General features: G+C 40.2%; 2 protein-coding genes across 2 annotated transcripts; both read left to right on the top strand.

Annotated features, from left to right (window-relative positions):
- The first annotated feature begins 10,000 nt into the window (after positions 1–10,000).
- Positions 10,001–47,703, top strand: LOC135463361 (sialin-like). Its single transcript, XM_064740620.1, has 10 exons — positions 10,001–10,015; positions 10,295–10,519; positions 13,259–13,320; positions 31,827–31,938; positions 32,742–32,829; positions 33,944–34,039; positions 34,669–34,793; positions 40,391–40,540; positions 40,899–41,028; positions 47,564–47,703. The coding sequence occupies exons 1-10, from the start codon at positions 10,001–10,003 to the stop codon at positions 47,701–47,703; spliced, it is 1,143 nt and encodes a 380-aa protein (XP_064596690.1).
- A 6,844-nt stretch (positions 47,704–54,547) lies between these two features.
- On the top strand, positions 54,548–57,356 carry LOC135464217 (histone H3.3A-like). The gene has a single exon (XM_064741721.1). The coding sequence runs from the start codon at positions 54,572–54,574 to the stop codon at positions 54,980–54,982; it is 411 nt and encodes a 136-aa protein (XP_064597791.1). The 5' UTR covers positions 54,548–54,571; the 3' UTR covers positions 54,983–57,356.
- Positions 57,357–72,089: the final 14,733 nt, after the last annotated feature.

Genomic DNA, 72,089 nt, shown 5'->3' on the forward strand with positions numbered 1-72,089 from the left:
TATGGAAAATCCCAAACTGATTCTGTTAAAAAAACATTTATGTTCAAAACACATGAAAATAAAAAATGAAATTGATTACATTCTTTTTTAGTGTTTGATTCTTTAGAGTGGGCTCGCAAGCAAAACAAAAAATAAAATTGGTGTCGTCTCAGGTATGATTGCAAATCTGAACTTTATTCATATGGTGTCTGCCTGCGCTAATATAACATTATTAAACAGCTGTTTTAGCGCCAAACAAAACCCTCTCAGACCAAGTACTTATTTATTTGTTTGATTCGTGCTTTAAGCCTTACTCAAGATATATATCACTGCAAGCTGCAAGCATTATGGTAGGAGGAAACCTGGAACCAAGTAACATTTTTCACTACAACCATTGTGAAACGGACTTTTCATCTTTTACTGTATTTTGATCAGCTGACCAATGTTTTTCCAGAATGTCTGTATGGAGACAAGGAAAAAATCTGCGAGGCCATCAGTCCCCACAATTGTTATACACCCTCTGCAGAAGCCTCGTGTTGTGAAACTTGTCCAGGCTGGAGAGACTACACTTCTGTTAGCGGTAAGATAATCCTTCACAGTTTTGTAATAAAAAAAAAAAAAAAAAATACGAAAAAAGAACTTAATATTTAGTTACATGGTTACTCAGTGATTGGATTCGGAAAAATATATTTTCGGTAAGCTTCGTACTGTTTTTTTTTTTTTATATACAACGGAAGAAAGGGAGATAACCTAGTTACAAGAAACATACGTCGTCCGTAGGACACCGAAAAGCGAAGTATTTTGTCTGATGCAGTAAAACATACTAAATACTAGACCCTTCCACTGCCTAACATAAACCGAGTTTAAACCCTGTAGTCTATTGTTCCTGGCTGCGGTTAAATTTTGTAGCCAGGACCCAAGTCGCAGTTATCATAATGAAACATAATTGGCAAATAAAAAGAATTCATATCTCCTGATGTAAATGCCTGTTCGTTTATTTTAATATTGCATTAGTCACCACGTTACGAAGTATTTATTTATTTACTTATTTGATTGGTGTTTTATGCCATACTCAAGAATATTTCACTTATACGACGGCGGCCTTATGGTGGGCGGAAACCCGCACAGCCCGGGGGATCATCCGCAGGCTGCTGGCAGACCTTCCCACGTGCGAAGAGGAAGCCAGCATGAGCTGGACTTGAACTCATGGCGACCGCATTGGTGAGAGACGTCTGGGTCATTACGCTGCGCTAGCACGCTAACCAAATGAGCCACGAAGGCTACCCGTATGTATCCTAGGCAGAACGTTGCGGATGGTCGTTGGTTATACCCCCCGGGCTATACCCACTTTTCTCCCACCATAATGCCGGTCGCCGTCGTATAAGTGAAATATTGTGGAATGTAGTCTAAACCACCAACCAATATAAATAATACACATTCGCCTGATTTGTAGGTTGCTGGTATGGAGACAAAAACCCTACCTGTCCGACCATCGACACATCCAGCTGCTACAACAACGAGGATCTCTGCTGCAAAACATGCCCTCAAAGAAGAAACAGTGAGACATCAGGTTTGTGTATTTTCTGCTTGGTATATGCGTGCACAAGTAAGTCATAACCAGTAGACCATACTGGCGTAAAACATACACAAAGCCCCAATGATATGACATACGTTGTACTTGTGCTTATTAAAACTTGTGCTTAATGATGGCTAATTAAATGTGATGACACTACAGCATTTTGAATCATTCTGGACCATTTTACATCAATGCATTATTCTTACCTAATTCCGTTTAGCCATTGTGTCAGGGCGCGTGTAATTTGTTACTATTTGAGCCTTTACACGATCAGCTAGAATAAAACCAAGAGGTAAACTGACAATAGGCCATATTTCGCCGGTCATATCTCAAGTACGACGTTAAACCCCAAGCATTCATACATACATTACGGCTATGTCTCGACATTTGCCAACTATCGTACTGTCGTCTCTGCTTTGATTTTACTCCCTCTACGGTATTATTTACATATTTAAATTTATAAATATGGACTACCATAAATAACCTAAAATTTTGTCCTCGGAAGTGCACTTTGAGAGGCAATTAAATGTCAGAAAATATTATTTTTGGTGCTGATTTTTTAGTAGAATACCATCCCATGTTCCAAGGAAACTCGAAACACCTGCCTAAAATGAATAGAACTCTCACAATCAGAAAAAAAATGGGCAAGTTAATCACGGACAAAATTTATGGTTCTTCGTGGTATTATGTTTAATTTATTGTTTAAGGCGATTCATCAAGTAAACTTATGTCATGGTGTTTTCTTCATGTTGGCTTTAGATTGTCCGTATGGAGATCAGAACACCGATGCCTGCCTCATCATCCAGAAGTACCAGTGTTATTCATCGCCTAACAATGTCACGTGCTGCCTGACTTGTGATAGGCTGAAAACCGGAAATCCAGGTGAGGTTCAAGATTCAGTATTGTTTGCGCATGCGTTATGTGTCTGTAATGAACATTAATATTTTCTCACGTGTTTAAGCTAAGTTTTCTTATGCTTAGGTCTTTTTTTATTAAGAAATCAACACCACTACTTTTTAAGTAATTTTTTTCCATCTTGATAATGTATGTTTTATACGCCACAGATATAAACACAAATAAATAAAAATCTCTTTAAATAAGAGCATATCGAAACACCGCGTAAATGTTGAAGTTGCTGAAACTAATCTGGGAATTTCTCCATCCAATGTAATTCGGGTCCACGCTGTAAAGTCGTATTGTTCATTTCAGCTGTTATTATACCAATTGTTGACATATATACATATATAAATCAGTTTACAAGGGGACTCTATTCCAAGGAATCATTTGCAATAATGTGTATGTCAGGGATTGAGGCTGTTCTTGGATGTGAACCAGTTCTTTGACCATATGTCAAATCCTGGTAGCAGTGAAAACGTCTTGAATATGGCGTTAAACAACAATCAAATAAATAGGTAAATCAGTACACAAATACTAGTAAATAACCTGTTGTGGCTTGTTTTGCCTGTAGTTTGCGAGTGGGGAGATCGCGACCCGGCCTGTGCTGCCATTCCTCGCCATTTGTGCTACTCAAATTACAATCAGTACATATGCTGCGAAACGTGCAAACCGGGAGGTGAGTTTTTAGTTAATAATTTTCCTGTTAGATTATGTTATAAGCGTCTCCATCTGTGACTTCTGGGAAATTAATCATGTCGTTTTAGAAAACGACACAGCTATCAAGAAAACGAGCATCACCTCTCAGCAAAACGAGCATCACCTCTCAGGAAAACGAGCATCGCATCTCAGGAAAACGATCATACCATCTCAGGACAACGACCATCGCCTCTCTGGAAAACGACAATCTATCAGGAAAACGACCGTCTGTCAGGAAAATGAGCATCTCCTCTCAGCATGCCCCCATAGGACATCGGGCCTTGTTGCGTATGACCATTTGCCAACTATCACACTATCGTTGTTGCTTTGGTTTTATCTCCATGGTGCGATGTTTTATAAAGTATCTCACAAAAAACTAGCATTGCCTTCGATGAAAAAGAGACTTTTCTCTACATCTGTGCAAAGAAAAAAAAGGTGTCGTCTCTCATGACTGAGCTTCGGTTCTGATGAAAATTAAATCCTTTAAACTGAATACTGATCTTCCCACCGACAACGACTGAGTGAATTACGTAATCTGATTTATTCTTATTGCCGGAAGTTAACTATCTGTGTGCCTTTATGTCTGTCTTGTCTGTCCTCCTGTTTGCCAGAAACTTTGGCAGAAAAGTTGTATAGGGATTTGATGAATTAGTTTGGCCTTTGGCTGAGTACCAATTCATTAAAAGCGAAGAAAACAATGAACTGAAGTATATATACTAAATGAAAGACCATTAGATCTGCTCGGAAAAACAGCTCCTGTTGACTTTATGTCGAATCGAGTGGTAAAAACGTCATGTGAGATCACTGGTCCTAATATGGCCAAAAAAGGCCACGGTGGAATCCAAAGTTTCAAATGCATCAATCGAACTACTTTTCTCGACATTGTTTAGTGATCTTTCATCCGACATGTACTTCATGTTAGTGTTCTTATTCTTCACAAGTTGACAAAAAGGACATACCGGTACATGCGGAGTGCTTTCCCTTTGTTTGTAGTTCGGTGAATTTCTAAATTTAGCTCAGACCTTTGGCTTTCTTAGTGCCTTCAGGTTAAATTTTAGCAAGTCGCATTATTTACAGCTTACAAAAAAAAAATCCAAATTCGCCACCGGAGATCCACTGGATGTGTTATTTTATGCTTTTAACGATTCATTTTTATTTTTGGCAGATGACATTTTTTGTCCATTCGGTGATATGAACGAGAATTGTTCCACGATCGAGCGTCGATTATGTTATAATAATAACGACACGTGCTGTAAGACGTGTGGAGACTGGAGAGACGATTCTCATCCGGGTAAGACAAATAAATACTGTTATAGAAACTATCGTAAGCATGTAGTGTTTATTTATTTATTTATTTGTTTATTTATTTATTTGTTGCTTAACCCAATAATCAAGAAATTTTCACTTGAGTCGCCAATCAGTTTCACGTGTGAAGAAACCGGGGTGCCTGGCATAAACAACCGACGTTCCTTTATGCATTATTTTTTGGCGTCAAACACCAATCAAATAAATAAATAAACCCACAGACATAATCCAGACGGCGTTATGCCTATTTTAACCTCGGGCCATACTTCAGCATTGTTTCTCAAATTTTGGATGGATTTTTTCCTACAGGTTGCGAATTTGGAGACAGAGCTCCAGCTGACAACTGTATTCACGTCGTCACCAACCGACATGACTGTTACAACACCAGCGTGAAGGCAGCCTGTTGCGCCACATGCAACACTCTAAGTAACCCTTCTCAGCCAGGTGAGCAGGCAGACCTTCTCACTTACGACCGGAGAGGAAGCTAGCGTAAACTTTACTTGAACTCACAGCGACCGCATTGTTGGGAGGCTGCTGGGTCATTGCGCCGCGCTGGCACGCCCTACAACCTCGGCCACATAGGCGAATTGCAGTTAAACTGCAAAACTGATATATTTTACTCTCATTTCCAATAATATAAGCGTCATGTCCGACATTCGTATACCACTCGTAGTCCGTGAAGGGTGGTCCAAGTCGATAATCGCAAGATCCATTTCCAAAACAAAGTTTAATACTAGCTCCCAAAGACAAAGGTTTGTAAGAAATTATACAAATAGGAAATAAAGCCGGTAAGAGAGAAGCGGTCATCAGTTTTCAATGATGCCGGGCAGACAGTTGATATTCCAGGCATGAAATCTATTTTAAACTTCAAATTCATAGTCCATGAATGAGTTCCAGGTCAAATTATAATTGCAGAAGGTATCTCAGTCGCGCTTTGTTTGCAATTGTTCATAAAGGCATCATGCAGATGCAATAAGCATGGCTGCCTTTACGGCCCCTAGCCCCGGGCTAAGTGGTATTAGATACAGTTCGAATTTCACGTGCGCGATTTATCGCATAACCATAAACTCTTTTTGAAACTTATTTTAATAATTTTTATTTTGGTATTATAAATATAGTTACGTGATATATTTCAGTTTTGGCGGTGTTCCTTTTTTTTAAGACTGTGAATACGGGGACAGAGTGGAAGGCTGCACTGCATTTCACTGCGAGATCTCGGATTTAACGAGACGAAGGTGTTGTGAGACATGCTGGAATTTTACTCCTAAAACAACTACAAAAATAACGACTACAACAACGCGGGCAACAACATCAAAAAGGACTACAACTACAACAACAACAACGACAACAACAACCCCGATACCAACAACAAAAATAGCAAAAACAACGACGCTGACGACGAAGGCCACAACATCAAAGCCACAGCCCAAAACAACAAAACTGGAGCCAACAACAACCACGCAAAGGCCAACAATGAAGACAACAGCGACAACTCTAAAAACAACAATAAAATCAACAACGACCTCGACAACAAAAAGAACAACAGCAACTCCTCAGCTGACAACGAAGCAAACAAATCCAACCATAAGAACAACATCGACTCCAAAAATCACGACAACAAGATCAGTGCCGTCAGTAAAAGTACTGACAACAACACCCAAATCCACGGCGAAAAGTTCAGTAACGTCGCTGAAGCCGATAACAAAAATAACATCCGGAGCATCCCCGCAGGCCACAACAAACCGGCCATCATCAACACCACCGACATCCCAGCAAACAGGCTTTAAAACTGGTAAGACCGTTTGTTTGCAGTAGACACGTTAATTTTTTTTAAAAACCATTCCTCAAGTACACCGGCCCGGCTAGTACAGTTGGTAGACCGTCCGCATTGGGAGCGGTAGATTCAGGGTCAATCCTGGGTCGAGTCACACCTAAGATTTTAAAAGGGGGGAAGTTGTAACTTCCTCTCGTGGCGTTCGGCATGAAGGGGATAGTGCAACGACTGGTTGACCCGTATTAGTATAATGGCTCGGGCTAGGCGCCTTACTTTCCTTCGGTAAGTTCTTTCAGTGAAGCAGCACTAGAAAAAAGAGCGCTGGAGATCTGTCCTGTAACAAGGAGGCACATTGCATGCACTCTAAAGATTCCTTCGTCGTCATATGATTGAAAAAGTACGACGTTAAGCCCCAATCCCTCAGTCACTCACGCCTCAAGAATATTTCAATTTTACTATGGTGGTGATTATTATGTGTGGAGGAAACCGAAGTGCCCGTTGAAAACAACCGATGTTTTGGTACTCTACTGATGAAATATTATGTATAAATCGTTAAATATCCGGTAGTATGCGGGGAGTTCTGGCAGCAACCTGCAGATGGTCATGGGTTTTCCCAGAGCTCTGCCTGGCTTCCTCTCAGTATAATGCTGACCGTCATCGTATAAGAGGAATATTGTTGTGTAGGGAGTAAAACGCCAGTCAAATAAATAACTAATTCTACCCTGCTGTTAGTTGTGGGTCGTGTGGAAATGTACATATTAAATAGATAGAGGATATTGTACAGTGAAGGTTGAATACCGTAAATGTTGTTCGAATGAGAGGTGGAAAATTCTACCTTTCACGAGAACAATATTTATGGTATTCAACCTTCACTGTGCAATATTCTATTTATTATTGATATCCTGACATTTTCTCTACATGTATATAAATGCGTATCAGTTTATCTGTTGCATCAGTGAAAAAATAAGCATCTTCGTCGTATTTCTGATTCTATTCATACGCGCTGCAATTTCGTTCACGTCCGCGGTCACAAAATCTTTTTACAGTTTTAAACGCTGTCTTTAAGTAATTATACATTCTACAAAGGTGCTTAATGCTCATGCAATATAGGTATTTACGTAAATTAAGCACATAAAAAATTTAAATTGTTTTTTGGAGAACTATATATTGCGCGGAAGTGCACGGCCTTGTGATGCGGTCCACGAAGGGTCAACATCTCCAGCAGTGTAATAGCAAAATGTAATAACAAAAGTGATATCTAACTAGTGAAGATATTATTTTTATCAGTGAAGGAAATATTGTGATTTTACTGATGTATAAATAATAAAGATGACCTTTCAACAACATCAAGTGTGCCACACAACCACACCGGCCGGTACGAGTAATATGATTTCATACTGTTGACAAATAGAAGAACTTGAGTTTGTTTACTTTGTTTGTTAGATTGAGTTGTATACTTCAGTTTCTTAGATTTGTTTTATAATTTATATAAAGGTGATCTATCCGAATTTCCTTCAGTGATAAAAGTGCTATTTCGCACAGTTTACAGATATGGCTTTTGTTTTTACATTTGTGATATTTTACACCTAGACGTCACGTCGTGAAAAAAGAAACATTTGTTTAAATCTGAACTCAGCGGTATGACGTCATAATACATGTGCTATAAACTTTTACATTCCTGCGTCATAGAACAATGACACACGACATCATACATACACAGCTTTGAAATATCTAGGTCAGGTGCAATTCCTTTCGTTGACTTGTCTAAAATAAGCCACCTCTGTGGAGGGAGGCAAAAAGAATGACAATATGAAATATGTCATTTCTGCACGATTTTCTTCGTTGGTGGGAAGGGGGGGGGGCGGTTAGAATAGACTTTCACACCTTCCTCTTGGTCTTTGTTGTGTAACCTGATATCGCTGAACCTCGGTACGAAACAAGGTTCAGCGGTATCGGGTTACACAACAAACACCGCTGCGGCGGTGTTAAACCTTTAAATATAAAACGTAGAAGGTATACTGTCGGGACTGAGGGGTAAACTGTGTAGTAACAAAGATTTTGGGATACTTAGGGTAAATGAAAAGTTAAACAAAGACCTAAGCTATTCACTTGAAGTACACGTGTCGCGCTTACTCATTTCAGTAACAGAATACACGGGTTTCCGGACCACATCGGCAGTGCTGCAGTCCATTTTTTATGCTGCATAATACAAGTTGTATTGTACATGTTGCATGTTGTATTCTGCATGTTGCATTATGCCGCGTGCTTCATGTTTATGCTTCATGTTTGGAGCTGCATATTGTATTCTGAATGTTACATCTTGCATGTTGTATGATGCATGTTGTATGCTGAATGTTACATGTTGCATGTTGTATGATGCATGTTGTATGCTGAATGTTGTATGCTGAATGTTACATGTTGCATGTTGTATGCTGTGTGCTGTGTGCTGTATGCTGAATGTTACATGTTGCATGTTGTATGCTGTGTGCTGTATGCTGAATCTTACCTGTTGCATGTTGTATGCTGTATGCTGCATGTTGCACATACCTCATTAAAAGCAACCGAGTATCTAGTTCCTGACAATTTATTTTGGTGAGTCACAATTTCTCTACAAATATTTATTTAACTGTATGCTGTGTGCTGTATGCTGAATGTTACATGTTGCATGTTACATGCTGTGTGCTGCATGTTGTATGTTACATGTTGCATTTTGTATGCTGCATGCATGTTACATGTATGCTGGGTGTTGTATTGTGAATGTTACATGTTGCATGTTGTATGCTGTATGCTGAAAGTAATTGGTGTCAGAAACAATCAGTGCATTGTGCCATATATATTTTAAAATGGGCCGATAGCTTCACAGAGTTAGACTAGTGCTTTATACACATGGATTATTTTTAGTTTTATATCTTTATGGAATCGTGGCACATGTATTTTATTTATTTCATACTTGACGAACATTTATATTTCCTGCAGAATATGCTATTGGAGCTGGCGTTGGCGCTGTCGTCCTGGCAGGAGTTGTCGCCCTTGTTACATGTATCGCCTGTAGGAGAAAGAAAGCTAAAACACAACGTGACCGGAAGGTACAGTATGATGATCTCATTTTTGTGAAGATGCCATCCACGGCACCCCATCCCACGCTCACCCCCCTTGTCATTCTGACATGCGGGTATTTCGTACAAAATGTTATTGCTTATTAGCTGAAATGGGTCCGCTGGTACCATTTCTGATTATTCAAGTCGCTTGCTTGCCCCAGTCAATCGTACAGGAGTCAGGCCCCTATCAGATATAAGACCCCTGACTGTAACTTTGTACATCCTGTGGTACTTTTTGTTTTTCAGGCTTCAGATGCCTTCCATTCGTTACCACAAATAATCACTGTAAGTATTGCGTACTATAAATAAGCAAAGTAACTCCGAGGAATTTCCTTTTTGAAGATCTCAATATTTTCGACTTCAATGAAGACGTACTCAGGAGAATTGTGACAAGTAAAGAACGTTTTAGCTATATATACATGTAGTAAGTTGTATTGACGTATACGTTGCACTCTTACTATAACAACACAATAAATGTATATTACCAGGCTCATCTTTTTGTTAGTTGATAATGTTTTCTGGGAGTTCAATTCCTACCTTGAACAGAGACTTTAAAGACTCACCCATTCTCATTGTTTCTGGGGCCTTGGTGACAATAAACGATGAACGACGCTTGTTAGGCTATTTGCCCAGTCGAACGTTCGTTTGTAAGCCCAGAACTTGTCTTTAGCCAATATGACGTGTGTAGATGTAAGTCACAAACTACAGAAAATGTCGGAATCTGCGATAGCTGTCCAATGGATTATGCTCCATTTAAGGACGTGCTTAGCGTCTGTGGAAAAAAACATTTTCTTGCTGTAGCTAATGGCTTTTGCGTTCGTGTGTTTACAAACTCTGGGGCTGTATCAGGGCTTTTTTTCACAAGGATATATAAGAAACGTCTGTGTATCATAAGTGTTTATATGTTAATTCTTTTTTTAATAATAATTGCTGTTTGTTTGAATTTTATGTTTATCCCTTTTTTTGCAGGAACACGACGGGGCTAACATTAAAATCCACGGACTGTCTCCTGATACTTACAAGGAATTGGGGATTCAAGGTCGTGTCAACATCACCCCAAGACCTTCCCCAAGACATTCCCCAAGACCTTCTCCCGGAATTTCCCCTACAAGTTCCCCAAGACCTTCACCAAAAAGTTCCCCAGGAATTCTTCCAAATAGAGCACACGGTGGGAACGTTTGCTCACGATTCACCGTATGTTAATCAAAGGAATTTAGAAACGTCAGCTGCACGCTCTTGTTAATGGGAACGCGTATGACATCAAAGGTTACAAGTACGATCCTGGCAGCAAAGACAACGCCTACCGCAACACAGGCCACTCCTATGACAACCGAGGCCACGCCCATCCAACTAATTAACGGCTTTCTTCAAGTTCCGGACAGGCCATTCTGATTGGACAAAATTCCGCAAAGATTTAATTTTATACTAAGTGCGCTTTATATTTCTACAGCATACGTTTCCATGGTAGTTAAGGGCAAACTTAGCTAAGTGAGCTTCATGAAACCGGCTCCAGCTCCACTTGATTTATAATCTTAGTATACTATAGTCTGGAATCTAACATGTTCATCACTTCCACGTACCTCAGCCTCATGACGAAAGTAACTAACTAAATTTGTACCGGTATGTATTGTTAGAGTAGCTTATTTTTGTATTTATTTTTCTTATTACTCCCTTGCACTTTTTTTTTTTCTTTAGGCCTCCTGCCACATTATCCCCTCTTGTAGTGCATATTTCAAGGAGCCACGTTCACCTTTACGCCAATACAACTAGATCCACTAGTATACTCTTGTGAATAAACCAAGCGGTTCCGCATGAATTATTTCGTCGTGGGTATGTTAATTATTTACTTATAAATTGCATGCCGCAAACCGATTATGTAAATCCATGACGCCTTTATATGTTTATTATTTATACGATTCTTTCAAAATTCTTTCAATAACTGAAATTTATGGGCGTGTAGCAGGCTACGACATAGATCCAAACATCTAAATGATATACATACAGAAAGTAAATAAAACACCATTCTGTTTTTAACATGTTTTTGTTTTAGTGTCAGTATTCTAACAAGCGTCTAGTGAAATTGGTAAAAGTCTAATATGTTGTGATATTTTTTAGCTCTGTAAGTATTAATTTGCTTGCTAAAAGCTATCTCTGTGTTCCCTTTTGATTGTTAGGGTCGCAGCTTGAATAAATATCACTATTAAAATAATTGTCCATACTACATTTGCTATAATATCCGAACTGACAAATTGTAACTCGTTTGATTTAGAATGACTATGGTATTTCTATATTATAGTTCAAGTCCAGCCCATGCTGGCTCCCCTGTCCGGGCGTACGTGGGAAGATCATTCAGCAACCTGCGGATGGTCGTATATTTTCCCCCGAGCTCTGCCCGTTTTCCTCCCACCATAATGCTGGCCGCCGTCGTATAAGTGAAATATTTTTGAGTACGGCATAAAACACCATTCAAATAAATAAATAAATATATTATAGCTCTCCCAGAGGATGGCTGTGGATGATACAGTTTACCTGAAGCACTCCACCGAACGAAATGCTGCCTCGAAGTCGGGAAGCTTCGGATCATGCCTGGGTCGAGTCGTACCAAAAAATTGTTTGACAGCATTCAGAGGTCAGAGCGAGGAAACAGGACTGGTTGGCCAGGTGTCCGTATAATGTGACCTGATAGGGTGTCATGTATGATGTCTTCAGCTTGAATCGTCACTGGCGGCTGCATTTTGGCGGCATGAACTCGCCCTGCCACAAGAAGACGCCTTACACATCTAATGATTCCTCGTTGTCTTATGACTGAAAAATTTTAAGTACGACGTGAAACCCCATATATACATACATACATACATACACACACACATACATACATACATACGTACATACCTACCTACCTACCTACCTACCTACCTACCTACCTACCTACATACATACATACATACATACATACATACATACATACTTATAAATTATGTGAATTATTAACTTCCTTAGATTCGTTTTAACGCATGAATGATATAGGATAAAAACTGTTGGAGCTTGGCTGTTAAAATGTGTTTGTGGAGTGATATGCAAATATGATATTAAATCCTCAATGAACAGACGTTTTTAAAAAATGGGGCTCCCAAGTTTGACCAAAGGCTAATTTAATTACTAACGTGCGTTTTTGCCGGGGCTACTGCCTGGTTTCCTCCCACCATAATGCTGGCCCGCCCGTCGTATAAGTGAAATATTCTTGAGTAAGGCTTAAAACACCAATCAAATAAATAAATAAATAATAATTTAATTACGGATTCAAGTGCGCTCAGGGGCTTCATGCTGTGGTCTATGATTTGTATATTCTTCGATCAGGATTAATGTATATACATCTAATCCCTTAGCGATGATATCAGAGCAGAAATACCTAAACCTTTAGATCGTATATGTACATGTAGATATATGTATACTTGGGGCTTCACGTCATACTTAACCATTGTTCAATCGTATGATGATGAGGATTCATTAGATGTGTGTACATAGACTGTTTCCTTGGGGTGTGAGTGAAGAAATACCATCTTTAAAGTCTTTGGTATGAACCTTCCTTGTTTTTTACGGTGAGAGGAAAGCGGACAGAGCCAGGGGAATACCCACGACCATCTGCAGGTTGCTGACAGACCTTCCAACTAACGGCCGGAGAGGAAGCCAGCATGAGCTGGACTTGAACTCACAACGGCCGCATTGGTGAGAGGCTCCTGGGTAACGGAGTCCCATTATCATTTTAAAAGTTTATCGTATAAGCCTACATGCTTGGATCCCAGGTCTCCCGACTTCAAAGTGGTCCACTTTGCATCTTTTATGAATGTGTTTGGGGTTTCACGTCGTACGTCTATAATATGATAACGAGAAGTCATTAGGTGTGTGCACATATATTGTGTCTTTATGTGGCAGGATGAGAGCAAAAATACCATTTCTGAAGTCTTTGGTATAAGCCTTCTCGGGTTTGATTCCAGGTATCCCGACTTCGAAGCGGCCCACAGTGCACCTTCTTTAAACAGGGGAAAGGCCGCCGACTGTCATAAATGCGACTGCACATCGTCAGATATTTGATAAACCTCCTGACTTAAAGCCAGAGTCATTGACCATCAGACCTGCACACTTTGGCCAGACACCTGCACATTTTGACAACTATACCTGCACACTTTGACAAACAAACCAGTGCACTTTGACTAAAACACTTGCACACTTTGACTAACACATTTGCACACGTTGACTAACACACTTCAACACCGTGGCCAACACTGGCGCACTTCACTAACAAACCTGCACACTCTCACTAACACTCCTGTTCACTTTGAGCAACACAATTGCATTCTTTCACTAACACACCTATAGACTTTGACTATCACACTGGCACACTTAGACTAGCACACATCTGCACACTTTAAATGATACATCCGATACTGACAAATGTTAAAAACCCACGAAATGACACGGATATATTATCTTATAGGAAGCAAATTTTCCTATGAGCTACAGGCAGATATATCATTCAATCCACGCAATTTCAGCCATGACCTGCAGTAAAAGTAATACACGGTCACACTTTTTCACCTAACCAGTGAGTTTACTTTTTATAAAATGTTCTTGGAGCCACTCTGTGTCAATATCGGAAAATATTCGTCATCGAGAATGGCCGGCCAGGAACGTGGTCACCATGAATGTTACTGCCACATGTGAAGCATACATTGTAGTACTCAAAATGCGCGCAACGGAGCACTATACAACTAAGCATTTTCCTTGAATTGTATACACTGTAATTAAAAGGACAACAGCGAAGGTCAAGTTTTTAATACGACCATTTAATTGTAGTCTTAATCTAAATGAGCAAAACCAGAGCAGAGGCGGCATTGTTATAGACGTACAGCATAGAGAACAAAACCAGAGCAGCGACGACAGCGTGACAGACGTACAGCATAGAAAGAAAACCCAGAGCAGCGACAGCATTGTGATAGACGAATAGTACAGAGAGTAAAACCAGAGCAGCGACGACAGTGTGCTAGAGGGCAAATGACCTGCCTTATGACCTACTGTAGTACGCCTACTGAAACGTTCTACATGCCGTAATTCCTTAGCTAGAGTCGCTTGGTTGGATAAACTAACATTGTGCATCGGACTGTGACGGCAGTGTGACAATTGACAATTGGTCACACACAGGAAGTGAATTCATCGTGAATTTCATGTTGAAATCTTACACTTAAGTAAATAAAATTCAGCGTCTGTACTTTTCTATTGTGCGAAGTCACAATAACAAAAACGCTTAGTTGTAGTGAGCAATGCACTTCTTAAACATCTGTTAAGTTTTTTCACGCATTAGCAGTTTCATCTCTCAAATGAGATGATTCAAGCGTAAAGATGAACAAACTTCAGTAATGATTAATTCCGCCTAACCGGTAAGTATGTACTTTACAAGCATCAATGTTTTCACGTTTATTTTGTATTTAAAGAAGAAGAAAAAATAAAAACGATGCCAAAATCAAATGAAAGAGCGTCAAAACTTATCCGCAAATATCTGCCAAAAAAAAATTTTGTTTTTCGATTTTTTGGCAGGAGAATAGGATATTTGAAAATGTTTTTATGTTGAAGGTATTTGGGACCACCTTTTGGTGTTGATCGTCGTTACATAGTAATGCTGGTTTAGCGTATATGTAATAAGGATGTGATGCCTGTCTAATGAATTTATCTGAATTTCAATCTGATGTTTATATCCAAACAAATGCATTTAATCTGTATTGTAATGATATTTATAAATAGCTTAAAAATACATATATGATCAAAACCCAAATGGAACACATTTGTTACCTTAAAAGATCAAATACTAGTGCAAATATGTTAATTAAAAATGTGTAACACCATCATTTATAACATTATTACACAAAGACTATATATATAGAAAGGTGGTCTCAAATACCCTTCAAACAAAACTTATTTTTCACTTTAAAGATTAATTGTAAAAAATATTGAAGACGACATTTACAACTAACTTTTTGCACACTTTCATCATAACTTTGTGTAGTGTTCATGTTTTCTCCACCTTTACATGCAAAAGTGGTTCTAAGTGCGATTGCATACAACATGCCAGTATTCGCATTGTTCTAATATGATTGCATGTATTAAATGTGATGAAAACCCAACATTTTGAGTAAATATAAACCAGGGACATCTAAATTTATTATATTGCAAGTAGTATCACTGCATTATATGAACTGTCATTCAAGAACACGCAATTGAGCAATCAGAAGCTGTGTCGTTGCAAACAGGTCAACCGGATGACCCACTCATTGGTTACAAATGTTCATTGTTTCTGTGACGTCAATTGCTTTCACCGGAAACGGAATGAGAGGTAAAATTATCACGAGAAGGGGTAGTGAGACAACGAATGTGTCAGAAGATCCATCCATTGTGTTCGGATTCGATCGCTAATGTGTGTGACCAATTGTCAACTGTCACACTGCCGTCACAGTCCGATGCACAATGTTAGACCCCATTTTGTTCACACTCATTTTCGGAACTTTTAACTCAACCCATTCTAAAAAAAAATAACCTGTCAAACTTAAATATGTTGTCTGAATGACGCTAGAATGTGTTCTGTTATTGTGGCACTCTGTTCTGTTAATATAGCAAACATATTCTATTAAATCAACTACAAGATTAAGTTAGACCTACAGAATATATTGTGTTGAATATGACAGTTTTTTGTTATATTATATTTAAAGATGTACAGTATAGAGAGTAAAATCAGAGCAGCAAAGGCATTGTAATGCCTGACACAATAACAGAATACATTCGAGCATCACTCAAGCATCAGACTTTCTGTTAAAACTAACAGATTATTTTTAGTTTGTATTAACAAAAAAAGATTAGTAAGCTGGGAAACAGATCTCCTGTGACCTTACAGCTGTCCCCTCAAGCGACTTAAAAACTGACAGGACATGTACAAGGTCAGCGAAACGTCCGAGCAAGGATGAGTGTCTTAACATGCAGGCGGTGATATAAAACACTACGAGATGAAACTGAAAGATGAAGACAGCCACAGTCCGATAGTTTGGCAAATCTCTCACCAATGCGGTCGCTGTGAGTTCAAGTCCAGCTGATGCTGGCTTCCTCTCCGGCCGAACGTGGGAAGGTCAGTCAGCAACCTGCAGATGTTCGTGGGTTTCCACCGGGCTCTGCCCTGTTTCCTCCCAAAATAATACTAGCCGCCGTCGTATAAGTGAAATATTCTTGAGTACGGCGTAAAAAACCAATCAAACAAGTAAATAAATAAATAGTTTGGAAAACGGTTACACGAAATGGGCGAAGTACAGCGTATACTATCAGTTAAACTTAGTTATTGTTTTTTCTTCTAACTGTTCACACAGATTTTTCAATGTCAGCAGTTTATACACACCCTAGCACAATTGCTTACGCAGAATTAGGTAAAATAAAAAAAATCTGTGATGTTCATTGCAATTTGTTATACATCACTGGTTTAAAATTACTCTACCTTGCCCACTCTAAATCATTATATTTGCTAGCCCAACAGTGCTCTTGGTGTAAGTTACTTTTTCTTTCACTTTACAGATGCATAGGACATATTTATGGTCCGCTGTGACAATAATGCCATTTTGATGATGTCTGTTACCTGTATTTGTTCTCGCTTGCTAATTTTAACAGAAATAAATTGTGCACTGAACTGATTTGTTTTGGGTAGTCATTTTTGTAGTTTTAAAAATGCCATATCATGTTTTTTTCTCGTTATAAAATGTATAAATTCATGTGTCTGTGGAAACTGACGAGTGGAACGTGAAATGTTCACTCGACCAAGAACAATTAACATAAATGAGACACAATTTTGTGTTTGCCAATGTTTTTATCAGGGTTTGTGACTATGTAAACACTCTTCATATGTATTTTGCTTCTCTAGACGTTGTACTTTTTCGTGCTCATTATCTCGGAAAATACGCGTCGACGAGAGCTATGAGAAACCCGAGATGGACAAGGGGTCAACCTTAGATGGATATTAAATCCATGTTGATTGACCTATAATCCTTTTTTATCATCATCGTCATCAGTATTTTCGTCATCATCATCATCAGTGTCGTTGTCTTTGATATTGCTATTATATGAAATCTCAAATTTCAAAATTTCAAAACAGTGACGAGTATCAACATTTAAGTCAAAGATGACAAATTCTCGATATTCTGTTTATTGGTCTTAGCTGGTTTTCTTTACCTGCGTTAACACCTGACAGAAAAGGCAGCACTGTAGCAACTAGGTCTCGATGAAGTATCACATATTAAGATTGAAAATCAAAACTTTTCACATTTGGGATGTTGCATTAGCGACATATCGCTATCCATTGAAAGTAAATCGCGCGCACTGAAAAAATCCAAAGCGCCGCCATTTAACAATTTAACTAATCACGGGCGAAATTTAAAACATCGAAACCTTTCCCGTTGACGCAATATTTCGGTTTAATAGTGGGATTAAACCGAACAGATCTCGGAGGGAAAAAAAGTAATGTGATGTCAGAGTTCCAAGATACTGTCAGTATGACTCGTAAAGCCCACTGTACATTTTAAATGTCGGAATTCCACAGTAAATTGGCATGTCTGGTGGTTTTCCCCATACACCCATAACACCGATCGTCGTCCGTAGAAGTAGCAAAACGTTAAACAACAATCAATCAACCAATCATTGAATGAATGATTGATGACAAAATTATGTCATCCGTGAACTGTCTGACTTTAAAAACATATTATACCATCAGTGTCACCAGCCAGCCTCACCTCTGCACTAAGACAGAGACTGGTTCACAGGGCACAAACCGCTTTACGCACAGTTTCTTAATTTTTTAAAAGTACAAAAGGGGCCTCCGTGTCTCAATCGGTTAGCGCGCTAGCGCAGCGTAATGACCCAGGAGCCTCTCACCAATGCGGTCGCTATGAGTTCAAGTCCAACTTATGCTGGCTTTCTCTCCGGTCGTAAGTGAGAAGGTCTTCCAGCAACCTGCGGATGAGCGTGGGTTTCCCCCGGGCTCTGCCCGGTTTCCGCCCGCTATAATAATGGCCGCCGTCGTATAAGTGAAATATTCTTGAGTACGGCGTAAAACACCAATCAAATAAATAAATAAATAAATAAAAGTACAAAAAAGCTTCTCAGTATTCTCTTTGGGGGTAAAACAAGGTTTTAAACCACAGTTTTCCCAGCGGCCAGTTCAGAAATTAAGTAGTCTGCTGTGGTGACGTCAACGGTATAAATCTGAATACTGATTTTCCCCAGTTGCCTTGCGTCTTTTCACCATCATTGAAAACTGTTCGTGTTGTTTTCGTACTTTATATACTTTCTTCGTTACGGTGGTTTGTGTTATACGTCGTTACGGGAATTGGCCTGCTGTCATTGACCTGTTTCGACGCACAGATTGTAGTCCGAAAACAGTTTTTTGTTCTCATTTTTTTACATGTCTTTCTGCATTTTGCTTAAAACCATACTCTTCGCTTTACAATACATTTTCATGTATCTTTTGTTCGACGGACTTTTATAAGACATGGATTTATCAAGGAAATTTTTATAACGTTTTATCCAAAGAGATTAACATTTAATGAACTTTGAGGCGTTTTTAGTTCATTTACGGGCACTCTGTATTGCAGTAAAATCTTATGGGCGAGGTCATTTCATCGAGATGTTTAATCGCTAAATACCTTTATTGCTCAACTTGCCGCAAGGTGTATATATGTGTTCCCTTGTGGCTGATAATATCACTTAGACATGTTTATAATTAATTGTCAAGATATGATAGTTCGTGGTCCACAAAAGTACTTAATTAAATTCACCCTTGGTCAAGCTTGGACTGGTCAGTAAGTCTCTGTATCACGGTTTGCCGTCTATAAATATGTAAAAACAACATCTTTGCACGTCACTTCACAGAAAACTGGTTCACAATCAAAACTGGAGCGATGTTTGTCCTTGAGCCATGCACATGGCCTAAGACAAACTATAGCTGTCCAGACACATGCAGCGTCACATAACCTTGAACATTAAGCATAAACTGGTTCACAATCAAACAGCGAGTAATCTTTCCCCTTAAGGGCAAAGAACACACAAGCATGAAGTACTTGTCAGATGAAAATACATTAAATATTGCCTGGGAAAATAGTTTGATTTTTTTTAGAATATTTTTCGACCTTGTGAAATGGATTTAAAAAGTTTGGATTCTGCTGTGGCCTTTTCTAGTCATTTTGGGACCAGTGATGTCACTTCAGCTCTTTACCACTGGACACACATAGTCTGCCGTATTTCATCATTCAAAATGCATCTTTATTTAGGTCTATGAATGCATGCAACAAATGGACCTTGAAACGAACAATTATAAACCGAGAATATTGCTGTGACGTCACTGATACCCTCTTGGTCCCAGCGGACCACCATAGATTTCTGTGTTTTAAATGCATTTTTGTCGGTTAGAAAAATGGTAAAAAATAAATCAATCTATTTTCCTGGACAGTGTTTTAATGGTCTTTCATTTGATAAATACTTTAATTTGGTGTTTTCTTTGCCTTTAAGCATGGGCATGGGCGTAAAAGATCATGTTCGTCCGGATACAAGACATATATCTTCAATTAAGCTTACCATAAGGTTGTTAACCGCAAATGATTTTATTTTTAATATTACGAAGAGTAATGAACAGGCTTAGAATGTGGATAGCAACTACTTCTCAGAATGTAAGGTTCTTGCCTTCTGGGCAACCATAGATTATTGACGTAGCTTTATTAGGTAACAGATAGAGATCCCCTTGGTGTTCATTGGGCAATACATTTCAGTATATTTACTGTAATTTATATCTTTTTAAAAAATGTTTTATACATTGGTCGATTTGGACCTAATCAACGGAACCTCCGATGTATTATTCAATACAAAATTTACCAGCTTTACTAGACAGAGATTCCCTTTGTGTTCATTGGGCAATACATTTCAGTATATTTACTATAATTTATATCTTTTAGAAAAAAATTATAATACGTTGGTGGATTTGGACCTAATCAACGGAACCTGCGATGTATTATTTAATACAAAATTTACTAGCTTTACTAGGAACTGTACATCTTTGTCCTTTTCACAGCCGTTTTTTGGGCTTAGGTCTAAAAATTTAATCTTCCTTACAAAACAAAAATATTTGAACATTCTTGGACGCTCGAAGCTCAAATTGCGCTACCACAGCATAGAATCAGCGGTTCAAATTTTCTCCATTTGATCAGTGTATTTGAGACTTTTATATGGATTACATTTAAATGCTAAAGCCTGAAATCACTTGATCCAACCGTGTCTGTGGTAATCGCCGACGAACGTCATGGACAAAATCGAAGTTGTGCGTTTGCCAAAACCTTTACGTCAACAGGTTTGGCATGTATTTAGGTGACGATTTTTTTCCTGCCGACATCCGATTTTCTTTATTTATCTACCTGGTCTCTGTAATGGGCTTTATCTGGATATTTGGCTCATACATTCGTTACCTGGATATTCGCTTCATTCAAGAGTTTTGTTTAAAGTGGACGTGTTTCCTCCTGAAATTTGCTTAAGGTGGACATGTGCTTCATAATGAGATTTGCTTAAGGTGGACATGTGCTTCATAATGACATTTCCTTAAAGTTAATATGTGCTTCATACCGAGATTTGCTTAAGGTGGACATGAGTTTCATACCGAGATTTGCTTAAGGTGGACATGTGCTTCATAATGAGATTTCCTTAAAGTTAATATGTGCTTCATACCGAGATTTGCTTAAGGTGGACATGTGCTTCATACCGAGATTTGCTTAAGGAGGACATGTGCTTCATACCGAGATTTGCTTAAGATGGACATGTGCTTCATACCGAGATTTGCTTAAGGTGGACATGTGCTTCATACCGAGATTTGCTTAAGGAGGACATGTGCTTCATACCGAGATTTGCTTAAGGTGGACATGTGCTTCATAATGAGATTTCCTTAAAATTAATATGTGCTTCATACCGAGATTTGCTTAAGGTGGACATGTGTTTCATACCAAGATTTGCTTAAGGTGGACATGTGCTTCATAATGAGATTTCCTTAAAGTTAATATGTGCTTCATACCGAGATTTGCTTAAGGTGGACATGTGCTTCATAATGAGATTTCCTTAAAGTTAATATGTGCTTCATACCGAGATTTGCTTAAGGAGGACATGTGCTTCATACCGAGATTTGCTTAAGGTGGACATGTGCTTCATACCGAGATTTCCTTAAAGTTAATATGTGCTTCATACCGAGATTTGCTTAAGGAGGACATGTGCTTCATACCGAGATTTGCTTAAGGTGGACATGTGCTTCATAATGAGATTTCCTTAAAGTTAAAATGTGCTTCATACCGAGATTTGCTTAAGGTGGACATGTGCTTCATACCGAGATTTGCTTAAGGAGGACATGTGCTTCATACCGAGATTTGCTTAAGGAGGACATGTGCTTCATTCCGAGATTTGCTTAAGGTGGACATGTGCTTCATAATGACATTTCCTTAAAGTTAATATGTGCTTCATACCGAGATTTGCTTAAGGTAGACATGTGCTTCATACCGAGATTTGCTTAAGGAGGACATGTGCTTCATACCGAGATTTGCTTAAGGTGGACATGTGCTTCATACCGAGATTTGCTTAAGGTGGACATGTGCTTCATACCGAGATTTGCTTAAGGTGGACATGTGCTTCATAATGAGATTTCCTTAAAGTTAATATGTGCTTCATACCGAGATTTGCTTAAGGTGGACATGTGCTTCATACCGAAATTTGCTTAAGGAGGACATGTGCTTCATACCGAGATTTGCTTAAGGTGGACATGTGCTTCATAATGAGATTTGCTTAAGGTGGACATGTGCTTCATAATGACATTTCCTTAAAGTTAATATGTGCTTCATACCGAGATTTGCTTAAGGTGGACATGTGTTTCATACCGAGATTTGCTTAAGGTGGACATGTGCTTCATAATGAGATTTCCTTAAAGTTAATATGTGCTTCATACCGAGATTTGCTTAAGGTGGACATGTGCTTCATACCGAGATTTGCTTAAGGTGGACATGTGCTTCATACCGAGATTTGCTTAAGATGGACATGTGCTTCATACCGAGATTTGCTTAAGGTGGACATGTGCTTCATACCGAGATTTGCTTAAGGAGGACATGTGCTTCATACCGAGATTTGCTTAAGGTGGACATGTGCTTCATAATGAGATTTCCTTAAAATTAATATGTGCTTCATACCGAGATTTGCTTAAGGTGGACATGTGTTTCATACCAAGATTTGCTTAAGGTGGACATGTGCTTCATAATGACATTTCCTTAAAGTTAATATGTGCTTCATACCGAGATTTGCTTAAGGTGGACATGTGCTTCATAATGAGATTTCCTTAAAGTTAATATGTGCTTCATACCGAGATTTGCTTAAGGAGGACATGTGCTTCATACCGAGATTTGCTTAAGGTGGACATGTGCTTCATACCGAGATTTCCTTAAAGTTAATATGTGCTTCATACCGAGATTTGCTTAAGGAGGACATGTGCTTCATACCGAGATTTGCTTAAGGTGGACATGTGCTTCATAATGAGATTTCCTTAAAGTTAAAATGTGCTTCATACCGAGATTTGCTTAAGGTGGACATGTGCTTCATACCGAGATTTGCTTAAGGAGGACATGTGCTTCATACCGAGATTTGCTTAAGGAGGACATGTGCTTCATTCCGAGATTTGCTTAAGGTGGACATGTGCTTCATAATGACATTTCCTTAAAGTTAATATGTGCTTCATACCGAGATTTGCTTAAGGTAGACATGTGCTTCATACCGAGATTTGCTTAAGGAGGACATGTGCTTCATACCGAGATTTGCTTAAGGTGGACATGTGCTTCATACCGAGATTTGCTTAAGGTGGACATGTGCTTCATACCGAGATTTGCTTAAGGTGGACATGTGCTTCATAATGAGATTTCCTTAAAGTTAATATGTGCTTCATACCGAGATTTGCTTAAGGTGGACATGTGCTTCATACCGAGATTTGCTTAAGGAGGACATGTGCTTCATACCGAGATTTGCTTAAGGTGGACATGTGCTTCATACCGAGATTTGCTTAAGGTGGACATGTGCTTCATACCGAGATTTGCTTAAGGTGGACATGTGCTTCATAATGACATTTCCTTAAAGTTAATATGTGCTTCATACCGAGATTTGCTTAAGGTGGACATGTGCTTCATACCGAGATTTGCTTAAGGTGGACATGTGCTTCATAATGACATTTCCTTAAAGTTAATATGTGCTTCATACCGAGATTTGCTTAAGGTGGACATGTGCTTCATACCGAGATTTGCTTAAGGTGGACATGTGCTTCATACCGAGATTTGCTTAAGGTGGACATGTGCTTCATAATGACATTTCCTTAAGGTGGACATGTGCTTCATGATGACATTTCCTTAAAGTTATCCAAAATATCCTTAAAGTCAACATGTTTTGAAGACAGTAGTCTTGTGGACAAGTTTTAAATAAAGTTTGCTGTAAAGTGGTGACGCAACAAATGATTTATTTATTTATTTATGTATTTATTTATTTTTTGATTGGTGTTTACGCCGTACTCAAGAATGTTTCATTTAAATGTTGGTGAGGAAAGTGAGTAGAGCTGCAGGTTTCGGGCAGACCTTCTCACGTAACCTGACAGCATTGATGAGAGGCTCTTGGGTACTGTGCTGCGCCAGTACACTAACCACTCTGCCACAGAGGCCCCAAAACGACATGGAGGATTGAGTAATTCCAGTGAAACCTGCATTTTATAAAAACAATCATGACGTTCATGATGACAAAGCAAATATTTGCAGTAATACATTCCTGTCCCAGTTTTCTCCAAAGCACTTGTCACCGAAGCCATCTCGGCCATATCTTCGTGGACACGGTCATTAAACCAAGCCTACGTCAAGAAAAGATTTTTTCCTAAACTAATTAAACAAACCATGTACATGTATGAACGGCTGACACAGACAGATTGTCTTAGTACTGGAAGCGTATCGGCGTGACAAAGTCTTCTTTGTGAATTGTTGAACGCGGTAGGTTTCTATGTATTTTTTGATATTCCATCTGCAACAATCGTTGTACTAAATTTAGTATACTTATTATTATACTTCTTCTTCTTCTTCTTCTTCTTCTTCTTATTATTATTATTATTATTATTATTATTATTATTATTATTATTATTATTATTATCTAATATATTCTATTATATTGGTCAGATTGCATGTAATATTTATAAATTATATGTCCGATTATTTCCTGACAATGTTTCCTACATATTAAACGGTGACTTAATTATTAAATTAATTATTTAATTCATTTTATGAAAGCAGTTTAGATGTTTCTTTCCGCGTTGTGTAAGTAATCAACGGGACGGTATTAAATCTAATGTATTCTAATGCATGCGCTATAATAAGCATTTTGGGGAAGCGTCTTCAATTTTTTTCATCCATTACTTCAAATAAAATATGAACTTTTTTAAATTATTATTTATTTTTTTGATCGAATACAAAGGAAACCCTATCTGAGATTGGGAAATAAATAAACAAAACCCTTTGGTAAAAACTTATTTCTGGCTTTGCAATCTGGTAAAATTTATTCTCAAAACAATACGTGCCTGACTGAAATAATTTCTTTTCTATATATCACTATAAATGGATTCCCCGTTGGAATTTTATGCAAATCGATGCCTCATCGAAACTATCTCGCATGTAGCATTTGTTAGATCATGTGTGTTTTGTAAAAACTTCAGTCTAAGTCACAAGTTCTTACTGCCAAAACGTGTGTGTCAAGGTTATTGCATTAAACGTCGTCAGTCTAAATGTCTTAAGTTTTTACAATGAGCATAACTCTTGAGTAAGTAAAGTAGACAGAACTCTTGAGGAAGTAAAGTAGACAGAACTCTTGAGTAAATAAAGTAGACAGAACTCTTGAGTAAGTAAAGTAGACAGAACTCTTGAGTAAGTAAAGTAGACAGAACTCTTGAGGAAATAAAGTAGACAGAACTCTTGAGTAAATAAAGTACACAGAACTCTTGAGTAAATAAAGTAGACAGAACTCTTGAGTAAGTAAAGTACACAGAACTCTTGAGGAAGTAAAATAGACAGAGCTCTTGAGTAAGTAAAGTAGACAGAACTCTTGAGTAAGTAAAGTACACAGAACTCTTGAGTAAGTAAAGTAGACAGAACTCTTGAGTAAGTAAAGTAGACAGAACTCTTGAGGAAGTAGAGTAGACAGAACTCTTGAGTAAATAAAGTAGACAGAACTCTTGAGTAAGTAAAATAGACAGAACTCTTGAGTAAGTAAAGTAGACAGAACTCTTGAGTAAATAAAGTACACAGAACTCTTGAGTAAGTAAAGTAGACAGAACTCTTGAGTAAGTAAAATAGACAGAACTCTTGAGGAAGTAAAGTAGACAGAACTCTTGAGTAAGTAAAGTAGACAGAACTCTTGAGGAAGTAAAGTAGACAGAACTCTTGAGTAAATAAAGTACACAGAACTCTTGAGTAAGTAAAGTAGACAGAACTCTTGAGTAAGTAAAGTAGACAGAACTCTTGAGGAAGTAAAATAGACAGAGCTCTTGAGTAAGTAAAGTAGACAGAACTCTTGAGTAAGTAAAGTACACAGAACTCTTGAGTAAGTAAAGTAGACAGAACTCTTGAGGAAGTAAAATAGACAGAGCTCTTGAGTAAGTAAAGTAGACAGAACTCTTGAGTAAATAAAGTAGACAGAACTCTTGAGTAAGTAAAGTAGACAGAACTCTTGAGTAAGTAAAGTAGACAGAACTCTTGAGTAAGTAAAGTAGACAGAACTCTTGAGTAAGTAAAGTAGACAGAACTCTTGAGTAAGTAAAGTAGACAGAACTCTTGAGTAGTAAAATAGACAGAACTCTTGAGGAAGTAAAGTAGACAGAACTCTTGAGTAAGTAAAGTAGACAGAACTCTTGAGTAAGTAAAGTAGACAGAACTCTTGAGGAAGTAGAGTAGACAGAACTCTTGAGTAAGTAGAGTAGACAGAACTCTTGAGTAAGTAAAGTACACAGAACTCTTGAGGAAGTAAAGTAGACAGAACTCTTGAGGAAGTAAAGTAGACAGAACTCTTGAGTAAATAAAGTAGACAGAACTCTTGAGTAAGTAAAGTAGACAGAACTCTTAAGTAAGTAAAGTAGACAGAACTCTTGAGTAAGTAAAGTAGACAGAACTCTTTGAGTAAGTAGAATGTCCAGAATCTCTGGCACCCTGGTTCATGATTGTGTCCAAGTCCGCTTAACCCGGAAGAGGGACTGTATATTCTTCGTGTTGAATCTGATCGCCACGTTGGATATATGAGCACTTGTAGACAAAGTGCAACTGAGATACGTATTTTGTTTTCGACAACTGATATTTTGGTATAGTACACGATTTGAATACTGATTTCACTCAGTCGCCAAGAACATACCTTGCGTCTTTCCAACTGCATTGAAACTGTTGACTGCTTCTCGCTGCATGATTCCGTCCTATTTACGTACTTACTATACTTTCTTAGTTCTTTGGTAGGTTGTGGTAAACGTCGTTTTTGGGAACTGACCTCGCGATTATTGACCCTGAACTTCCACCTTGGTTGACGGCTGGTGTACGAATGTCTATTTAGACGCATAGATTCAACGAGCGTAAGACCGCACACACGGTGAAACGAGCCTCGATGACCGCTTACTGTCATCAAGGCCTCATTAGCAGTGCATGAGAGAGGGGTCATCTACTCTTGTAAGTATACCGGTATGTCATATATAGGAGCATAAAAAAGCAGAACAATAAAAAATAAACATGCGGCACACATACATGCAGACAAGGAGTACATAGTTTTAAAAATACACAGCTACAAGTACTACGCATAGAAAAACACACGCAGAGTACACAAATGGGGAAACCAGTAAGAGAGAAAATAGACCTTCAGGGTACCACGTATAACTCCAATAAGATGAATTCGTCCGTTTATTTCATGGTTTAATAATGGGGGTTTGTGGCCGAGGTGATTGTCAGCACCATAAATACGGTCGCTTTGAGTTCAAGTCCAGCCAATGCTGGCTTTTTCTCCAATTGTACGTGGAAAGATCTACCAGCCACCCGCGACTGATCGTGGGTTTCCTTTGGGCTCTGTAGGGTTTTCCTCCTACCATAATGCTAGTCACCGTCGTATAAGTGAAGTACTCTTAATTGAGTATGGCGTAAAACAATAATCAAATAAATGAATAAATATTTCTTTAGGGTGTTATATACCCATTCCGAACCATGCCAACAAAAATTTAATACCATATATATGGAGATGCCGTTTATTGGTTATACAGTGTAATATAAATAACTATAAAAAATGCTTAACAATGAAGTATATGTCACAAGTTGATCTTCCTCCTATTGTAATTTCGACTTATTATCACGACGTTTTTATTGTCAAGACATCTTACATAGTCTATTTCTTAACAATTGTATAATTTCCAAATGGTCGTGGGTTTCCTCCAGGCTTTGTCCGGTTTCCTCCCACTAGAATGCTTTCCGGCGTCGTGTAAGTGAAATATTCCTGAGTACAATGTAAAACACCAATGAGATAAATATATATATATATCTTCTATTTTGCTGAAAGTTTTTAATTTATAAATTTCTAAAGACTCCTCCAGTGTGAACAGATGAGAAACAGTATTCGCGTTCAGCAATCCCATTCTTGTTGTTAACCGGAAGTTGCGAACGCGGCACACAAAACATGGAGAGGGAGTCAAAGACAAGGGAGGACATTACGGACGGCAAGAAAAGTATGTTGTTTTTCTTTTTGTTCCTATAGCCTTCTAATCTCTCCTCCTCCACCCCTCCACCGCCCACCCACCCACATATCAGAAAGGAAACTCATGGGCGGCACACGGTAGTGACACCGTATGTTGAGATGAAAGTCCACATGTGGTCTGAACCTCTTTCTAAGGTTCTGGTTCCGCTGCTCAAAACTGTTTAAGAATTAATATTAGATTTAACTTAAGGCCAAGTCTTCAATTTTATACTTAGTCTAAAATTAATTTGCGAAACAGTATACTAAATATGAACTAAATCTGTTGTTGTTATGATTTGGCTTTTCACAACTGTATTGGCTACTGAGTTTGGCTAAGGTTTAAGAAAAAAGTGATATGAGTTAATATCAGTATATAACATGGTTGAAAATGACAGCGTCTTAAATTAATTATTTAACTTTACCATTGTGTTTCCTTTAATTTGCTGTTAACACCTTGCTCTTTTCATCCTGTACAAATTTGGTGTTTATCTCTGCTAAAGGAATTATTAGGTGATTTGTTTTCGAATATCTCTGTTAAAGAAGTAAATTCGAGTTTCGTTTTGGTCAATCTCTGTTTACGGAAACTCCCAGATGTGTTGGTTTTTTTATCTCTTTCGGTGTACAGAAATATTCCGTTGTTTTGGACTCTTTTGCTCACAGGTAGTCCCGAGGTCTTGTTTTGGTTCATTTATGTTTATAGACGCCCGCTTGGGTTTCATTTTTGTCTCTTTCTGTTTACAGCATTTCGCGAGCGTTTTGTTTTTGTCTATTCCTGTGTACAGAAATCCCCAGGGGGCCTCCGTGGCTCAGTCGGTTAGCGCGCTAGCGCAGCGTAATGACCCAGGAGCCTCTCACCAATGCGGTCGCTGTGAGTTCAAGTCCAGCTCATGATGGCTTCCTCTCCGGCCGTAAGTGGGAAGGTCTGCCAGCAACCTGCGGATGGTCGTGGGTTTCCCCCGGGCTGTGCCCGGTTTCCACCCACCATAATGCTGACCGCCGTCGTATAAGTGAAATATTCTTGAGTACGGCGTAAAACACCAATCAAAAAAAAAAAAAAAAAAAAAAAGAAATCCCCAGATCTTTCGTTTTTACCTCTTTCTATTTACAGAAATCCCCAGGTGTTTTGTTTTTGTCCATTTCTGTTTACAAAATCCCCAGATCTTTCGTTTTTACCTCTTTCTATTTACAGAAATCCCCAGGTGTTTTGTTTTTGTCTATTTCTGTTTACAAAATCCCCAGATCTTTCGTTGTTTTGCCTCTTTCTATTTATAGCAATCCCCAGGCGTTTTGTGTTGGTCTTCCTCTGTTTCATGGGAGTCCTGACCTACTTCGCACTTCGACTGAATCTTAGCGTTTGCTATTGTTGCCATGGTTACCACTCCACCCCAAAACGTTTCAGACAATGAGAGTTGCTTGAATTTCAGAAACATATCCTCCAAAGATGAAAAGGTTTGTGAAAAGTTTCTTACTTAATGGATCATAGTTACCATGTAGGGAATCACCAGTTTTAGGTGCACCTGTACATAAGTTAAAAAAGGTAAGAATTAAGTACATGTATATTAAATTATTTGTTTTCATTTTTTTCTTACTAGGAAATTGCACGTAAAAATATATTTTCTAGGCTGTGTTTTTGATACTCTATCTTCCAATTTTTTTTCATGTTTAAAGATGTACTAAAAATGGCGAGTATTTTCGCTATTGTACTTCATCTGAGATGATGATCTCACAGAAAATAGCTCGCCACGATATCGCTGAAATATTGCCGATATGGCGTTAAGCCATAATCATTCATTCACAGAAAATAGATATTTTCAAAAATCTCGAAAAATCTCTGCCTAAGATTGGGATTTATCCCCACCTTATGTAATGCAAGTGTCAAATCCGACATGAAGTCCGATAAAAGTGCGTTCCAAATCGATAATTGCGAGACAAACAAAATTATGACATATGTATAAAATAATACATAAAACGTAAACAAAACATGTAAGAGAGAAGCTGTCTTTCGATTTCACTGAGGTGTGGTAGACAGTCGATAATTAAGACATGGCACTTAATTCATATTTCACAAACTCTTAGTCAGTGAATAATTTTCATATCGAATACAAATGTGAGTATCTAGATAGCGCTTTGATTGCAACTGTTCATGAAAGCAGATTGTTGATGTAATAAATAGGAATGCTATACAGGCCTTAGCTTCGGGTTAAGCAGAACAGATCTTCCGAATTGTCAATCAAGAACACGGAATTGACCAGTCATAAGCAGTATTGTTGCATTCGGATGTTCCACATATTGGTTGCAAATGTTCAGTCTTTCTGTGACGTTATTACGTCATAATTGCTTCCACCGGCAATGGAATGAAAAGTAACGTTGTCAAGAGAAGTGGTGAGACATCGGGTATGTTGGACCCATCCATTAGATACGTCTACCTGTCCAGTACTCCATATGACTCCATAAAGCGGGCAAGTTCCACGAGGTCATTCCGGTTTGTGTTTTAGTTAAGGACTGAAGAAACAACCGTGTATCTAAGGTCGGAGATTAACCCATCATATTTAGGATGTGTATACTTTTATTGTGAAACGTCAAAAAGGATTTTTCTGATCCCTAAGGTTATTCACAATGAATAACACTACCTCTCTTTTTATGGAATTATTGATTATGCATTCACGAATAGGTTTTGCCAGGGTGGAGGGATGTCTGAGTATCTTTGGCACACCCCATTCTGACAAAACTAACATGGGAAGATAGGGAAAATAGGATAAAATTGGAAATGAGACCAATGGCAAGCCTGGCTAAAACCATGCTCACTCACAGAAATTTCTTCTCATATACTGAAGTCCTGGTACACAATTAGCAGCGTATTATGGCAGCAAAGGTTTGGTAGGGCAAGGGTTCTCTGCAAGTCCTGCTTGATTAGCTCCACCCTAACTCGCTATTATCAATGCAATATTCTCCAGAATAACAGTCAACCCAAATCTGATAAAAACAAATAACTTAACAGTTAAAAGATATAAACTATAAAAAGTACATACTTTATTATCACGTTGCATATATTTGATTTTTTTATTAGCGCGGTGCGCGAGACACGCTCGCTTATATGGAGGCGGTATATTATATGGAGAAAACCAGTGTTCTCGGAGTAAAACCACCCAACTTGGTCAAGTAATTAACGCACCTCCTTACTTCACCAATGAATAAAAACTGTCGGTATCATTCACAGGTAGGAGAGTTACTTGGGACGCAGAGGACCAAGGTTTGGTTTTAGGAGGTTACTATTACGGCTATCTCATCTCCCAATTCCCCGGGGTATCCTTGCACAAAGAATCGGAGGAAAGAGAGCATTTGGCCTAGGTCTTTCTGCCATGTCTGTCCTGACGCTGCTAACGCCTGAGATCTCTCGCCTACATGTCTACGGCCTCGTCGTGTTGAGGGCTCTTCTCGGACTGGCTGCGGTAAGTGGGCCTGTAATCTTTCGCCTACATGTCTACGGATTGGTCGTGCTGAGGGTTTCTCTGGGGCTGGCTGCGGTAAGTGTGTCTGTGATTTCATGTCTGTGTGTCTACGGTCTCGTCGTGCTGAGAACTTTTCTTGGACTGGCTGTGGTAAGTGGGCCTGTGATCTCATGTCTGTATGTCTACAGTTTGGTCGTGCTGAGAGCCTCTCTGGGGCTGGCTGCGGTAAGTGTGTCTGTGATCTCATATCAGCATGTGTACGGTCTGGTCGTGCTGGTGGCTTTTCTGGGACTGGCTGCGGTAAGTGGGCCTGTGATTTCTCGCCTACATGTCTACGGTTTGGTCGTGCTGGTGGCTTTTCTGGGGGAGGTTGTGGTATGTGTGTCTGTGATCTCTCGCCTACATGTCTACGGTTTGGTCGTGCTGGTGGCTTTTCTGGGGGAGGTTGTGGTAAGTGTGTCTGTGATCTCTCGCCTATATGTCTAAGGTCTGGTCGTGTTGGTGGCTTTTCTGGGGGAGGTTGTGGTATGTGTGTCTGTGATCTCATGTATACATGTCTGCGGTCTGAGACCTTTTCTATGACTGGCTTTAACTGTCCACATCTCCAAAAAGTAGAGTTTTTATTCATGACGACGCATTTAAATCCAATATCCCCCACCCCCACACCGCCCCACCCGACCCCCGCCCTCTCTCTCTCCTTTAACTTGGACTAAAAATTCTCTTTCCTTATTCAATAGGAAGTCACTAACAGTATGATTTGAAGTCCATATCCCAGCATACATGAGAGCTTAAGACACGATTCAACTAGTTGTTGCAGTTGGTCGTTGATGGACTTACGGCTTTGAATTGAACCGGTATACAGTATATGTAAAGACTAGAATACATCACCGGTTGAGCCGCGTCGTTATTTCGCATACACAAGCGCTTATGACAAAATACAACGGTCGCGCTTTGTAGAATTGCGTCTTGAGCTCCCGTGTATTCCGAGCTTTCGCCAAGAAACCATAGGACAAACAAGTAGTATCTAACATTTCATTTTATGCATGTTGACATCTTCCAGAATATAAGCTAGCGAATTAATGTTTATGACATTTTCCCTATAGGGCGTGGCATACCCGGGCATTCACGTGGTCCTGGCGAAGTGGTCCCCGTGTTCTGAGAAGAGCAGGTTGTCGGCCATTGTATTTGCCGGTGAGGTCGCTCAGTTAACGTCATAGTCGTCTTCTTAACAGTTTATTAATTTTATTTTTTCATATTTATACTTAATATCTATACAATTTTTATTTGTTTTATAATATTTATTTATGTTTGTTTATATTTATCTATGTTAATTTATTTTCAGTTTATTACGTATATTTTTTAATATTTGTATTTACTTTTATTTTCATATTTACTTTTTATCATCTATATTTACTTTTATTATTTCTATCCATGATTTATTTATAATTCCATCGGTGCATATCACCGTTTTAAAAATGTGCCCGTCTTTAAACCACAGGCGTTTGGCACATAATTGGCGACACTTCCCACATATAGCACACTGAGTATACTCGCAGAACAAGCTTAATGTGTACGCCATTTTGGTGAAGCCAGTAAACTTTATGTAAGACTATTGAAGCTGCCCAATCATTTATTTATTTTTTTGATTGGTGTTTTGCGACTTAGTCAACAATATTTCACGTATACGACGGCGGCCAGCAGTACGGCGGCCCGGCGAAAACCCATGATCATTCACACGTTGCTGAGAGAACTTGCCAAGTACGGCCAGAGAGGAAGCCAGCATGAGCTGCAAAGTCGTGTTAAACGTGACGCAGCTTAATAGTGTATCTGAAACAGGATTAGGAGCGTGCCCCTAACCATTGTTAGCGGTACATTGAAGTTGGTGTGCAGAGGGTGTGTCGGAATAAGAATTGTGTGTCGAGAAAGTTGTGACGAAGTTGCGGCACGCTTTGTGCCTGAAGCATGCCAGAATTGTTTGCGGCGAAGTTGTGGCACAACGTTAGCCAGAACATTGTTCATTTGTTACAGATTGCTGCAAGATTGCCGCAATCTATATAGTGTGCCGAAAAACTCATTTATTTGCGTGAAAAATCTGAAATGTTTATTTCGAGAGTGAGTAAGCTGTTTGCCGGAAGGATTTTTGTCTGAAAGAGTCATGCTGATCAGGTTTTAGTGTCTGTGCTGTAGTTGGTTATATTTATGAAGACCAGTTTCATGATTCATCTTGTTTAAGCCTACATTTGTCATGAGTTTGGCTTCCATCAGGGGATTGTCTATTCTTGTCACCGTCTCTGACGACTTCCAGGAACACAGCTTGGTTCCGTGGTGTCTCAGGCCGTGGCTGGTCTACTCTCAGATACCCACTTCCTCGGAGGATGGCCTTCTGTCTTCTACACCATGGGTAAATGTGTTTTCTTTGTCGTGTTCTGCTTTCGGTATGGGTAACGGCAATTTCTTTGTCATATGTTCTGTGTAAGGTATGGACACTACATTTTCCCCATGTGGTCTGTATACGCTATGGGCAACTGAATATTTTGAGGGGGGGGGGGGGTGCAAAATGATCTGTGAACGCTATGGGTTCTGTGAACGCTATGAACAGCTGACTGCATTTGTTAGGCAACTTTTGCTGACATTAATTTACCGATCATTTGTCTCACCATATTGCGGAGTTGCAAGTGGCATCTCTTTCCTTCACAACTCTTCGGATGCTGTGGAAAATATGATTAGAAAGAGCTCTATGACAGTTTTGGCAAGTCACATGATAGAGTGGGACGTTTTTACCTTTAGCGATAAAAGAGTTGCAATTTGAAACTATTAAAACCCAACAGATATACAAATGACGATTATTGGCTCACGTAATTTGGGACATTCATATCGTTGTCTTTGCAAAAAAATGTACCAAATAGTTTTTGACCCCCCCCCCCCCCCCATTATATGACAGTCCATACTTGATTCTTTGATTATATATCCTTGGAAAAACCTATAAAAGTGCAACCAGCAACGACTAAATATTATTATTCACTAAAACAGGCGTGTTTGGATGTGGCTTGGCTGTCATCTGGATGCTTGTCATCAGCGAGTCTCCAGGGGAACATCCAAACATTTCCGGTCAGGAGAGAGAATACATCGAGAAAACGGCGAAACCCATCTCGAAGGTAAGGCAATTAAAGTGTGAGGTTTTAACTTCAAACCATTTTACAGCTCGCCTTTTTTTCTACTGTTACGAGGCTAGCCTAGTTGTCCTATACTATATCTTTATTCCCTTCCTTTCGATTTTGGTTGGCAAAGGGCACACGTCACAGTCCGGCATTTGGATTCTGGTGACGTAAAAATACAGACAGAACGAATTTTCAACAGAAGCTGACAAATTGTAATTTTATAGCAGACGTGTCAATCAATTTACGCGGTCCTGCTTCACACTTGTAAAGATTAAAGAATGTCCATTATCCGTGTTAAAGATTTTTATTTGTAGCCATCTAACGACTACTTGTAACGCCATTACAATAATGGCGAGACCACACAGTGTGTTGTGGCGGACAGGCACGTATACATGTAGAGTTGTTATAAAAGCATGCATCGCGTCAACATGCGAAACATGGAAATCTATCATTACATCTCCAACTTCTGCAAATAACAGTCTATGAGCACTTCTCAGTCCAAGAGCCTCACTGGTTGCTTAATGTCTCTCCTTGGTCTAGCTGGACTGACTGTAGGAATGTCAGTGGTACTGGTCAGTTCGAGTTCAGTTGTCAGTTGCTTCTGATCGGAGGAATAGCATGTAGGTTGAAATGAGGAATCAGTCTGCTGTCTGATATCTGTCGCATTAGGTTTCTGATATTGCAGATGTTTAAATGGGTGGTTCTCAGCTTACTGTGAGTAGAGATCAGGGCTTGATGTCTGATTAACATATTGCAAATCACGGCTATTCCTTTAAACACTAAACCATTCCTTGTTCGCACAAGAAAGGGACGAGGGGCTATCTGACGAATAACAGTTCCTTTCTGTACCCAGGATTTCTGTTCCCTGATACGCATATTTGACCCAGGGCTCAATGGCAGTAGAGATCGGCCACCTGTGTCATGATACTGCTTCTGTTTCCTCCTCTGTTTCAATTTTCAACAGATTTTCAGATTTTCCAGCGTTTCTAAACAAATCTTTTTATGGGCAGATTTGAGCGAATGTTGACGATTCATTAACAACTGTGCTGGAGAACTTCAGTTCTCAAAAAGTGAACTACGGTACAGTCCAAGATATGGATCATCACCACTGTCACAGGATTTCTTTAGTACCCTCTTCACAATCTACACCGCTTTTTCTACTAGTCCATTAGACTGGGGGTACAATGGGCTGGATGTCGCATTGGTAGATTTCCACTCTCTAGAGAACTGTTTGAATTCACAAATGTTGTAGCATGGTCCATTGTCACTAACAACTTTATCTGGTATACCATGTCTGGCAAATACAGATTTTAATGCCTGGATCACTGGTTTACTTCAGGATCCACTGAGTTGAAAATCAACAGCAATTATGGAGGTTTTGTGTTCAACATAGCACAAATCGAAGGCAACGTTTTCCCAAGGCTGTACAGTTACTGGGTGTGGCAACAATGGTTCACTCTGCTGCTTTGTTCTCTATGTAATACATAGTTCATAGTATTTCACTACATTTTTCACTACAGTGTAACACTTCATGGGCTCTACGTTTACACTTTTCTTCGGCAAGGTGACCTTTGTGGATTTTTGTCAGCATAAGGTCACGCACTTTGATCAACTGGGATCACAATTCTAGTGTCTTTAAACACGAACCCGTCAGTGGTGGTCAGTTCATCCTTGTAATTACAAAATTGAGAGATCTCAGTTGGACGAGATTTTTTCGTTAGGGCATCCATCAAGAATCACTCTGACAAGAGTGACATCACAGTATCATTAGCTGTTTGAGTTCTGATGTCATCTAGTCGTTCCTCAGACACCTGTACATTTGACAGTCTGCCATCAGCATATGCTTGTGCATCAGCCTCTGCACTGCTGTACTTTCTGTTTGTTGTAAGCTCCAGATAAAGCATCTGTTGTAAACATCAGCTTTCCAGGTGTACAATACATAGATAAATATAAGCGTCATGTCCGACTTTCATATACCATTCCTAGTCCGTAAAAGGCGTTTCAAGTCGATAATCGCAAGATCCATTTCCTAAACGTTACACTAGACTCCCAAAGACAAGGTATGTAAGAAATTATACAAATAAGAAATAAAGCCGGTAACACACAAGAGAGAAGCGGTCATCAGTTTTCAATGATGCCGGGCATCATACTTTCGCAATCGCAGTCGGAATCGTTGTAGTTTTTGAGGGTACTCAGTCAGTCCCTTTTTGAATATGGCTTCTAAGGGCTTGTGATTTGTTTCAATTTCAACAGCCTGGCCATGTACTAAGACTGAAATGTACTGAGGAAAATGTTCACATGCATAAGTAATGGCAAGAGTTTCTTTTTCAATTTGTGCATGTCTACACTCAGCTTGTGTCACAGCCCGGATGCATAGGCAATTGGCAACCACAAGTTGTCGTCATGTCTTTGTAAGAGTACATCACCAATTCCATTCTTACTTGCACTAACTGATACTTTGACTGGTTTCGTCTGGTCATAAAATTGTAACAGAGGCTCACGGGAAATGGCTTCTTTAAGACCTTCCGGGTCATCTCCTGTTCATCTGTCCAGTCCCACTGTATGGTTTTGTTCAGGAGCTTACGCAGTGGTGCAGTTCTTGCTGACAAGTCTGGAATGTAACCACCATGATAATTTATTATGCCTATAAAACGCTGTATATTCTTCTTACATTCAGATCTGGCAAAGGCATTGATGGCTTTTCTTAGGGTCACGTCTGAGTCCATTGTTTGAGATTGTATCACCTCACACAGTATAGACATTTGGTTGGACTGAGTTTCAGGTTATTGTCTCTGGCAATTTTCAACACCTGTCTTACGTGGTTATCTTGTGGCTCTTTCTCATTTGTACAAATAATGGCATCATCTATGCATGTATCGACTCCATCAGCAAAAATCGAGTGTATCTGTCGATGATAAATTTCCGGGGCGGTGGAGATACTAAATGGTAATCTCAAATAGGGATATCGTCCAAATGGTGTATTGAACGTACATAGCCTAGACCTTTCCTCATCAAGAGGTATCTGCCAGAATCCTCTAGAAGCATTCAGTTGTGTGAAGTAACGAGCATCGGCAAACTTGGACATTACTTCATCTCTGGTGGGTTAATTTTAGTCCTCTCTCAAGATGACTTTGTTCAAATTTTGTAGGGTCCAAGGATGTGCGTAACTTTCCATTAGGCTTGTTAACTACAACCGTTGAACTCACCCATCCTGTAGGTTCACTTATTTTTGTAATTACATTTATTTGCTCTGTTTGTTCATGTACCCCTTTCACCTGGGGCTATTGGGATTTTACGACATGCTTCTACCACAGGGGTGCAGCTTTCTCTCAGCTTTGTGTTGACTTTAGCTTTCAATCATCCAACTTCCTGAAACAACTCTGGAAATTCTGAAAACACATTAGTTTCATGGTTTGGCATTGACAGCAAACACTCGTTTAATTAGTTTAATCATACTGTCTCTCGTTTTCCTGTCTGATATTGGCTGAACATCCCCTGTGCTGATAATAAAGATAATAATAAGTCCCTCTTATCAGTCCCTAGTGTTCAATAGCTGGTACACATTGTCCAATAGCTGGTATTTCACTACCATGAAATGTAATTAGTTAAATACAGATTTGGGCAAAATATTCACATCTGAACCAGTGTTCAACTTAAGATGAACGACAATGGTACAATCCATGGCTCCATGCTTGACTGGGAGTCTATTTTATCAGCAAAACCCGTTGACTGAGTAGACTCTGTACAATCCTTATTTCGAGAGCTGTTTTCAACAACATGAACTTTTTTGGTTTTGACACATTTTCTGAAAATATCCAATATTCGAACACCGATTACGTTTGTCCATGTGCTGAGCACTTTCCACGTACAGCTTGGAGATATCCACATGGGCTACATTTGAAGCCATTATGTTTTCCCTCCTTTGATTTGTGTGTTTATATGTTTTATTTTCAGTGTTACTTACACCACTTTTATATGTCTGTCCTTTCTGTTTACCTTTGTGCTTGCTGACTGCATGGCTGACTTATCGTCATCCGTCATAACTTTCAGCTCATTACTGGCAGTTTCAGATGCTCTGCGTGACGATATAGCCTTATCAAAGGTTAAATGTGCCTCACTTAACAGTCTTATCCTTGTCTCTTCAGAGTTAATTCCCTCTGTAGTTCTTTTCTTCAGGATACTGTCTGTTAAAAGACTGCACTCAAAATTCTTTATGAGTAGCTATACCCACAATCCTTAATGAGAAGCCTAATGAATGTCAAGAAACTATCAAATGGGTTACCTGGTCGCTGAACGCGATGGCCCAGTTTATGCCTCTCAAATGTGGCGTTTTTCTTCGGCATGCAGTGTTCTGCGAAATTTCACCATCAAAGATTCTATTTGATCACTCTCGTCTTCTGTAAACGTGAATACATTGTACACTTCAATGGCATTTGTGCCGGCAAGAGTCAAGAATGTTGCACATTGTAAAACTTCAGCTTTTTTCGATTTCTCTGACATTATCATGTACAACCTATAATGCTGCAAATTCTCCGATACATTTCTGTTGAGATTCAGAGGTTTCGGTGTTGGCAAGCCGTCTTGACTAATGTTGCACTATGCAGAAATTTCTGTGCTCCGCTGTTGTCATCATGTAATGATTAAAGACTGCCCTTTATCAGTGTTAAGGATGTTTACTGGAGTCATCAACAAGTACTTCAAGCCACTCGACAGACAAAATGAAATAAATGTTTTGAAAACATTTGTTCATGTAAGTGCACGATGTCCCTCCCTATTGCCGGGAGAACGTTGTCTAGTGTTTCCGCGAACATGGGATATTACTTTGTGAATGTGGCGTTGCTTGAGCCCGTTGTCCTGGCACATCAGGTTTTTGGAAATGTCCTATGACCATGTACTGTCCAATGAAAAACGAAATCATTCTATAAAGCTTAAACCGGAAGTTTTGAGATCAAATTCTTGTCGCTAAAGGTAAAAAAAGTCCTACATTACAATGTTTAGCAAACTTTTGTTAACATCAATTTACTGATCACCTGTGTCATCGTGTTTTGGGGGCAAAAAGGACATCACTTTCCTTAAGGAACTTACGAAGTCCACGAACACTCAGCTCTTCAATTTTCTCTGTCGTTTATTTATTTATTTATTTGATTGGTGTTTTACGCCGTACTCAAGAACATGTCACTTATACAACGGCGGCCAGCATTATGGTGGGTGGAAACCGGGCAGAGCCCGAGGGAAACGCACGACCATCCGCAGGCTGCTTGCAAACCTTTCTACATACAGCCGGAGAGGACGCCATCATGAACTGGACTTGAACTCACAGCCAACGCATTGGTGAGAGACTCTTGGGTCATTACGCTGCGCTAGCGCGCTAACCAACTGAGCCACGGAGGCCCCTCTGTCGTTTAACTACTCCAAAAAACTTTCTGTGAAACTTTTTAGACCCCCGTGTTATGGTATATGTTATTAAAAATAGTTACCTAACATTTCTGAAAGATCACATGATGCTGTAAGACTTTTTTTACCTTTAGCGACAAAAGAGTTCGAACTGGAAAGTCCCTGACTATGGTTAATGATACTTGACGATTCACTTACAGAAACTGAAGACGCCGTGGGGGTCTCTGCTGAGATCTGTACCCTTCTGGGCTATCGGTATCACCCGTCTCTGTAACCTCTGGGGAATGTTCACACTATTTTCCTATCTCCCCAGATACATAGAACAGGTGCTACATTTTGACACCAAAGAGGTAAGCTTGAGTGTAGAATAGATTTATTTATTCCATATTGTTACCTGGACAAAGCTTCCCTGGTTCATTCATGTGGCCTTAAATGTATTCTCCTCACCTGTTTTAGAAGGCCTCCTCAGTTTCACTCACGGCCATAGCGGTCGGGGTGGGGAATGTGAGGGAGGGGGAAAAAGTTACTTCAATATGTTTCAAGTATTAGCATCCGTTTGTATCTGTTGGTATATCCTGTTATTGCCCCAAAGGGGATTAGAAAGTGCCCACTCGTAATACCCATTAAATGAATAAATAAATACAGTAGACTACTTTGATTTTTAAAACCATTTTTTACCCGTACCTTGATTTTCTCCTCATTTTTCAGAATGGCCTCCTCTCCGCCCTGCCGTATCTTGCCTGCTGGATGTTTATTATGGTAGCAGGGTTCTTGTCTGACTCCCTCAGAAAAAAACACATGTCGACAAAAAATGTGAGAAAGTTGATGACTACTGCAGGTTAGTGAAAGCTTGGGATATTGCCCATATAATGCAATATCCCGGTTCACAACGTGGATTTCATTCAAAATGACAGGACTTATACGTGAACAGGAGTCTATTCGATAACCTGCAAATATCGCTCTACAGGGTGACTTCGCGTTACAAGACTGATACGCCGAAAGCTTCTCTTTCTGAGTATTGGGTGAGCGGGTCAGGTCAAAGTGGTTAAGGCACTTGCCTTTCAGTCACAGGGACACATGGGGTCCGGCTTCAAAAACAGGCCTTGGACAGCGAATTTTGTAAATTTCCCTTCTCACTGTTCTTGGGGCCATTGTTATCAGAAGCTGTCAACGACGCTCGTGTGGCCGTTTGCGCAGTATTCTTTGGTCAGTGTTCCTTGAATAGCTGTACGTCACGCATGAATAATAAATGAATTTTTTTAGCCTATATGTAGTTTCTTTTTTTTTAGTTTTGAGTCCGTATTCATCACTATTTCAGACGTTACATCAGACAAAAAACAAACAGACCAAGAAAGTCCGGACGGATCGCAATTGTACATTGACTTAATTTTCAGGTCTTGTTGTTGTTGCACCGATATCGCCAATATTCATAGAACACTAATAATATAATTATCGTTATAGGTATGGTTACTCCCGCCGCCTTACTGGTTGCTGTTAGCTACACCGGATGTGACGTCACAGTTAATATTTTGCTTCTCACTCTGGCCGTTGGATTTTCTGGATTGTCTTTCTCTGGTTACTATGTCAACCATCTGGATATTGCACCGAGATTTTCAGGTAAACAACAATAGTTCTGGTTACCATGTCAACACCTGGACATTGCGTCGAGATTCTCAGGTAAACGACAACAGCAATCTTGGTTACTATGTAAACAGCCTGGACACTGAGTTTAGATTCTCAAGCAAACAATTAGAAGCTAGTCCTTTAAGAAGGTTACTTTCCCGATAGGAATTAAGAACCACTTTACTTAAAGTGAATGCATCAAGTCAAAAATAATATGTGTCTGAAATGAAAGATTTATTTATTCATTTATTTATTTGATTGGTGTTTTACGCCGTACTCAAGAATATTTCACTTACAAGACGGCGATCAGCATATGGTAGGAGGAAACCGGACAGAGCCCGGGTGAAAACCCACGCTCATCTGAAGGTTGCTGTCAGACCTGAAATGAAAGATAGCATGGAACTGTGTCCATAAATGCTTCAAATTTTTTATACATTTTTTCACCGAGAAATTCCCCGCAAAAACAATTCTTTTCTAAGGCTGGTTTTTGAGATCATAACTTCTAAAGTTTTTTCACATTATTTTGATCACCTAAATTCATTCAAACTTATTAGAATCGTCTCAAGGGATGTCATCAGAGAGGATTTTACAGAAAACAACTGCTTTCGAGATGGTCCGTAGGCACATGAGGGAAGCTCAATATGAAGTTATGTCACGCCACATTAATCAAACATGGCCCGAAAAGGCCACCATATTTTATCCTAATTTTTACACCGCATCAAACACACTAAAAAAATAATGAAAATAGTTTTTGATACGGTTTTGCGGTGGGGTCTTTGGATAGCAGTGAATTTATCACATCGTTTATATTCACTTTAATAGATTAATTAATACACAATTCAAATACTGACTAGCCATCAGACACCGGTTTCGATCGGTAAATTTCATAGACATCAGTAAAAATAAGCTCAAAAGCTCGATTTCTCTCTATTGACTAATACTAGCATCTGTCTACTTTTTTCTTGTCAGTTTTCTTATCATAGTTCAAGTGTTCTCTTTGTGGCCTTTTTTTTTGCCCATGTCAGTTACATAGTTCATGACCACTGATGTCTCTCAGGTGTCATGTATTCTCTATGGCCTCTGTTTTTGCCCATATCAGTTATACAGTTCATTATAACTGATGTCTCTCTGTTGTCAGGTGTTCTCTGTGACCTTTCTTTTTGTCCGTCTCAGCTACATAGTTCTCGGTCACTGATGTCTCTCTGTTGCCAGGTGTTCTCTGTGCCTTTCTTTTTTGTCCATGCCAGATACACAGTCCGGGACAACTGATGTCCCTCTTGTGTCAGCTGTTCTTTATGACCTCTGTTTTTGTCCGTGTCAGCTTCATAGTTCTTGACCACTGATGTCTCTCTGCTGTCAGTTGTTCTCTGTGGCCTTTCTTTTTGTCCGTGTCAGCTACATAGTTCGCGGTCACTGATGTCTCTCTGTTGCCAGGTGTTCTCTATGGCCTTTCTTTTTGTCCATGCCAGATACATAGTCCATGACAACTGATGTCCCTCTTGTATCAGCTGTTCTTTATGGCCGCTGTTTTTGTCCGTGTCAGCTACATAGTTCTTGACCACTGATGTCTCTCTGTTGTCAGGTGTTCTCTACGGTCTCTCTTTTTGTCCATGCCAGATACATAGTCCATGACAACTGATGTCCCTCTTGTGTCAGCTGTTCTTTATGGCCTGTCCCTTTGTTTATGTCAGTAACACAGTCCGTGACCACTGAAGTCGTCAGGTGTTCTTTATAGCACCCATTTTGCCCAGGTCAGTTACTGATGATCACTGATGTCTCTCAGGTGTCAAGTGTTCTCTGTGGCCTTTCTTTTTGTCCGTGTCACCTACATAGTTCTTGACCACTGATGTCTCTCAGGTGTCAAGTCTTCTCTGTGGCCTTTTTTTGGTCAGTGTCAGCTACATAGTTCATGACCACTGATGTCTCTCTATTGGCAGGTGTTCTCTATGGCCTTTCTTTTTGCCCATGTCTGTTACATAGTTCATGACCCAATGATGTCTCTCTGTTGTCAGGTGTTCTCTATGGTCTCTCTCTTGTTTATGTCACTTGCACAGTTCATGACCACTGATGTCTCTCAGGTGTCATGTGTCCTCTGTGGTCTTTCTTTTTGTCCGTGTCACCTACATAGTTCTTGGCCACTGATATCTCTCAGGTATCATGTGTCCTCTATGGCCTTTCTTTTTGTCCGTGTCACCTACATAGTCCTTGACCACTGATGTCTCTCAGGTGCCATGTGTCCTCTATGGCCTTTCTTTTTGTCTGTGTCACCTACATAGTCCTTGACCACTGATGTCTCTATGTTGTCAGGTGTTCGCTATGGTCTCTCTTTTGTCTATGTCCCTTGCACAGTTCATGACCACTGATGTCTCTCTGTTGTCAGGCGTTCTCTATGGTCTCTCTTTTGTTTATGTCACTTGCACAGTTCATGACCATTTATGTCTCTCTGTTGTCAGGTGTTCTCTGTGGCCTTTCTTTTTGTCCGTGTCACTTGCACAGTTCATGACCACTGATGTTATCTCTGTTGTCAGGTATTCTCTGTGGCCTTTCTTTTTGCCCATATCAGTTACATAGTTTATGACCCAGTGATGTTTGTCTGTTGTCAGGTATTCTCTATGGTCTCTCTTTTGTCTATGTCAGTTACATAGTTCATGACCCACTGATGCCTCTCTGTTGTTAGGTGTTCTCTGTGGTCTTTCGTTTTGCTCATGTCGGTTATATAGTCATGACCACTGATGTCTCTCAGGTGTCATGTGTCTATGGCCTTTCTTTTTGTCCGTGTCACCTACATAGTCCTTGGCCACTGATATCTCTCAGGTATCATGTGTCCTCTATGGCCTTTCTTTTTGTCCGTGTCACCTACATAGTTCTTGACCCCTGATGTCTCTCAGGTGTCATGTGTCCTTTATGGCCTTTCTTTTTGTCCGTGTCACCTACATAGTCCTTGACCACTGATGTCTCTCTGTTGTCAGGTGTTCGCTATGGTCTCTCTTTTGTCTATGTCCCTTGCACAGTTCATGACCACTGATGTCTCTCTGTTGTCATGCGTTCTCTGTGGCCTTTTTTTGGTCCGTGTCAGCTACATAATTCTTGGCCACTGATGTCTCTCTGCTGCCAGGCGTTCTCTATGGTCTCTCTTTTGTTTATGTCACTTGCACAGTTCATGACCATTGATGTCTCTCTGTTGTCAGGCGTTCTCTGTGGCCTTTCTTTTTGTCCGTGTCACTTGCACAGTTCATGACCACTGATGTTATCTCTGTTGTCAGGTATTCTCTGTGGCCTTTCTTTTTGCCCATATCAGTTACATAGTTCATGACCCAGTGATGTTTGTCTGTTGTCAGGTATTCTCTATGGTCTCTCTTTTGTCTATGTCAGTTACATAGTTCATGACCCACTGATGCCTCTCTGTTGTTAGGTGTTCTCTGTGGTCTTTCGTTTTGCTCATGTCGGTTATATAGTCATGACCACTGATGTCTCTCAGGTGTCATGTGTCTATGGCCTTTCTTTTTGTCCGTGTCACCTACATAGTCCTTGACCACTGATGTCTCTCAGGTGCCATGTGTCCTCTATGGCCTTTCTTTTTGTCCGTGTCACCTACATAGTCCTTGACCACTGATGTCTCTCTGTTGTCAGGTGTTCGCTATGGTCTCTCTTTTGTCTATGTCCCTTGCACAGTTCATGACCACTGATGTCTCTCTGTTGTCATGTGTCCTCTGTGGCCTTTTTTTTGTCCGTGTCACCTACATAGTCCTTGACCACTGATGTCTCTCAGGTGCCATGTGTCCTCTATGGCCTTTCTTTTTGTCCGTGTCACCTACATAGTCCTTGACCACTGATGTCTCTCAGGTGTCATGTGTCCTCTGTGGCCTCTCTTTTTGTCCGTGTCACCTTCATAGTTCTTGACCCCTGATGTCTCTCTGTTGTCAGGTGTTCGCTATGGTCTCTCTTTTGTCTATGTCCCTTGCACAGTTCATGACCACTGATGTCTCTCTGTTGTCAGGCGTTCTCTGTGGCCTTTTTTTGGTCCGTGTCAGCTACATAATTCTTGGCCACTGATGTCTCTCTGTTGTCAGGCGTTCTCTATGGTCTCTCTTTTGTTTATGTCACTTGCACAGTTCATGACCATTGATGTCTCTCTGTTGTCAGGCGTTCTCTGTGGCCTTTCTTTTCGTCCGTGTCACTTGCACAGTTCATGACCACTGATGTTATCTCTGTTGTCAGGTACATAGTTCATGACCCAGTGATGTTTGTCTGTTGTCAGGTATTCTCTATGGTCTCTCTTTTGTCTATGTCAGTTACATAGTTCATGACCCACTGATGCCTCTCTGTTGTTAGGTGTTCTCTGTGGTCTTTCGTTTTGCTCATGTCGGTTATATAGTCATGACCACTGATGTCTCTCAGGTGTCATGTGTCTATGGCCTTTCTTTTTGTCCGTGTCACCTACATAGTCCTTGGCCACTGATATCTCTCAGGTATCATGTGTCCTCTATGGCCTTTCTTTTTGTCCGTGTCACCTACATAGTCCTTGACCACTGATGTCTCTCAGGTGTCATGTGTCCTCTGTGGCCTTTCTTTTTGTCCGTGTCACCTTCATAGTTCTTGACCCCTGATGTCTCTCTGTTGTCAGGTGTTCGCTATGGTCTCTCTTTTGTCTATGTCCCTTGCACAGTTCATGACCACTGATGTCTCTCTGTTGTCAGGCGTTCTCTGTGGCCTTTCTTTTCGTCCGTGTCACTTGCACAGTTCATGACCACTGATGTTATCTCTGTTGTCAGGTGTTCTCTGTGGCCTTTCTTTTTGCCCATATCAGTTACACAGTTCATGACCCAGTGATGTTTGTCTGTTGTCAGGTATTCTCTATGGTCTCTCTTTTGTCTATGTCAGTTACATAGTTCATGACCCACTGATGCCTCTCTGTTGTCAGGTGTTCTCTGTGGTCTTTCGTTTTGCTCATGTCGGTTATATAGTCATGACCACTGATGTCTCTCTTTTGTCAGGTGTTCTCTGTGTTCTTTCGTTTTGTCCGTGTCAGCTACATAGTTCTTGACCACTGATGTCTCTCTATTGCCAGGTGTTCTCTATGGCAACTCTGTGGGCTACATATTTCATGGCCACTGGTGTGCGTCTGTTGTCAGGTGTTCTCTGTGACCTTCCTTTTTGTCCATGTCAGTTACATAGTCCATGACAATTGATGTCTCTCTTGTGTTAGGTGTTCTTCATGACCTCTGTTTTTATCCATGTATGTTATATAGTTCATGACCACTGATGTTTGTCTGTTGTCGGGTGTTCTCTACGGTCTCTCTTTTTGTCTATGTCAGTTACACAGTCCGTGACCATTGATGTCCCTCTGCTGTCACGTGTTATCTGTGGCCTGTCTTTTTGCCCATGTCAGTTACATAGTTCATGACCACTCAAGTTTTTCTGTCGCCAGGTGTTCTTTATAGCATCTCTTTTATTGCATGTTAGTTACGCAGTTCATGATCACTGATGTCTCTCTGTTGTCAGGTGTTCTCTATGATCTCCCTTTTGTCTATGTCACTTGCACAGTTCATGACATGTGTTCTCTATGGCCTTTCTTTTTGACCTTGTCAGTTACATAGTTCATGACCCACTGATGTCCCTCTGTTGTCAGGTGTTCTCCATGGTCTCTTTTTTGACCGTGTCAGTTACTTAGTTCATGATCACTGATGTCTCTCAGTTCATGATCACTGATGTCTCTCTGTTCATGATCACTGATGTCTCTCTGTTGCCAGGTGTTCTTTATGGCCTAAGCAATGGAGCTGCCTCTGTTTCTGGATTCGTTGCGCCTTACCTAGTCGGCTACATCTTGGAAGAAAAGGTGAATGTCCTTAAAATCTCATTTTGGAAATTTGTGAAAATGTTCGTCCCCTGATGTGTGTGATGTCCACTAGTTTCTTACATAAAGCGATATTTCAACTGTTGTTTTCAAGGCCATTCACATCTATATGCAGGTCGTGACATGATGGTTAAAAGCTTTTGTCTTTCAATCGCTATGCGAGGTCAAACCCGGCTGTAGATAGGGAAATCGTACATTCCACGGCCCTCACTACTTGTGGGGAGACAATATGCAGATCACAACGCTCTTGGGGCCGTATGCATATTGCCCCGTTCGTTGGAAGCCAGTTGTCTTCAGATAAATAATGGGGGGAAAATATGCATATGTCTACATCGCAAAGGAAGAAAGTTCGTCAGTAACTTGTTCATAGTTGATAGTTTACCTCAGGTACTCACATTTCTTCCACTGATAATACATAGCGATACCATCTACCTGATCCGTGGTCGAGGGTTTAGCGTGCGAGCGCAGCCGACAATGACTCAGGAGCCTCTCACCGATGAGATCGCTGTGAGTTGAGGTCCATTCTGGTCCTCTTCGGTCGTTCGAGGGAAGATGTGTCAAGGGTTTAATCTCGGTTTCCTCCCATCATAATGCTGGCCACCGTCCAAAATGTTCTTGAATACGCGTAAAACATCAATCTAATAATAAAAAACAGGAATAGTACTTCTTCCCAAGTTGTGCCAAGTTGAGAAAACGGTCAATAAATTAGATGTCAGATAATTATGAACACGTTCTTCCACCAATAATCACATGGGGGGTATTGAAGCCACTAAAATATATTTTATTTTATTCAGCAAACCCAAGAACAATGGAGGATAGTTTTCTTTATTTGTGCCGGTATTTACGTCTTTGGGGCGATAATCTTCGTGATTTTTGCTGACGGCCAAGTACAGCCTTGGGCTGTGGCCGCCATTGAAATGGAAATTAAACAAGCAGTATCTGTAATGGGCCAAGTGGCGTACGGTTTGCCCGGAAAACCGAACATTCCGGAAAAGCCAGGGAGACCAAAGGAGGAATACGTGAAAAAATTAGAGGACCGTCCGAAACAAGAGGGCCTTCCGAATCCAGAGATCCCAGTGAAACCAGAGAACCTACAAAATTCAGAGAAGGTGCACAAGCCAGAAAACCTTCAGAATTCAGAGAAAGTGCACAAGCCAAAAAACGTCCAGAATTCAGAGAAGGTGCACAAGCCAGAAAACCTTCAGAATTCAGAGAAGATGCACAAGCCAGAAAACCTTCAGAATTCAGAGAAGATGCACACCCCAGAAAACCTTCAGGATTCAGAGAAGATGCACACCCCAGAAAACCTTCAGGATTCAGAGAAGATGCACAAGCCAGAAAACCTTCAGGATTCAGAGAAGATGCACAAGCCAGAAAACCTTCAGAATTCAGAGAAAGTACACAAGCCAGAAAACCTTCAGAATTCAGAAAACCTACAGAAACCAGAGAACCTACAGAAACCACAAAACCTACAGAAACCAGAGAACTTTAAGAAGCCAGAGAACCTGCAGAAGACAGAGAACCTACAAAAGCCAGAGAACCTGCAGAAACCAGAGAACCTACAGAAGCCAGAGAACTTGCAGAAGCCAGAGAACCTACAGAAGCCATAGAACCTACAGAAGCCATAGAATCTACAGAAACCAGAGAATCTACAGAATACATAGGACTTTCAAGGCATGGAGCCCACAGAAAACAGAGAACCTGCAGAAGGCAGAGAACCTGCAGAAGGCAGAGAACCCACAGAGATCAGATAACCTACAGAAGGTAGAAAACCTCCAGAAGGCAAAGAACCTACAACAGGCATAAAACCTACAGAAGGCAGAGAACTTGCAGAATGCAGAAAAATCTACAGAAATCAGATAACCTGCAAAAGCCAGAGAACCTATAGAGGTTAGAGAACCTACAGAAACCAGAGAACCTTGAGGAGCTAGAGGACTTACAGAAGCCAGGGAACCTGCCCTGGGCGCTGGAACCTGCCGAAGCCCGAAAACCGGCCGAAGCCAGAGAAACTGCCCCAAAGTAGAGAACCTACTGAAGCTAAAGAATACTCAGCAAAGTGAAAGGTCCAGTCATAAAGAAAATGAACATTTGTACACACAAGCGACCCGCTTGTAACAGGACTATTGTTCCGCGGTCCTAGCTGAAAACGTAATCGGTATTCTTGAACTTATCTGGTAGGGGAATACTCGGTAAGGTCTACTTATGCCGATTGTATTTCGTCTCACGGTAACCAAGTCACAGGGCGGTCATAGACATTCATTTTTCTATATGTCCTGGCGCAAGGACATTCTGCTTCTGGCGCAAGGGCATTCTGTTTCAGGCGCATGCGCATTCTGAATGCCCCAAATATGCCACACAAAGAAAGCATATGCTCAAACAAATTACATCAACAATATCTCCAGCCGTAAACTACACAATATTTATTCCCTCGTGTTCAAAATATATTTGTAATATAGTATTACTTGGATCCGATGAACTAAAACCTGATGAAAACAAAATTGTCTTAAAAACTGTGCATAAATTTTTTGCTGAATCGAAGAGATTTTAAATCGATTACGTAGCACTGAAATTTCTTCTTATATTAAATGACAATGATAAATATTATTTCAGTAAGTAGTCATTATGTCCTTGCATTATAGTCTCACTTTATTACATATGGTATGATTCATTCTTTTGTCGTGTAAATACTATTGTTGTTGCATATATTACATACATATGTGTATAGTTTATTCGGTCTGTTATCTATCTGTATCATTTCTTTTATTTATGTTTGGAAACCAATTCTTGGTTTTGTCCTGCACATATGTTATATGTTGTCGAGGAGACCCCGAGTGCCCATTGGGCTGTGGGGAATCCTCGTTAAACAAATAAAGGATTACATTACATTCTGTAACTGCATAATTCTATGCTGTGACTCCAAACAGTTTACCACAGGATTCTATTCTTCGTGTATAAACCAAACAGTTGGTTTACTACAGACAACAGTTATTTGTTTAATTTATTTATTTGATTGATGATATACGCCGTAGTCAATGCACAGACCACAGTGGTTACAATTGTAAAACAAGTACTGCTGATTCATAAAATCAGTTCATAGTTTTGCAGTGGTGTCATAGCTGCTCTGAGCCAATCATCAGCACACTCTTTTGTCACGTGACTAAAGTACTGGCACTGAAGAAGATTTTAGCATAAAAACTGAAAAATTTTGCTTTTTGCTAAATTCTTTTTTGCAAAGGTAATCAGAATGTATCTAGTCTGCAAATAAAATAGTTTCTATGTCCTGTACTATACTTTGAACTTTTGGAATCGGCAAAAATGAGCATTTCATCCTTTTAGCTCCATGTCATTTATCACTTCCTGTTCCTTCCTAGCAACCTGGGTGCTGGGAATTGTGAATTTCAGTTTGCAAGGATAAACCATGCATTTGGGTGAGAGTGATAAAGTTACTACTGAAAACTGTTTCAAGGATTAAGGCTGGGGGCTCTGATTATATATATATATATAATATATATATATATATATATATATATATATATATATATATATATATACTTTTTAATAAACAGTTTTCACATTTGAACTTTAAAGTCAGAAGACATGGAAATTTCCACACAAAAGACTTTAAAAAGGGTACTTATTGTTGCTCCGCTTGGCGTTCAGCGCTGAGAGGTTAGAGCAAGGAAAGACGACTAGCTGGCCATGTGTCAGTACAATGTGAGTGGGTGGAATGTCATGTCTGTTGTCTTCGGCATGATAGTTTGGCGTTTTAGGGACTTAACCTCGCCCTGCCACAAGAACACGCTATATGTGTACTCACACTTAATGTCTCTTCGTCGTCATATGCTACTTGTATGTAAAATACCTCAGTATGGGCGACGTAAAACGTCAAACAGGAACATAGATATTCACCTTGGACGGTTGTGGTCTTTCGACTAACAGCACAGGTATTACGTCATAAAGTAACACGAGTCAAAATGGGACTGAGTGTAATTAGTTTCCCATTGATCGATATGTCGCTATGGGCACGGCACGAGGGCTTGAGGCTGATGAGCCAGTCCGGGGTTACATGAGGCTCCCCTACGAACAAAGCCCCATGAAAGCGCCGGACAGATGGTCATTCCAGCTGCGATGACCACTGACTAAATACTCAGTCCATTCGCACCACGGGAAAAAAGCCCAAAGAAACACAATCATGCACAGAGAAACCCCTTTGGTAAAGTGTCACGCTGTTTGGTATCACAGCTTGTGGCTGCACGAAATGTCAAAACGGAGTAGATCCGAGGGGTGGGACAGGCAAGAATTCTGGAAAACAGCGGGTAAACAAAGTAGTCGGGTAGAAGAAGAATGGGCTGGGAACATGGTGTATGGAAGGGGAGGGGTATTGTACTTGGGGCCTTTGGGTAGAGTGAGGTGCTGGTTATTGAGTAAGTAGCATAGCATTACATATGTGAAGCATGTCTCTTTCACCAATGTAGAGTGAAAAAAATGATTGTAGGTAATTTGTAGGTTCATAAATAATGGAGTTTTGTAGAAACATTCCTGTTTACTTATCACAAATCGCACTCCACTCTGCCCCTGCGACATAGCTGGAACAAGCTGAAACATGTACACGGTTAAATGTTTAAAATCACTCAACTACACCGAAGAGTGTAAAAATAACAAGGAGTGTCACGAAATAAAGCTTATGGACATGCTGGAATATGCTTTTCAAGGGAAGTAACTCTTATCACCAATACAATCATACCCACACAACCCGCACTAATTTCCCTTCGTCTATTATGCGGAACCAGGAAGATTTTGCCTGCGTCTAGGAAAATTCATCGTGTCTCTGGTATAACGTCCTTAATGAAAGCGGAAACAAATACACAATCCTTATGTACATGTCACTACAATAGAACATGCTGACAATGTGCCATATCTGTATGTTAGCCTTGTGTAGGCCTATAGGTGATAAATGACAGACCGAAATCACACGTAGCTAGGCCTGATGTTGCCGAACAATGTGCAGCCTTTCCTCACATACTACAGCTGGCTATTAAATGATATGAACCAAAACACAAAATATTCCACTTTTTTGGGGCAAAACTATTGACTGCATGCATTATAAACACCACGAGGTGACCCTGCGACGCATGCACTGCATTATTTTGCTCATCGGTCGAGGCCACATGATTTTTATCGCCATACTCTCCGGCCAAAATTAACCGTTCGTCTTCCACCACCCCACAGCTGTTACCATTACACCTCCCATCCCACCCTATCCCTGTACTCCCATACTCCCTTACGCCCCACCCCCAACTCCAGTCGCTTCCAGCTCTCCCATTTTCTGCATTAGTGCAGACCAGCTCACTCAGCACTAATGGTCAGTGAATACATGTTGGTCGTCTCCATGGTTACTGACCGGTTATAGCATGTATACCGCATAGTTGGGAATCGTCCAGCTAGGCTATGAGGCAAATTTACAGCGTACGAACATGAGCATGCATGTACATGTAGCCGTACTAAACCCGACATTTCACGAAAAGTATAAATAAAAAATGAAAATAACTAGCTGCATTAGTAAATTTCTTCACATACCTGACAAAATTTCTTTAGTACGTTATGACCATGGTAGGTTAAAAACGAACAGCATACCGGTACACTAAAAACAGACAAAATAGTACATTTGCTACAATGTATGACAAATACTTTCTTTCTTAAAATATCCGTCGTTTAATTTAGTTGCTGCATGTATTCCGCTAAAGATGTTATTTTATCAATCAGAACATTGTATTAAGTTTAGTCCAAATTAACACTGTTACTTTGTTGTAAGTAAAAAAATATTAGGCCTATAATCGTGTATTTGTTTTGGAGGACCAGTATACTTAAAGCTTTTTTAATCAATGTAAATTACATTAAAATAATGTAAATGTTTTAGCCAGTGAGAAATAGGTACCGGGCTTTGTGTCAGAAAGCATCTATTTTTTTCATAAAGGACATGACTGACTTTTTCCATCCATATAAACGACACATTCTACATGCATACATACTTTCCACTGGGTATGAAGCAAAAAATAAAAGGGATATAATAATGTTATAAGATGAAATACAACAGCAAGCCTTCATTTAATGAATTTAATATTATCAATTTTAGCATGTGATACAGATCTATATATTGCGTATATATTGTATATACATAGGCTTACGAATTATTTAGATATAGTTATATTAGGCAAGATGACATTTTTAATGAAATATTTACATCTGCATGTATTACATGCTGAAATTCACAATTATAGTTCATTAAACGAAATCTTTCTGATGTATTCATCTTCTTTAAATAAAATTTGGTGTCTGTTTATATTCGATATACTTATAATTTTCATTTTGTTTATACAGTGTGGAATGTATGTAACCATGCTTCTATAGTACAATGTTGATGTGTTTTTGTATGCAGAAAATATAACCTGTCCATTACAATAAATAAACGTTTTTTTTCACCCAAAAAAACGGTATTTATTTCACACTAGCTAAAAAAACATTTACATTATTGTGTTGTATCAACGAAACAGTGCACCATTCGTGTCCGGTCTGATCATTTTTATAGGACAGCAGTACATAACTGGCAAGTAAAAGGCCTATGAAGGTTGACAAAAACCGCCGAGCTAGAGGGATTGTAAATTTCAAGTCAAAGCTCGGGCACTGGCAAAACTGACCAATCAACACTTAGGAAAAGTGACCAATCAGTGGGCCGGAAAAGTATCCAATCACTATGCAGCATTACCCGTAAAACCGACCAATCTCAGTCGGTTCGGACGTGAGTGAAAGCCTAGAAATAGACATGACATTGCATGATCGTCATATCCCGCTTACACCAGTGACCGAGGACGCACGTCAGGTGAAATATTGAAAGAGAACAGAAACCATGGCTCGTACAAAGCAGACTGCCCGTAAATCAACTGGAGGAAAGGCTCCGCGAAAACAGCTCGCCACCAAGGCAGCCAGAAAGAGCGCTCCATCCACCGGAGGAGTGAAAAAACCTCACAGATACAGGCCTGGAACTGTCGCTCTGCGTGAGATCCGTCGTTACCAGAAATCTACTGAGCTTCTCATCAGGAAGTTGCCCTTCCAGAGACTGGTGAGAGAAATCGCACAGGACTTCAAGACAGATCTGCGTTTCCAGAGCGCAGCCATCGGAGCTCTGCAAGAAGCCAGCGAGTCTTACCTGGTGGGTCTTTTCGAGGACACTAACCTGTGTGCTATCCACGCCAAGAGAGTGACCATCATGCCTAAAGATATCCAGCTGGCCAGACGTATCCGAGGCGAGAGAGCGTAGACCCCGAAAAACACTCAACCCAGTCTGCCGACTACATTCCCAACGGCCCTTTTAAGGGCCAACCAACTCTTCCCGAAAGGGTACTTCCAATCTGAGCACTTTGAGTTTAAGGTATTATAAAATAAAACTGGATTTTGTGTAATATATACTGGGTTATATACATAATTTATGATACCCACGCTTTCGCCCCGCCCAAACAAAGGGCGCCGCCATCTTGGATTTCACTCGGACCGCGTGGGTTCACAGCACTTTTGTGTTCAGGCTTGCATACTGAGTTGGTAACATGTGGTGGAAATGCCTGTGTAAGTAATGCGTGATTTAAGCATGACGCACGCCTAATTTTAGAGTCGTTATCTATAATGTTAAAGGAAAACAACGGGAAATACCGGATATGACCGTATACAGCTATTGCATCACACGACCCCCTCAGTAAACCTTACGTACATGTCATTGTCTTCGTTCATGTTGCGACTTTTCCCGCCAAATTCTTACGTAAACAAAGCAGGTAGATAATAACTGAGCGCCATTACACGGCGGGGAATATACAATTCACAAAATTATCAGAATGTAGCATGTGAATTGTATATTCCTAAATAGTGCATGATGACATGATGATGAGGTCAGGTGTAGTTTTGATAAACCTGACGTCATTTATTATAGCTTACATGTTTGATTGTGAAATATGCATTATGACTGATTTAACCAGTTCAAACTGGTTCTTGTTTTGGAGTAATGTTTTTTTAACAGAATGGGCAGGTAACTTGTTCACATTTGGTCAAGACTGTTCAATGTTCAGCCTGTATCCTATTCAGATCCAGTTTTAACCGGTTTATGCATCCGTTGAGATTCCTGTTTATTCTTATGCATGTATGTGTCACAAACCTGTCAAAGAAATAGCAGTATTCTAAACAAATCTTACACATTAAGGTGTTCTGTATTTGATATTCACATTTGTGAGAAATTTTATTATGAAATTATATGTACTACCCTGCCAAATGAAATGTTTATTTGGCCTGAAAGTGGTGTCCTATCAACTCTTAGATGTATACATTTTTGTAAAGTGGAGAAGTTTTACAAAGGTAATGAGTCACTTTATATTCAATATTGAATGCTACAATTTATCAATATGTTCCATTAACATCAACTTATTCTTGGCTTTTTTTTTTGATTTGAAAATTTTTAATTTCAGGAAGCCATAATTATTGTTGAACATCCTGATACATGTATGTTAGAAGTTTACTTGACCTGTAACAAAACAATTAATAATGTTACTTAGTAACTAGATCAAACTGGTTTGATCCAGATAAATCATATATCACTTCACCAGTAAAAACCATCATTCAAAGATTTTAAAAATTTGTCACCAGAGGAAGTAAGTTTTGAAGTTGTAGATTATCAGTTAAATAGCTCTTAGATATGTACACTTTATATCTCTAGAACATACGTCGTCATGGTAATTAAGGGCTTATTTAGCTAAGTGCGCTTTTTGAAACCAGGTCCAGTTGGATTTGAAGGTTTTACTTAGGCTGGTACTGTTGTAGGTATTATTAACAATACGATCTGTGACAAGGAAATGTTACAAAGTGTAAATCGACCTTTAACCCCAAGCATACAAGCCTACACATACATACAAAGTGTGAAGAATATATAGAAATTGTAGCAGTTTTATCATAACTGATTTCAAACATGTGAAAAATGACTACTCAATTTAATGTGCACTCTACCAGATCAAAGTTTGTATTCAAGGTTTGTGGTTTCTATTTCCTGTTATACAATTGTTATTTTATTATTTGTTTTTTTTAACACAAATAGTAATAAAGTTTTATTGATAACAGTAAAAAGGTAACAAATTTGTTATTTATACTTGGGGTATGCTAGTATTAGGTTTTTGCCATTATGGAATCTTTGGTGACAGTAATATGTATGTATGTATGTTTGGGTTTAATGTCGTACTTAGCAATTTTTCAGTCATATGATGACGAGGAGTTATTAGGTGTGTGTACACATAATGTGTCTTTTTGTGGTAGTGCGAGTCCATGCCGCCAAAGTGCTGCCACCTCTGAAGAATTATGCAAAGACACCAGACATGACACCCCAACCAATCACATTATACTGACACTGCGCCAACCAGTCCTGATTCCTTGCTCTGACCTCTTAGTGCTGAGAGTCAAGCAAGGCAGCAACAAGTACTATCATTAAAGTCTTTGGTATGACTGGACCTGGGTATGAACTGGTGATCTCCTGACATCAAGTTGAACACCCTAACCATTAGGCCACAAACGTACATGTATATGTGATAAGTTTGGATGGCAAACAGCTGATGTCTGGCAAAAATATTCCAAAAATAAATCATGGTATCATGTGAAACTAAATTAAATTGTCTCTAGTGTCCCCTGCCTGTAGGATAATTTACATGTGACTTCATTTTGATTTATTTATTTATTTGATTGTGTTTTACACCGTACTCAAGAATATTTCACTATACGACGGCGGCCAGCATTATGGTGGGTGGAGACCGGGCATAGCCCGGGGAAAACCCACGACCATCCGCAGGTTGCAGACAGACCTTCCCACATACAGCCGGAGAGGAACCCAGTATGAGCTGGACTTGAACTCACAGCGACCACATTGGTGAGACTCCTAGGTCATTACGCTGCGCTAGCGCGCTAACCAACTGAGCCACGGAGGCCCGACTTCATTTTGTGACTGATTCTGAAGTGTATTTTGGACCAGGGAAAGAGTAAGTTCCGTTTAGGGGCGAATATGGTAAAGTCCACTGAATCCACTGCACGTTTTCACCAGTGTGATTCAGGGTCCAAATCAAGCGCATAACCACAGTCTTGTTTAAAGTTTTATATCAGACCAGTGGATTGATATAGTATGTTGTGAATCCTCTGTATACTCTCATCAATGGGAATCTAGGTTCAAACCAAGCCTTGGTCATGGCATCTTGTATACAGTGTTTCCTTGGTGTTTTTTGGATTAAAATAAACACATGTTTTGAATCCATTATACTTTCTCATGGGTGAGGTTTTGCATTCAAACACAGCTTTTTGCTTTTTCACTTGTCCATTAAATGAAGGTATTACATCATGAATCCACTGTAGCCTTTCACCGGTCATATCAATAGTTCAAATCCACTTTCTGTTGTATTTTGTTCCTGGTTTTTGCTTCGTAAAAGCATGAAGACAAAATGTAGGTTGGATCCAACAATTTTCTCTCGCCATAGGGGTCATGTGTTCAAATCTTACTTTAGCAAGCCGGGAATAAGGGATAACTTGATCCAGTTCAAACTAGTTCTATCTTGTTAGCATGCTGAAGTGGGCAGGCAACTTGTGTAACCTTTGTTCAAGGAGTTAGGCAGCATCCTATTCCAGTTTGAAAAATCAGTTTCAGCATCAGCCAAATGTCCTGTTTATTATTATACTTCTTGTATTATGTTAAAAGTCTGCGACATACATAGTACTTAACTTGTAAAGACAAGGATATTCACCGAGAGTAAAATATTTGAAATCACACATTTTTAGTTTGTCAGTAACATGCCCTGGTCACTCCTCCACCCATAACACTCATCACCCTACCTGAGTATCATAGAAAAATTCTTCATTATGATGTCAAAAAACAGTCAAATAAATAAATAACCATAGCTTTTCACTAACAGGCTTAGAGTTCAAATCCAGTTACTGCTAGCTTCGAATCTGTGTTATGTGGAGACATATTCACACAATTCACTTTACTTAGTGTACTTCCTCTAGCAGTGTGAGCTCTCCTCTCCCAAACATCATCAGTGGCAAAAACCTGACTCTGGTAGACAGGTCAAATAATTAAGCTTGAGTGTATTGTAAATGTTAATAATATTGATGATATGAATGGATGTATCATTGTGTATTTGTATAAATTATCCAATCCTGCTTGTGGCAGATTAACACTGACAAGCTACAAGCAAAAATCTGATAGCTTTTTGAAGTTTATGGAATCATGTTATATTCCTAATGTTGTTTAGTTTTCCAGGTAGAGCCATTGAGATGATCATCCCCATGTTATGTTTACACATTCCTAACTTCGTCAATCTTCGCACTGGCCAGACCCAAGAACAGACATCATTGTGAATTTAACACAATGTTGTGATTACTAACTCTATGGTTAAACCCCATAAAAGGCAATACATTTTGAATGTAACATAATGTTGCGATGACTAACTCTCTGGTTACACCCAGAAATGCATTACATTATGAGTGCAACATAATATGATGACCAACTCTGTGGTTACATCCAGAAATGCAACACATTATGAATGTAACACAATATGATGACTAACTCTATGGTTATACCCCAGAAGTGCAGTACATTATGAATGTAACATAACATGGTGATAACTAATTCTGTGGTTACACCCAGAAATGCAACATATCATGAATGTAACATAATATGGCGAAGACTAACTCTGTAGTTATATCCAGAAATGCAGTACATTATGAATGTAACATAATATGGTGACAACTAATTCTGTGGTTACACCCAGAAATGCAACACATCATGGATGTAACACAATATGATGACTAACTCTGTAGTTATATCCAGAAGTGCAGTACATTATGAATGTAACATAATATGGCGATGACTAACTCTGTGGTTACACCCAGAAATGCAAACACATCTTGAATGTAACATAACATGGCGATGACTAACTATGTAGTTATATCCAAAAATGCAGTACATTATGAATGTAACATAATATGGTGATGACTAACTCTATGGTTACACTCAGAAATACAGAAATGTGAAACTGACTATACAGTTATTTGTGTGATCAAATCCTATTTATGAATCCCAACCTGTCTTGAATGGATGTTATACATAGAGGGTGATATGCAGTGTGTTTACTTCATAAAACTCATAATAAAAGACATTGCAGTGCAAAAGTATTGAGCTCACCTGCAGAAAGCATTTTTAACGGTGCTTTTTTTTCTTTATTAAAAAAAAATTATAATAAAAGTTTGAACTTAATGTGAATTGTAAAAGAAATAAATTTGATCTTTAAACCAGGTAATAAATAAATTATGTGCAGAGTGAGCAGATTAATATATAAAACAATCTGCTGACTGCACTAATTTATTGATATATCTGCTGACTGAATTCATTTATTACTTGGTGTAAAGGCAAAATTTATTTCTTTCACAGATGTGTGAGCAAGTGCTGTTGTGAAGAGCGTTAAGAGAAAAATAATTAGTGTTGTTGTTGTTATTGGTGTTGTTTTGTTTTGTTTTTTGTTTTTTTGTTGTTTTTTTATTTGTTTTTTGTTTTTTAATGACGTCCTCCTTTGGTTTTTATTACATTGTAGAAGAAACCTTGGTGCGCTTAGCCCTTATGAAGGGAGATAACCATGTACTTAAACTTAGCAGCAATGTGAAGTGATATGCGATCCTAGTTCTGCTGCCAAGCCGAATGCTCCAGCTAAAATTTCCTTTTTCTTTTTTATCTCTCCACTTACTACTCTTCTCTGTGTAGATCTCATGTATGTCTACACCATAGCGCCTGTAAATACACCATAAATGCACATTTCAACGCCATGGAAATTTACAGGAGAGTTATTTTCATTTAGTAGGCAAAAGCCTTGGGCTTTGAGGTGTTCATACATAATTGCCTCCCTTTCATCAGCCAGCTGAAGGCATTGAGCTTTAAATCTTGTTTTAACAAATATATCACTGCACATTTGCCGAATAATATCCCATATCAGCACATGTAGCTTACACTTTACTCGAGAACTTACAAAAATCCCATCATTTTTAGAACTATATTGTGGCTTGAAAGCGGGTACGGTATTGGGACTATAGAATTTTGTCACCATGGCAACACCAATGAAGGGTAATAGAGTAATTTCTTTTCAAAAACAAACACCACGACGTTTTTTTCAAAACTTTGACACACTTGAGTTATAATGTTATTCATCCACTGTCTCAACACTCTTTGACTCGGTATCTAAATAAACCACCAATGAGTCACTCGGTACATGTATAAGTAGGGCCCTGTGTAGGACTAGGATCGCTGCATGGTCGTGCCTAAACTCCGCCTTGAAGCTGATGGATGCGACGTCATGTAATATCAGAAAATCATTGGTGTCATGTGTATGCATTATCATGCGAGTTAGTGCTTGGGGTTTAACGTCGTACTCAACAACTTTTCAGTCATATGACAAAGAAGGAATCCTTAGAATGCCTGTAATGTTCCTCCTTGTTGCAGGAGGGAGTTCCACCGCTCTTTATCTAGTGCTGCTTCACTGAGACGTCTTACCGAAGGCAAGTAAGCCACCCCGCCCAAGACATTATACTGATACGTGTCAACCAGTAGTTGAACTGTAACCTTCATGCCGAACGCCCAGCGATGAAGCTACAACTTCCTCTTTTAAGGTCTTAGATGTGACTCGACCCAGGATTGACCGTGGATCTACCGCTTCCGAAGCGGACACGGACATATAAATAAGACTGTGGGTGAATGTACATCATCAGGCTGGTATTTTAGAAAGCTCCTTAAGCCTAAAGGTCATTTTTATGCCTATTCTTCTCATGTTAGGTCAGCTTTTTGTGGGGCTTCCCTGATTTAGTTGATTAGCGCGTTAGCACAGCGTAACGACCCAGGAGTCTCTCACCAATGCGGTCGCTGTGAGTTCAAGTCCAGCTCATGCTGGCTTCCTCTCCGGCCGTACGTGGGACCTTCTGCCAGCAACCTGTGGACGGTCGTGGGTTTCTGCCCGGTTTCCTCCCACCATAATGCACCATAAACTGGTTAGCACGCTAGCGCAGCATAATGACCCAGGAACCTCTCACTCATGCTGGCATCCTCTGCCCGGTTTTTTCCCACCATAATGCCGTCGTATAAGTGAAACATTCTTGAGTCTGGCGTAAAACACCAATCAAAAAAATAAATACATAAATTTAATTCCAGGAAAAGGATATTTGTCAATCATCCCCAACAAAAATGTTCCTTATGACCTTGTAAATGACCACGCCAAGGTCGACCTGCTAAAAGGAACTGTACAACGTTAAACCCCAAGCACTTGCTCACCCTTAAAGGAAGAGTTCTCCAAAGGTTACCTCATTTGGTTAACTTTTGACCAAATAAAAGGACCATTCTAAAATACCAGCCACGGTATTTGTGGTGCATACCATCACGTCATGTGTACCATGTGTATAACACTGAGTGGGTGGGGTGTACATCATCACGTCATGTGTGTCGTGTACATAACACTGTGTGGGTGGGGTGTACATCATCACGTCATGTGTGTCATCTACATAACACTGTGTGGGTGGTGTGTACATCATCACGTCATGTGTGTCATGTACATAACACTGTGTGGGTGGGGTGTACATCATCACGTCATGTGTGTCATGTACATAACACTGTGTGGATGGGGTGTACATCATCACGTCATGTGTGCCGTGTGTATAACACTGTGTGGGTGTGGTGTACATCATCACGTCATATGTATCATGTACATAACACTGTGTGGGTGGGGTGTACATCATCACGTCATGTGTATCATGTACATAACACTCAGTGGGTGGGGTGTACATCATCACGTCATGTGTGTCATGTACATAACACTGTGTGGGTGGGGTGCACACCATCGCGTCATGTGTGTCATGTACATAACACTGTGTGGGTGGGGTGCACATCATCACGTCATGTGTATCATGTACATAACACTGTGTGGGTGGGGTGTACATCATCACATCATGTGTGTCATGTACATAACACTGTGTGGGTGGTGTGTACATCATCACGTCATGTGTGTCATGTACATAACACTGTGTGGGTGGGGTGTACACCATCACGTCATGTGTGTCATGTACATAACACTGTGTGGGTGGGGTGTACACCATCACGTCATGTGTGTCATGTACATAACACTGTGTGGGTGGGGTGTACATGATCACGTCATGTGTCCCGTGTGTATAACACTGAGTGGGTGGGGTGTACATCATCACATCATATGTGTCATCTACATAACACTGTGTGGGTGGGGTGTACATCATCACGTCATGTGCGTCATGTACATAACATTGTGTGGGTGGGGTGTACATCATCACGTCATGTGCGTCATGTACATAACACTGAGTGGGTGGGGTGTACATCATCACGTCATGTGTACCGTGTGTATAACACTGGTTGGGTGAGGTGTACATCATCACATCATGTGTGTCATCTACATAACACTGAGTGGGTGGGGTGTACACCATCACGTCATGTGTGTCATGTACATAACACTGTGTGGGTGGGGTGTACATCATCACGTCATGTGTGTCATGTACATAACACTGTGTGGGTGTGGTGTACATCATCACGTCATGTGTGTCATGTACATAACACTGTGTGGGTGGGGTGTACATCATCACGTCATGTGTGTCATGTACATAACACTGTGTGGGTGTGGTGTACATCATCACGTCATGTGTGTCGTGTACATAACACTGTGTGGGTGGGGTGTACATCATCACGTCATGTGTGTCGTGTACATAACACTGTGTGGGTGGGGTGTACATCATCACGTCATGTGTGTAATGTACATAACACTGTGTGGGTGGGGTGTACATCATCACGTCATGTGTACTGTGTGTATAACACTGAGTGGGTCGGGTGTACATCGTCACGTCATGTGTGTCATCTACATAACACTGTGTGGGTGAGGTGTACATCATCACGTCATGTGTGTCGTGTACATAACACTGTGTTTGTGGGGTGTACATCATCACGTCATGTGCACCGTGTGTATAACACTGAGTAGGTGGGGTGTACCTCATCACGTTATGTGTGTCATGTACATAACACTGTGTGGGTGGGGTGTACATCATCACGTCATGTGTGTCATGTACATAACACTGTGTGGGTGTGGTGTACATCATCACGTCATGTGTGTCGTGTACATAACACTGTGTGGGTGGGGTGTACATCATCACGTCATGTGTGTCGTGTACATAACACTGTGTGGGTGGGGTGTACATCATCACGTCATGTGTGTAATGTACATAACACTGTGTGGGTGGGGTGTACATCATCACGTCATGTGTACTGTGTGTATAACACTGAGTGGGTCGGGTGTACATCGTCACGTCATGTGTGTCATGTACATAACACTCTGTGGGTGGGGTGTACATCATCATGTCATGTGTACCATGTGTATAACACTGAGTGAGTGGGGTATACATCATCATGCCATGTGTGTCATGTACATAACACTGTGTGGGTGGGGTGTACATCATCACGTCATGTGTGTCGTGTACATAACACTGTGTTTGTGGGGTGTACATCATCACGTCATGTGCACCGTGTGTATAACACTGAGTAGGTGGGGTGTACCTCATCACGTTATGTGTGTCATGTACATAACACTGTGTGGGTGGGGTGTACATCATCACATCATGTGTGTCATGTACATAACACTGTGTGGGTGGGGTGTACATCATCACGTCATGTGTACCATGTGTTTAACACTGAGTGGGTGGGGTGTACATCATCATGTCGTGTGTGTCATGTACATAACACTGTGTGGGTGAGGTGTACATCATCATGTCATGTGTGTCATGTACATAACACTGTGTGGGTGGGGTGTACATCATCACGTCATGTGCGTCATGTACATAACACTGTGTGGGTGGGGTGTACTTCATCACGTCATGTGTACCGTGTGTATAACACTGAGTATGTGAGGTGTACATCATCACGTCATATGTGTCATGTACATAACACTGTGTGGGTGGGGTGTACACCATCACGTCATGTGTCCCGTGTGTATATCACTGAGTGGGTGGGGTGTACATCATCACGTCATGTGCACCGTGTGTATAACACTGTGTGGGTGGGGTGTACATCATCACGTCATGTGTGTCATGTACATAACACTGTGTGGGTGGGGTGTACATCATCACGTCATGTGTGTCATCTACATAACACTGTGTGGGTGGGGTGTACATCATCACGTCATTTGTACCGTGTGTATAACACTGAGTGGGTGGGGTGTACATCATCACGTCGTGTGTGTCATGTACATAACACTGTGTGGGAGGAGTGTACATCATCACGTCGTGTGTCATGTACATAAACCTGTGTGGGTGGGGTGTACATCATCACGTCATGTGTGTCGTGTACATAACACTGTGTGGGTGGGGTGTACATCATCACGTCATGTGTGTCATGTACATAACGCTGAGTGGGTGGGGTGTACATCATCACGTCATGTGCATCATGTACATAACACTGTGTGGGTGGGGTGTACGTCATCACGTCATGTGTGCTGTGTGTATAACACTGTGTGGGTGGGGTGTACATCATCACGTCATGTGTGTCATGTACATAACACTGTGTGGGTGGGGTGTACATCATCAGGTCATGTGTGTCATCTACATAACACTGTGTGGGTGGGGTGTACATCATCACGTCATGTGTGTCATGTACATAACACTGTGTGGGTGGGGTGTACATCATCACGTCATGTGTGTCATGTACATAACGCTGAGTGGGTGGGGTGTACATCATCAGGTCATGTGTGTCATCTACATAACACTGTGTGGGTGGGGTGTACACCATCACGTCATGTGTGTCATGTACATAACACTGTGTGGGTGTGGTGTACATCATCACGTCATGTGCATCATGTACATAACACTGTGTGGGTGGGGTGTACGTCATCACGTCATGTGTGCTGTGTGTATAACACTGAGTGGGTGGGGTGTACATGATCACGTCATGTGTGCCATGTACATAACACTGTGTGGGTGGGGTGTACATCATCACGTCATGTGCGTCATGTACATAACACTGAGTGGGTGGGGTGCACACCATCGCGTCATGTGTGTCATGTACATAACGCTGAGTGGGTGGGGTGTACATCATCACGTCATGTGTGTCATGTACATAACACTGTGTGGATGGGGTGTACATCATCACGTCATGTGTGTCATGTTCATAACACTCAGTGGGTGGGGTGTACATCATCACGTCATGTGTGCCGTGTGTATAACACTGAGTGGGTGGGGTTTACATCATGACGTCATATGTGTCGTGGTACATCATCACATCATGTGCCCCGTGTGTATAACACTGAGTGGGTGCGGTGTGCGGAGTGCATAATTAGTATTTGAGGTGCATACCATCACGTAACATGAGCCGTGAGCATAACACTGAGTGGGTGACGTATACATCATCAGGTCATGAGAGAATCGGTTGTAAACGATGTTACTTCGCGGTGGAAACGGATTCATTAAATGGGACTTTTAAACAGTTAAGCCGATTAGTCAATATACCTGTATAATGCCGTCCTTGATTGGAAATGAAAACTAAATGAATAATCGAAAAAAATTTAAAGTACATCCGAAAGTCTGAAGCGCTTTGGAATTCAAAACTCCGTCTACAAATTAATGTTTTATTTATTTATTTGATTGGTGTTACACGCCTTACACAGGAACTCATAAGTACCTTCTGACTCGTAACTGCACAATACCTTGCGATTTATAACTCCACACTACCTTGTGACTCATAGCTCCACAGTACCTTGTGACTCATACCTCCACAGTACCTTGTGAATCATAGGTCCACAGTACCTTGTGACTCATAGCTTCACAGTACCTTGTTACTCATAGCTTCACAGTACCTTGTGACTCATAGCTCCATAGTACCTTGTGACTCATAGCTCCATGGTACCTTGTGACTCATAGCTCCAGAGTACCTTGTGACTCATAGCTCCATAGTACCTTGTGACTCATAGCGCCATAGTACCTTGTGACTCATAGCTCCATAGTACCTTGGGAAACATAGCTCCATAATACTTTGGGACACATAGCTACATAGTACCTTGTGACTCACAGCTCCACAGTACCTTGTGACTCATAGCTTCACAGTACCTTGTGTCTCATAGCTCCACGGTACCTTGTGACTCATAGCTTCATAGTACCTTGTGACACATAGCTCCACAGTACCTTGGAACACACAGCTCCATAGTACCTTGTGACTCATAGCTCAACATTACTTTGTGACGTATAGCTCCATAGTACCTTGTGACTCACAGCTCCACAGTACCTTGTGACTCATAGCTCCACAGTACCTTGTGACACATAGCTCCATAGTACCTTGTAACTCATAGCTCCATAGTACCTTGTGACACATAGCTCCACAGTACCTTGGAACACACAGCTCCATAGTACCTTGTGACTCATAGCTCAACATTACTTTGTGACGTATAGCTCCATAGTACCTTGTGACTCACAGCTCCACAGTACCTTGTGACTCATAGCTCCACAGTACCTTGTGACTCATAGCTCCACAGTACCTTGTGACACATAGCTCCATAGTACCTTGTAACTCATAGCTCCATAGTACCTTGTGACACATAGCTCCATAGTAACTTGTAACTCATAGCTTCACAGTACCTTGTGACTCACAGCTTCACAGTACCTTGTGACTCATACCTCCACAGTACCTTGTGACTCATAGCTCCACAGTACCTTGTGACTCATAGCTCCACAGTACCTTGTGACTTATAGCTCCATAGTACCTTGTAACTCATAGCTCCATAGTAACTTGTGATACATAGCGCTACAGTACCTTGTGACTCATAGCTCCATAGTACCTTGTGACTCATAGCTCCATAGTACCTTGTGACTCACAGCTTCACAGTACCTTGTGACTCATAACTTCACAGTACCTTGTGACACATAGCTCTATAGTACCTTGTGACTCATAGCTCCACAGTACCTTGTGACTCATAGCTCCATAGCACCTTGTGACTTATAGCTTCACAGTACCTTGAGACACATAGCTCCACAGTACCTTGTGACTCATAACTCCATAGTACCTTGTGACTCATAGCTCCATAGTACCTTGTGACTCATAGCTCCATAGTACCTTGTGACTCATAGCTCCATAGTACCTTGTGATTCATAGCTCCACAGTACCTTGTGACTCATAGCTCCACAGTACCTTGTGACTCATACCTCCATAGTACCTTGTGACTCATAGCTCCATAGTACCTTGTGACTCATAGCTCCATAGTACCTTGTGACTTATAACTTCACAGTACCTTGTGACACATAGCTCCATAGTACCTTGTGACTTGTAACTGCACAATACCTTGTATATTTATAATTATCCTTCTTGTAATAACTTAAATAGGTCAATGGTGACCTACTTCAATATAATTTAAAAATTGATCGTATTATTAATTGGGTTTAGGGGCCTTGCTTGTCGACTGAATTAATCTACTAGGCTTCCACTAACCTTGTTCAATTCGTCCATAGTTTTGAATACAGCCTGATATTTTAAAAATTGATCTGTTATATTAACAATCTGTTATATTATAAGTCCGTTATCTGGGTGATGCTAGAATATATTGCAGCAGATTATTCTGTTAAATATAACACACACATTCTCTTAATTTAACATAAGGATTCTGTAAGACTAACAAGATATTATGTTGAATTATTACAGCCTATCACACTAACGGAGCATTATGTTGAATATAACACAGTATTGTGTTATAATAACATAATACATTCTAGCACCACTCAGAAAACAGACTTGTGTTAAGTTTGAAATAAATAATTTTTGAGTGTAGTTTGATCTACCGATACCCAAAAAAGAGAAAATATCCACATTCCACAATCCTCTTCTGCGTCTTAGTAAAGAGGGTTTATTAGACTTCTATGATTACAAAGCGGTGATGTTCGTGGGTGATAGAGGAAACCGAAAAGAGTTTCGTGAAACCCAACTGTACACCTGTGAAACCCAACTATATACTTTTAAACCTAGGTATAACCGATTGTCAATATTTATCTATGTAGCAATGCTACTTTAATGGTGAATAAAGCAATTATCGATCAACATGTATACATACGTGAGAAGGTCTGTACGTCAGCAACCTGCAGCTGGTTTCCTCCCAACCCGTATAATAATTGCCACCGTTGTCTAAATGAAATATTCTAGAGTACGGCGTAAAACACAGTCAAATAAAAATGGTGTAAATTATTGAAGTCTGGCAGGCTGTCGTAATCCACCTCTACCGTTCTGCTGCAGGTTTCGAACACTGTTGTATCTCCTAGCCTACATGAGGCCAAAATGAGCTAAAACCAGTCGCCGATCACGTAAATCCCACAGGAGATACAGAACACCTTCTAGCTGAGCCAAGCACATTTCCTGAAATCGGCATGCAATTATTTTATTTGATTTTTATTTGCCGCCAGACTAAATAATAATTAGCGGTATTTCAAATACATGTAGACATGGGGAATTTTATGGGTAGAGGAATTTGCGGTGCATGGTGTAAACCACAGACCTATGGTAATGAAATGACGGCCTTTCCCACTGATGAAGTAGATATAGGCCTACATATTCGCATGCAGTACTTATACACGAATGTTCAAGTTGGAATAGGTGGACTATCACGTGCACACTCGTGATCGTCGTCGATCGCTTATTGTCATCAACATCACATCACAAAACGCAAATTTACGTCAACGAATTCCCCACCCAATGCTAGGATTTAACTCGCATGTAGTGCATGCTTGACGTAGGGCATGTAGAGACAGGATGCTCTCCCCTGTGCTAAGCTGATTTTCAATGACGATGTAGGTCTGTTCTGTATCTCAGGCCTACATGTAGTGAGTTGGTACATTGTGAATATGAAAGATAGACTGCTGCAACAACCACGTCGCACACAAATTGGACTGATAATCAGACGGGCGTGTTGTTCTCTAGTGGAGGTGGATCATATCTTACCAGTTGTGGTATGAGGGTTTGAGCGACGTAACACGCCAAGGCCTAGTCAGGGGGCGTTGTTAGTGGACTAGATCAACGGAAGCCCATAGCGACCACCGTCACTAAACTTACTCGTTAACGATGGCGTGTACATGTACTTGTTTCCGCTGCAAGGAAACTATGGAAGACAGTTAACACCAAGTGTACAGAACATCACGCTGGAGCAGCAGATTTCCATAACGAAGTAGGCCTATTTTGGATTAACAATTTATAAATATATACTTGTATACGTTAGATGCGTTAGTTTATATATACTTTATATATCCTCTCCTGCCGTATATGGGAAGGCCTACCAGCAGCTTGCTAAGCTTGGTCATGCAAACTTTCACTCGGACAATTTCACTTAATAAACCGGCTGGAACCCTATCTTACTTTTGCCATCCACCGATTCCCTAAAACGCCCGAAATGTAGTATGTCAAAGCCAACATTGGTAAACTATCTTTCAACAGTAACCCAGCCGTATAAAATTTCGAATCGGACATCTCAAATCAACGTCTGCCATGTTTGTAATTTTTTTTTCAACTTTGGGCAAGGTGATGGGCCACGAAAATTTTATCCTACCCAACAATCTCTGTGATAATTGCATGCCATGTAACCAGAATGTTGGGCGTGATAAAATTTTCGGGGCTATGACTTTTGAGTTTTGGCTTTGACATATTAAATTTGTCCGTGTGGAAGTCTATATGATCGAAGCTGGTAGGAACGTCCAGCTTAGCTTTGGGCTCGCAACCTGCGGATGGCCGTGATTTTCCCCGTGGCTCTGTTCCGTTTCCTCCCTCCATAATGCTTTCCACTGTCGCAGAACTGAAATGTTCTTGAGCACCGCGTAAAACACCAATCAAATAAATTAATAGATATACTTTATTGGTTCATGGGCAAGTAAACGTGCTTATACAGCCAGAGCTGGGTGGGCTGTGGCTTTAAGTCAGATTTTTAAAGTAGAGCTGGAAAAAGTCGGTGTTTTCTCCGGGGACATTGGTTTCATCCACCGAGTACGGCGTTGGAGAGGCTATATACCACCTGGAGATTGTTGGCCAAAAAACAATCAAATCAATAGCCTCTTTCAGTAATCACCAAATGAAATAAAATAAAACACTGGCTTGTATGTTGGGGCAGCCAGGCTTGTAAAGTTCCAACCGGAACCACGACAACTGCATTGCTTTTCTGCATTGCCGATCGACACCTGACCAAGGGGTTCGCAGGCTCGAACCCAGCTTTCTCTGGATTGATTCGCGGCTTTCCATAGAAAGGTTTGTCAGGTAGCTAAGCAGTAGTGGTGGATTACTTCGAACACAGATCCCGTTTTCCTCACCAAAAAGCCTAACTGAATTAGCCTTCAAACATGCACCAGTCGAATCAAATTAATAAATAAGCTTCCCTTAATGGTGTTCAGGATACGAGGTCTGTCTGTTGTTGTTTTTGACCCCATCATTTTAGTGCTCTTGTCCTTCCGATCTGGATAGCCCTGACTGAGTAATAAGCGTGATTTATCTTAATATGTCTGGAATCCTGATAGTGTCTATATATATAACTTTGCCATAATCTTCTATGGGAATTGGTGTTCATCCTTAATCGAAAGTGCATCCTGCTATTTCTTATTCATTAATCCTTTGTATTAAGATTGGCCAACCAAATTGTCGCAACATGTCTGGAATTCTGATTGTGTCTATATATAACTTTGCCATAATCTTCTATGGGAATTGGTGTTCATCCTTAATCGAAAGTGCATCCTGTTATTTCTTATTCATTAATCCTTCGTATTAAGATTGGCCTACCAAATTGGACGCATAAATGAATATATATCTGAATATAAAATTCAACATGGCAGCCATGATGTTCGCAGTTCAGGAAAGCAGGCATGTCATAATCTTTATAGCGCACGCGTCGCTCTCTACATTTCGTTTTGCATCACTGCCACCAGTAGCAAAAGTTGTGCAGATATCTTGAACAACGCCGACGTCACTGGAGTTGCGGTGATGAGGCAGTAAGTTGTAGTGTTTATCTTTGATTACGACATATGAATGACTGATAATATATATGTGTGTATGTATTATTGTATGCCGTAAAGCGGTTCGAGGACAGCATAGCAGCGAATATAGGCAGACGTGTTGTAAGCAGGGCTCAGTGTCATTAAATCCAACTTTTTTCTTACTAAATTTATTTATTTATTTGATTGGTGTTTTATGCCGTACTCAAGAATATTTCACTTATACGACAGCGGCTAACACTATGGTGGGAAGAAACCAGACAGAGCCCGGGGGAAACCCACGCTCATCCGCAGGTTGCTGGAAGACCTTCCCACTT

This window comes from Liolophura sinensis, chromosome 3, assembly GCF_032854445.1.
Source record: "Liolophura sinensis isolate JHLJ2023 chromosome 3, CUHK_Ljap_v2, whole genome shotgun sequence".
Classification (NCBI taxonomy): domain Eukaryota; kingdom Metazoa; phylum Mollusca; class Polyplacophora; order Chitonida; family Chitonidae; genus Liolophura; species Liolophura sinensis.

Bases quoted from the DNA above. Each gene is read 5' to 3' on its own strand.
- LOC135463361 (XM_064740620.1), top strand. The intron at 32,830-33,943 runs GTGAGGTCGCTC...GACGACTTCCAG, and splicing joins GTCGGCCATTGTATTTGCCG to GAACACAGCTTGGTTCCGTG. The intron at 34,040-34,668 runs GTAAATGTGTTT...TCACTAAAACAG, and splicing joins TTCTGTCTTCTACACCATGG to GCGTGTTTGGATGTGGCTTG.
- LOC135464217 (XM_064741721.1), top strand. From the start codon at position 54,572: ATGGCTCGTACAAAGCAGACTGCCCGTAAATCAACTGGAGGAAAGGCT.